The sequence below is a fragment of the Globicephala melas genome, chromosome 10 (assembly GCF_963455315.2).
Source record: "Globicephala melas chromosome 10, mGloMel1.2, whole genome shotgun sequence".
NCBI lineage: Eukaryota > Metazoa > Chordata > Mammalia > Artiodactyla > Delphinidae > Globicephala > Globicephala melas.
This window is the reverse complement of record NC_083323.1, coordinates 28,321,959-28,394,047: the sequence shown is the minus strand read 5'-3', so window position 1 is coordinate 28,394,047 and position 72,089 is coordinate 28,321,959. Positions and strand designations below refer to the sequence as shown.

General features: G+C 36.7%; 1 pseudogene; it reads left to right on the top strand.

Moving 5' to 3' along the window:
• The first annotated feature begins 31,367 nt into the window (after positions 1-31,367).
• On the top strand, positions 31,368-62,306 carry LOC115852599 (zinc finger CCCH domain-containing protein 15 pseudogene; annotated as a pseudogene).
• The last annotated feature ends 9,783 nt before the right edge of the window (positions 62,307-72,089 follow it).

Here is a 72,089-nt window from a genome sequence, read left to right as displayed (position 1 = left end):
ATCAGGTGAAGCATGTTCATTTGGAGTAGTTATTGTAATCTAAACCCACAGATCTTCTGAGTGTAGAAGTAGCTTGACTCTTTACTCTTCTCATCACCTTCCCATTGCTCTTCTCATCATCCAGCTAACTGATGTCCATTTTTCTCTGTATGAATTAGCTAGAATTAGTTTCTACTGCTTGCAGTCATTGGGGTCTAACTGATCACTTATTATCTCTGTGTCTGAATCAGGATGTAACCTGAACCACATTGTTGTTTGTAGCCAGGAATGATATTGTTCCAAATAAGAATTGAGCTGGAACTATTCATATGTCCTACTGTTTCATTTGCTTGACCTTATATTAAAAAACCACAAAGAACATATGAGTTGACATAACTGTGAGCAAAACTTATTTATGATTATTAGACATATCTAGCCCTAATACTCACCTTAACTCAGTATCCAAATGAAAAGAAGCAACTGCTCTCATGCTTGAGGCTCAAGAGAAACACAAATGTATTACGGGTACTCTAAGGAAGGCTCATAAGAATAAAAGTCTTAGACATGGAGAGATTTCATACAATCTGCTTGTACTATTGAATTTTAAAATTTTGGTTGCCATGATATCTATTTTAAAGAAATGGAAAACTGAATATGTGTGTTATCAGAGACTCTTCCGAGTCATTCTGTTGAACTGAGAATGAGATCTAATTCTTTATTTGAGGCAACACGTTTATTGGGCATGAAAAGATGGTAAACAGAATTAAAAATGTGAATGCATGGACTAGATTAAAATGAGAGGTAAAGTTTGCACTAATCTAATAGAAAAAGCATTTGCGTAAAATGCTTTTGCATGGATGAAATTTTACATGAGTCTTTAAAAATTGTTCCAAACCTTTATCCACTCTCCACATCAGAAGATCTTAAAAGATAAAAGGACACACTAGCAATTTACAAGTACGCCTGGACTGGAGGGCCTTGATGATTCTATTAACACAGGCTTTGAAGTAGCTTGATATAAAGCACATATGCTGTCTATAAATACAGCTTATGGTTGGCAAATATTCTAATAAAATTGATTTTGTTCATACCAAGGGAAATGGCCTTGCAATGGATGAAACGGCCTTTAAAAATACAATAAGGCATTTAAGTATCTTTGTCTGCTCCGAAAAATTTCAAAATATCATCCAAAAGAAGTCTACAACTTTGTGTAACCAAATCCCTTTATCAAGTGTGTCAATGTATGTCAAGCCAGGTTGCTCAGGCAGCAAAATCAATGCCATCACAACATCAATTTTCCAAGATTTTAAAACATCTACTTTTGACAAAAAGTCAAATAACAGAAAAGTGTCAATTACCATAGATTGGATAAAAGAACCACAATGACTTTTTCCAGGAAAAAAATATAGCATTGTCTGGCAACTTTTTGCACTATGATAATAAACACCTAACAAATAAAAAAAGGAATTGTGATATCCTGGTTACCTAGGGCATGAGGAAACAGACACTCTCAAAAACCATTGGTGGAGAGTAAAAAGTGAAACTCTTTTTGAAAGAAACATCTTCAACGTGTCTACCCTCTGACATAGCAGTTGTGCTTCTGGGAATTTAGTTCTACAGGAGGCATTTGTGTAGTGATTCAGTGTATTCTCATGTGAGACTTCCTGAATTCAACCCTGGTTCTGTATCATACAAGTTAGGGGAAACCTCAGGGCAGGGAACTTCAGAGCCACTGCTGGTAAAAGATGTTCAAACTGGATGTCAGCCCCAACTTTCTACTTCAAACAGGTGTTCCTGTGTAAGGAACATCCTGCATCATCTGAAAAGAGTAGGCAAGGATTATCTACTTTATAGGGTTATTAGGAGGTTCAAATGAGATTATCTGTATAAAGTGTAGTGCCTTGCACACAGTGAACACTCAATAAATGATAGTTGTTATTTTCTTATACTCTACAGAAAATCAGTGTTTGAAGAAAATTATTGTGATATTTATTGCAGCACTGCTTATAAAAGTAAAGATTTTGAAGTAATCTATATATCATTCAAAATCTAGTACAGCCTTGACATTCTATAGACTTTCTTTTTCTCCAGTGTTTTATTGAGGTAAAATACACATAACACAGAATTTACTACTTAACTATTTTAAAGTGTACAGTTCAGTGGGATTAAGAATGTGCGTGTTGCTGTGCAACCACCACCGCCATCTGTGCCAAGGACTCTTCATCTTGCAAAACTGAAACTCAATAAACTTAAAAAATGATGAGGTGGATCTATGGGTAATACCGTAGAAAGATGTACGTGACATATTATTAGAAGGAAAGTTGGAGAGTTGTAGTATAATCTGGATCTATTTTCCAATATGAGAGAGAGAGGGAGAAAGTGTATTTAAGGGATTATCCTGTCAGCACTAATTTTCTGGAAATTTTCTTTCCTCCCATTCAGTGGTTAGTAGAGAAGCGTCCCCGTTAGTACAATGTGACACAGTATAATGATCATCATTGCTATCTCATTATTACGCTGATTAAATGAATTAATACTTGTATAGCGGTTAGATCACTGCTGGGCACTTAGCAAATGACACAGAAATGTTTTGTGTTTTTTTTAAACGCTTTTTATTTTTTCAAATTTATTTATTTATTTTTGGCTTCGTTGCTGTGCTCAGGCTTTCTCTAGTTGTGGTGAGCGGGGGCTACTCTTCATTGTGGTGCGCAAGCTTCTCACTGCGGTGGCTTCTCTTGTTGCAGAGCATGGACTGTAGGCACACGGGCTTCAACAGTGTGGCATGCGGGCTCAGTAGTTGTGGCTCGCGGGTTCTAGAGTGCAGGCTCAGTAGTTGTGGCGCACAGGCTTAGTTGCTCTGCAGCATGTGGGATCTTTCCGGACCAGGGCTCGAACGCGTGTCCCCTGCATTGGCAGGCAGATTCTTAACCACTGCGCCACCAGGGAAGTTCCTCTATTCTTGATACAATGAAAGTTTGGGAAAGATCTTCTTGATATGTGTCCTCTAAGATAGATAAGAGAATAATAGCCACTGAGAAACTATTCTTTTAGTCACCTTGATTTTATAAAACTGCTGCTACTACTACTAAAAGTGACAAAAGCAACATGAAAGTAATAGCTAATATTTCTTGAAATCCCCTGTGTCGGTCACTGAGCCAGTGCTTAACTAGCACTATCTTATGTAATCTTAACAAGGCTATGGAATAGATACAAATATTCCTGTTTCACATGTGAAGAAATGGAAGCTTAGAGGGTTTAAATAATTTTCCCGGTAAGTGTTAGAACCAGGTTATAGGGTCACAGATGTCCTATTTCTAGAGGAACTTTCTTAATTATCACTAAGCATCATAACCCCATAATGTAATGCATATAAATGCACACACATGTATGTTTACTGCACACATGTGTGTGCATATGTACTATAATGTAACAAAGAATTAGCTCCAGCTATGTGCCAAGTTTTAGAATGCTAAACCATTGACATTTTCTAGACCGTCATCTATACACCCTACTTCTCATTGTATTACACTCATTTATTTATGTGTCATCTCTCCTGGACAGGTACAATTTTTTTCATCTGTGTACACCTCTGGTTTAACAAGTAGTGCATACATAATAAATTTCACTAAATTTTATAATATTGAAATCGAATTTAGAAATGTTTTAAAATAGCAAATCCTATAGTCTCCATTCTGGTTACATTTTTTGAGACCTTTGCCATTGGGATTTGACTCTCAAACCAAACCTCTTGTGTATACAACTTCCTTAGGGTTACTTTCCTTGTGTATTTTCTGCATTACTCACATATAAAGTGACCAGTCTGCCCCCTCCAGTTACAATGACTGAGTCCTGTCTAGATAATTCTTAAGACATTTTGACATACTCAACTCACTAATTTGTTTTTCCCTAACAAAGATGTTAGGATTAACTCTTTACCATATCTATAAAAATATCTATTTTTAATTTAAGAGTTATACACCATTGAAAAATACCGCTAGTCAAAACAGAACTTCTTCAAAGTAACATTATACAGTCATTCCTCCATTCACATCCCAAAGAAGCCCTTCATACCTTCATACTGTCAGCTTCATTTCCAAAGCTTCACTACAGTGTAAGGACAAGCCTTTAGAGACAACTTATGTATTTCTTCACTCTTTCTCTAGAATGAGTTTCACAATCTGCTTCTGAAACTTAATCGAAAGAAATGTTTCATAGTATCTTGTAATTTCTCTGCTGTTTTATTTCCTCTAATATATAGCACAAAGATGCAAAGAAGAAAAAAACCATGTACATAGGTGTGTGGTAAGCTGGATTTCTGTAAATCTTTGAATAACTATTTCCAATCTAGGAAGAAACCACAATTACCTTCAGAACTCTTTATACACTTGGGCCATCCCTCTGGGGAGGCTACTCTATTTATATTCTGTTATTCCCCTCAGATAGCATATAAAATAAACTTTGCTCAGAACTTGCCATTGTTTAAGATAAATATTCAAGCTTATATTTTATTCTGAAGCAAAAAGAAAATGATTTTATCTAACAGCCGCAAGGGCAATAGTTGCCGTAATAATAATATAATAATAATAATAACAATAACAATAATAATCTTCTGTTTATTGAGACCTTGCACATTATATGTATCATCTCAGTTAATTCTTACAACAACTTGACTATGTAAATATTTTTATTACCATTTTGTTGCTAAGGAAAACTAACACTCAGATTAATTGCCAAAAGCCACACAGCTAACTACTTACCCATACATACTTACCAGGCCTCTTTGATTCTAACACCTACATTAGGTACTTATTATGGTTCAGGGTTTTTTAAAATAATATGGTAGAAATGAGGAATAAATGAATAATCTCCAGGATAAAGTGAATCATAAAGCTCATAGGGGATATGCTATTACATAACATATCAATTGGTATGGAATTTTAAAGGGTAAAAGGACTCTGATCTGAAGAGGCAAGCACTGATTCATGTAAAGCTAGTGTTTGCTGCTATTTGGTCTACTTCCAAAATGAAATACTAACAAGCTTACCAAAGTTTAAAGACCTCATTTGCCTCCCAACCTCACCTGTTCTATTTTTTCCTTCACTTACTTGTCTCTCCCCTCTTCAACACAAATGTCTTAATCTTTTCCTAACACACCTGTCTCAGGAATTTGATACACTGTTCCCATCTCCCTCAGTACTTACACAGTTGACTCTTTTTTTTAAAATCCTTCAAGTTTCAATATAATTGTCACTTCCTCTGAAATGCTATTTCTGGTCTCTCTACCTAAGCAAGTCCCATCTTTCTTTGCACACTGTTTGTTTCCCTCATAAGTTGTAATTTGCTATATTTTTACAGGGTGCTTACTTGTTTATTGTCTGCATGGAAGCTTACTGGTAAACCTAGTGTCTGTTTTTACACCATTTTACATCCAGAGTCTAACTAAAGCCTGCTTGCTAGTTGTTGAATGAATACATTATAGGTTAAACATAAGCTTATAATGTGGAGTGAATAACATTAAATAGTATTTATATATAATGTTAAGGCAACCTCTGACATGTCAATTTATCATATCTCCACTTGCGACATCTCATTTTTCCAACATTTCTTATCATAAACAAGCTCCCCTTACAATAGTGACCAAAACTCATAGTTGTATAATCTCACCATGACAGTGAAGTCCAATTGACCTTGACATCACACTAAACCAGTAGTCACTGGGTCAAAGTAACCAGAGGTGATGAGAAAATGAGGAAGGATGATTCATACACTGGAGAAACTTTTGATTGCATAAATACAGGATAAGACCTATTGAATTCATATGGATATAAGCCCATTAAAACATTTTACATATTGAAGAAAAGGACCAGTTGAAACAGATCAGGACACTGTGGGGCCTTCCCAGGGAAAGACCACCTCCCCCCCTTCCTTGTCCCCCACCTTTGTTTATAGAAAACTTTAGCTTCCTAGGCCTTCTCCGAGTTTCAAAGAGCACATTTAATCAGAGAGGTGAGAAAATACAGAAACAAAGAAAAGCAGTCAAACAAGACAAAATAATAATAGTTTAGCCATAAAACAAAGTCAAGGACCTTTGATTCCTCCTCAAGGGCTATAGATAATATCCTGAGCCATATCTTTGAGTTGTTTTGCAGATACTAAAACCCCCACCAGGTGGAAGAAGTTAACTGCATGCTCACCACCAGCATGTAGACCCCAGACTGGTTGGAACCAGAAGGTTGATAATTGAGATTCCTGAAACATCATCCTGTTACCTCCTCATCAACTAATCAGAGAATTATGCATGAGTTGATCATACTCCCTGTGATCCTTTCCTTCCCACTTTCTTTAAAAATCCTTCCCTGAAAGCCATCAGGGAGCTTTGAGTCTTTTGAGCATGAGCTGCCTATTCTCCTTGCTTGACCCTGAAATAAATGCTGTACTTTCCTTCACCACAACCTGGTGTCAGTAGATTAGCTTCTTTGCTGTGCATCAAGCAAGTAGGCCCAAGTTTGGTTCAATAACACAGTGGGGCATCCTAGGAAACTATTTTCAGGACAAAGGTATTTTGTTTTCTTAAGAAAAGAAATGGATTGGCATAAGATAAAATTTCAGCATAAGCTGCAAGCACCAAAAGAAGTGATGCCTTCACTGATCGAAGTTGGACTTGCACCCACTGTCCAGGAACCATTTATATTGTAAGTCCCAGGCCTTCTTATTTGACTTAATGTTTTCAAACACTTAGAGGACATTGGGAATATTGAATCTCAGTTCTGAGGGGGAAAAGTTCTTATCATTAATTAATTGATTCAGACTGTACACTCTCCATGTGCATGGTGCTCTGTAAAGACCTGATTGCTCCAACCCTGTCTTGTGATTAGCAAAAATCTATAGTCCTGAGCCAAGGACCACAGGTGTTGTAAAGACTAAGAAAAAGATCTGAAAACAGCTTGCTGCTTTGTGTCTGAGTGTTTGTGCTGATAAGGACATCATGCAATAAATCTTCAAGAGGATTAAGTTGTGTCCAACCTAAAATCCAGCATGCCTGACAGATCTTCTGCTCTTGCTTTTGCTATACTTTCCTAATGGATCTGGTGTCTGCTAGGTGCATCTCGCTGTTCTCTTCTCTCCATATACTTATATCTTCAAATTTTTTTTTAATCTATAGTCCACTCCTCTGAACGTCACTCTCATCTGTACAACTGGCCATTCAACGTTACTCCCTGGAAACATCAAAATTAACATCTGTAAAATGAACTCTGAGTTTCAACATCCCCCAAACTTTACCCTCCTCAGGTGTTTTCTACTTAGTAAATGACACAAACCTAAGTGACATTCTTGATCTGTGCTTTCTCTCTCCATATTCAGTGTGCTACCAAATCATATAAGCTCTATCTTCATGTTGTATTAAAAAATACTCCCCGTTCTTCACTATACATGGTGCAAGCCACCATCATGTCTCCTCTGCACACTGGAATAGCCTCCTAATGGTTTCCCAATTCTACTTCACATCATTTATCATGCATTTGCCACATGATAGCCATAATTATCCTTTAAAACATGAATCGTGTAAAGACACTCTGTTATTCACCATAGCCCCCATAACTTTCTGTTTCATTCAAAACTCAGTACAAAGATCTGACCCTGACCTACAAAACTCTACACGATGTAACTCTCTGGGTGCCAACCACATCAGCTTCCTGATATTCTTCAAACACACCAAACATGCCCTCCCTCCCTCACCACTCCCAGAATTGTGTTGTTCCCTCTACCTGGAGAGTTTTTTTCCGTATAGTCCCATGGACAGTTCCACCACGTAATTTCCCTAGTCTCCTCTTCAGAGACACAATTTCTTTCCAAGTCATAAAAAATGAAAAGAAAAATCACCCGTCCCTTTTGCTCTATCTCTGCTTTATTGTTTTCTATCTAACCTTATAATAGTACACAATGCTGATACTATGCAATGCTATATATTATTGACTATCCATCACTCTGTAGTATATGTTTCATAAGGAAAGGAATTTTTTGTTCACCTCAGTATCCCCAGCACCTGGAATAATATCGGGAACATACTAGAAATTCAGAAAATATTTGTTGAATAAATACATTACTCCAGAAATGCACCCTAAATCTGGTTATCTCAGGATTACCAGATGGCTTTTATACCAACTAAATGGAGATTCCTGGGGAAATCCTCAGGCCACCACATAATTTTGAGAAAACCATGCTTCTGGAATTTTATTCCAGCTCTGGCTTGTTATTTGCTCCCTACTTGCTACTCTAATATGCTACGTGACTAAGTGTGGACACTAAGTAACCAATTACCTGCCTTTATGATTTTTACCCTCTATAACCTTATAATAAAGAAGAAGGCAAGGCACACATTCATTAGATACAACATGGTACTATAGAATTAGATAACAATTAATAAGACCTTCCAATATATATTTTAAAATTTCTTAAGTGCTTTCTCACTTACTTCCTATTATTCAATTGTCTTTAATATATTTCTAGGTCAACTTAATATTTCCTGTTTTCCTTTTATGAGGATAGTACCAGCTTCTGATGGTACCGACTTCTGGGTGAAAATGCAACTCTATCCATTTTATTAACTTCAACTTAAAAATGCAGACTTTAATTGCTACACAAAGAATGTGCCATATTTTCACCAGAGCTGCTGCATTGCTTGACTACTAAGCAAACTGCACTTGAAGCTACAACTAAATAATCTATGCTGAAATTCTGGTTCGCATCGTGGCAATGGTAACATTTCATGATGTTTTGTTTTGCCCACCAGATGAGTAGGGTAGTCTTGGGGAGAATTTTTAAGCTAATTAGGCCTGCATATTTCTATGATATCTGAAAACTTACACAACTAATTTTGCCTTCAGATTGTCCTAATTTCTCTCTAACATTCCCAACAGTCCTTTATTTAAGGAATGAATACAGGCTTTTTTCTGATGCAAATTGTCTTCAGACTGTGCCTATACAATTAAATAGAAGAGATGTTTGAGATATTTATATAGATTGTTCAAGTTTAGGGCACATTTGTATGATTTGTTTTTATGTAACATATATGTTACATATCTCACATATATGTTATTGATATGTGTGTATGTGTGTAACAAAATTTATTAATTCGTCAATTCAATAACTACTTATGAGCACCTATATTACAGGCATTGTTATAGTCCTAAGGGTAGTGTGACAAAGAAAACAGACAAAAATACTTTTGGAACTTATTTTCCATGAAGCGGGGATGTAGATAAGACACAGACAAATAAGTAAAATATAAAGTAATTAGATGGTGATAACTGTCAAGGAGGAAATGTGGAGCAGGAAAAAGTAATATAAAACATAGGCATAGTGTAATTTTAGGGAGAATGACCAGAGCATGTTTCACAGAGGTGTATTTTGGTAAAACAAGAGTGAGGTGAGGGCTCTGTTCAGATATCTGGGGGAAAGTACTCTAGGCAGAGGAAATAGTTATTGCCAAGGACCAAAAGTGGGTGCCTGGGGCTTCAAGGGGCAGCATGGAGTTAGTGAGACTGGAGCAGATTGAGACAAAAGAAGAGGAGGTCGGAGAGCTTGGGGGAGGGTGCTGCAAATGAAGGTCATCTAGGTTGCTGTTAGGACTTTGATTTTTTTTTTTTTTTTTTTTTTTGCGGTAACTGGGCCTCTCACTGTTGTGGCCTCTCCCGTTGCGGAGCACAGGCTCCGGGCGCACAGGCTCAGCGGCCATGGCTCACGGGCCTAGCCGCTCCGCGGCATGTGGGATCTTCCCGGACCGGGGCACGAACCCGTTTCCCCTGCATCGGCAGGCAGACTCTTAACCACTGCGCCACCAGGGAAGCCCAGGACTTTGATTTTTGTTTTAAGTGGAATGGGAAATCATTGGAAAGTTTCTAGCAAAGAAGTGATGCACTCTGGCTTACATTTTAAGAGAATTGCTTTGGCAGCTGTGTCGAATAGACCACAGAATAGGGCAAGGGTAGAAGCAAGGACAGCAGGTAGGTTCTTGTCTAATCCAGATGCAAGGTGAGGATAGTTTTGATGGCAACCCTGGAGTCTACAACGGGTCAAATTATGCAAGTAGAGTCAAATGTGGTGATAGACCACATGTGTATTTGAGGGTAAGAAAGGGGTCAAGGATTATATGAAAGTTGTTGATCTGAGCAACAAAATAGATAACATTTTGTTAAGTTAAATGAGAGAAAGTTGAAGGACAAGTAAGAGTGAATGGTATTAATATCATTGGTTCAGGGTAGATCGTGTTAAATTTGAGATGTGTTTTTGACATCCAAGTGGAGATGTCAAGTAGGCTGTTGAGTATATGAGTTTGGAGCTCAGGGGTAAAGTTTGTATTGAAAAAATAAATGTTCAAGATCTAAATGGCATTAAAAGTCATCAGAGTGGATGAGATCACCAAGGCAGTGAATGTAGATTGGGAAGGAAAGAAGTCTGTGTCCTAATCCCAAGGACACTACAGCTTTAAGAGAGCAGGGAGGGCTTCCCTGGTGGCGCAGTGGTTGAGTCCGCCTGCCGATGCAGGGGACACGGGTTCGTGCCCCGGTCCGGGAGGATCCCACGTGCCGCGGAGCGGCTGGGCTCATAAGCCATGGCCGCTGAGCCTGCGCGTCCGGAGCCTGTGCTCTGCAACAGGAGAGGCCACAACAGTGAGAGGCCCGCATACCACAAAAAAAAAAAAAAAAAAAGAGGGCAGGGAGATGATGAAGAATAATGTCTATAAAGGTAGAAACTGGAGCAAATGTGTTTTCTGGCAGAGTTATCAGTGTGTCATAGTTCTGGATAGGTGAACTGAGACCATTGAATCTAGCAACACAATTTGTCTTCTACATAAAAAATGTTATTTATCCAAATGACTCCACATGTTAGTATAAAAATGAATCTTCAAAAATACCCTGATAAGAGCAATGTAATTATTCATGTAATTCTTTATTTCATCTACTGCTGCCTCAAATTCACCTAGACTGGACCCTGAGCAGAGAGGCTGGTAGATTAACATTGGCATCTGAGAATTTCATACAAATCACCACCTTTAAAATAAACTACTGATATATGTAGAACATTTAATGTTTACAGTGGCTTACAAGTGCATTATTGAATGTGTAACATTCAACATATGGGAATGGTAAATATTATTATTAATGTCATTTTACAGATGTGGAACATGAGCCTCTAAAGGAGGCAGTTTCACTTTGCATGTGTTGAAAATGGAATTTAAATACTGTCATTTGGCTCCGCAAGCCAATTTTTTCCTCTTATACCATTTTTTTGCAGAAGGATGAGTCCATTGACTCAAAAAAGTAGAATACGTATGTGTATGTGTGAATACGGACATTTATTAGTTTGTATATATATTTATGTACATAGTGTGTATATGTGTATATATTCATGTGTAGTTGTTGTCATTGTTTATCTGCTTTTCTATTGCTCTGCTCACATTCCTTTAATCATTTTCCCCACAGCCATCAGCAAGCAAGCATTTGGGAAGGAGACAGGGATTGCAACCTCTGCTGTAGCAAATAGAGCAAGTGCTTTGGAACTAAGGGTTAAAACTTCAGCTGTCAAAATTTCTACCTGCATGATCTTGGTCTAGTCACTTATCATTTCCAGCCTCAATTTCTTTATCTGTATAATGTAGATTGTCATATCTACCTAAGATTTTAAACAATCAAAACTCTGTAAGGGTGGAGAGGGATAAATTGGGAGACTGGGATTGACATATACAAACTAATATATCTAAAATAGATAACTAATAATGACCTCTGTATAGCACAGGGAACTCTACTCAATACTCTGTAATGGCCTATATGGGAAAAGAATCTAAAAAAGAGTGGTTATATATATGTGTGTAACTGATTCACTTTGCTGTACACCTGAAATTAGCACAGCATTGTAAATCAACTATACTCCAATAGGAATTTTAAAAAATACCACAAAAATAAACCACACACAATGTGTAAATTTGTCCACTTAACTCTTCTAAGGCTAGTCTGGTTACCATTAGTACATGCTTCCATACACTCCTTAGCATTTATCACACGCTCTTGTAACTATGAGCTTCCTGAATTAGCATTTCGAAGACAGTAACTTTGCTGTTTTTTTTCTATTTTCTCCCAAGAATATGGTGAAATGATGCCTATACAATGAAAGAATAAAGCCCATGACATATGTTAAGTGTACAATAAATAATATTATTAATGCCATTATTATATTATCCAGATCCACAAAAAGCAAACCCATAATTTTGGTCCCAATGGCAAGAAAGTTGATTAACAAAACTGCATTACCAGAACAAGCTTTGCATCCAATCTGTACTTTTACTTACCATATGCCCATGTTAACTAATGATCTCCCAAAGTTAATTTAGCAATGCTACTAGAAAAAAAAATCACTTTTAAGCTAATCCTACAGGTTGGCAAAACTCAAATTAAAGGTATTCGACTTCAGCTGATGTTTATCAGCTGGATAAGATATTCACTTATCCTTAATGTAAATCTCATGACTTCCAAGCTTCCAGGGCCACCTTTTCTTTTAATGTCTAATGAATCTGCACATTAGCTGATCTTAAAGTAGAGCTGAGTACATGGTAACTGCTAAACCAATGCTTGTTAAGAGAATTACAGAATCAATGAATAAATACACGTGACAGCAATAATTATTAGCAAAAACAAAAGATTAAAAAATACAAACATTTTTCTAGGTTATCAAATTCCAGAAAAATGACATCCCTGCTTTTTTTTTTCCTACGAAGATCATAATCTTTTTTTTATGCTGTGCATGCATGCTGTGAAATGTTTTTCTCTTATTAATTTCCTTTTTACACCAAGTTTTTAGACAGCTGAAAATTATGAGTTTACAGAACAAGATGTACTTTCAGTTCTTAGTTTATGGCCGAGTACTATGGCATGCACTATTATGAAAACAATTCTAAACTGTGTTTTATTATATTATATTGTGCAATTTATATTCCGAAGATACTATCAACACCAGAGAACGGACAAATTTAATAAAAGACACAGTGTTCCTATTGTCATAATCGTTATTAAAATGAAACTGTTCCCAGAAGGCATTTACAGTATTTTTTCAAAGATATTTTGCATACTTTGATGCATCAATTGGGGCTTCTAGATATGAATAGCAGCATCATAGATCTTAGAAACATACTGTAGTAAGCTGGAAAGGGAGTGCCTTATAATTATCCAGGCTGCCTCCTTCATTTTACAGGAAAGGACATGGAGGCCGAGAGAGAACAATTGATGCAACCTAATTCATTTCTAAGTTGTGACTAGACCTGAGGTGTCATGACTCCTATCCAAGGATTCCTTCCACTTCTATTGTCATTAATGGTAATAATCTTGTAGGGGATAAGTAACTTAATTATTATCTACTATTATTTTGATTATTTATCTCTTTATGTATTTTTTGTATGTCTCTTGATAGAATATAAGTTTCATGAGAGCAGGAAATGTTCTCATTTGGGATACTGCAGGATTCCCTATGCTTAGAGCATTCTAACACATAGAATTCATTCAATAAATATTTGTTAATAAATAAATAAAAATTTAATAGATATAATAGGTGCTACAAACATTTATTAAAAATGAGGACTGACCTCTAAGAAGTACGGTCTAGAACTACACACACACACACACACACACACACACACACAAACACATATATACAACATAAAGCAGAATATACTAAATGGCATAAAGAAGTTGTAAGATAATTAAAACAGCCATGTGACTCTTGCAGCAAGGAGTATACAAAAATTTCTAAGTAGCGATGAAGCTTAGGTAAAGTTACAAACTAAGATAATCATACAGGATATACCAGAGTTCTGTGACACCCTCAGCTCTGCTGGTTAGCTCTGGGTGCTGGAAGGTAAGGATTCACAGAGTTGATGTAGGGAAACTGAGCCTTAGGATGCCTGTAGGGTGAGTAGAAGCCAATATAAATGGTAAGAATATTTGGGAGACTAACAGGTTGCAGCCTGAGAATGGTTAAAAGATATTGAGAAATAAACCAACATTTTTTAAAGATGTGGAGTAAAAATGGTAGACAAATGTTAAATAAGAGACTATTGATAGTAAGAGATTGGTTGTGATACATGGTCATGACTTGTGAAGAGATGGTGCAAAGAAAGAAAGGGAAGGAGGGAGGGAGGGAGGAAGGAAAACAGTTTCTAATTTTAGCTACATGATTTCCTAGTTATCTGACCTTGAACAAATTCCTTTCTGTCTGTCTCTAAAACTCATTGTCTCACTGTAAAGCAAGGAAAATAATACTTTTCTTATAAGATGGTTTGACAACTAAAGGAGATGATGCAAGTAAAGCTCTTAACACTATATGGAACCCAGATAGTGCTCAAAAATGTGTAGCTATAAATATTAATTATTATATATTTTTGCAATAATGATAGCAGTAAAGACACTCTATGAGATAAATTAAATAAAAGAAAAATTGAGACATAGTCCTTGATTACAAGAAACCTATGGTTTAGTGCCACCAGAATCCTGGTGGTTTTAAATGTTGGAAAAAATTGGGTAGAAGATTAACTAATTAAAGAACTTAAATATTAACACAGCTTGCAAGTAATTGACAGCAAAATACAAGATTACAAGTGAATAGAAATAAAATATTTTGACATAAAAAGAGATAAACAAATATATAGCAATATTCAAAATGTAAATTAAGACTTTTTTTAATTGATTGATAATGGTAAAATGGAAATGGTAAAAACACAAAATGTATTGTACATTAGATGTCATAACTCACTTGATTATGGAAGAACACATTCTTCATTAAAAATAAGTCATGTGCATTATCTGTCCACTGATGTGCAATGTCATTTAAGACATTCCATCATTCTCTGCTTGAGCACTCTTCTATAATCTGATGAGGTGTCCAGGGAAGAGACAATGATAGCCAAGGCATTAAAATGTAATCAAGATATGCAAATTTATATCTAAATGTGATTTGCTGGGAAAAAGAAATTAATCTAGGCATGGTCAAATAAACAATGTGTAATATGGATAATTAATCACCAAATTAGCAGCTACGGTCCCCTGAGGAAATTATGCACATTGAAAAGGCCCCCATCCGCTGACACAATTAGACCACTTAATGGCAAACTTTCAACAAAATAACCCTGGGGAACATCACAAAAAGCCTAATCAACCTTAGTGTCCCAAACTCCACTGCAATGTTTAGGATTATTTAATATTGTTTCTTCCTGGTTTGAACTTATTCAGAAGGATTCCATCAAATTTTGCTAGAAAATATTCTAAGATTCCACACTATGGATAGTCTATTATGTAGTTCCCTCAAAGTCTAGTTTTCCTCTGTCAATCAACTATCTTATTAAAATCTGAAATCATGCAAATGATAAGGATTCCTGAATGAGCAAAGGCCAGTTACATGTCTCCTATCAGTAACAGCAAAATCAAAGAAATATTGATGCACTATGAAAATTTATGTCCTCTGTGGCCTGATGTCACCTGCTTATTATACCAGCAACAAAGGATCTCTACACTTCCTTGATAATAAATGTTGTCACCTCAGGTAAGAGTATTTTGTCTTTAAGAATGTTAGGGTGCTGTCCCATACCTGCCCCTAAAGCATGTACCAAGTAATCATACCTCTGTTCCCTTTACTCCACTTACACAAAAATAGGTGACAAAGTGACTCCTGCAGAACCCTTTGAGATCAGGCCTAAGAGGACACATGAGACTCTGCTGCTAAATCCCCCCCAAAATGTGACTCCACCTCTAGAAAGATCACAAAGCTGCCTGGATAGAAATAAAAGACGCTCCTTGCCCCCAGAAAGGATTGATTGGTTGATTGATTTTATTCATTTTATTTTTGGCTGCGTTGGGTCTTCGTTGCTGCGCACAGGCTTTCTCTAGTTGCGGCGAGCGGGTGCTACTCTTCATTGTAGTGCGGGCTTCTCATTGCGGTGGCTTCTCTTGCTGTAGAGCATGGGTTCTAGGCTGCGGGCTTCAGCAGTTGTGGCTCACAGTCTCAGTAGTTGTGGCGCATGGCCTTAGTTGCTCCATGGCATATGGGATCTTCCCAGACCAGGGATCGAACCCGTGTCCCCTGCGTTGGCAGATGGATTCTTAACCACCGCACCACTAGGGAAACCCCCAGAAAAGGGTTTATTAGGTATTTTGTTATTGTAGTTTTGCTGCTGAAAAGACTAGTCACAGAGAAGAAATTATAATACCACTATAATTGCTGATGGACTAGTTGTACCTATCATTTATAGATACTATTTATATTGCTTGGCTATATGGTTAGTACTGCCACTTAGCTCATTTATTCCTCCAAACACCCTAACGTGCCCAAGGTCAAAAAACTAAGGATTAGCAAACCAGGGCTACAGATTCTAGTCTCTTAACTCTCCAAACGGCGTGCTAAATACCATGCTTGCTGCTATGTCAGGTGATATACATCCAAAATCCCGAAGTCAGGAAATAGCCAAAATGGAATAAAATGAAGCAGTACTGTCCACTCTACTCAGACTCAGCTTCTCCGTGTTCAGAAAACCATACCTGATGTGACAGCAGATGCTACTTACGCTGTCAATGTCCAATCCCTCAGGCTGTCTGGAAGGACTGATCCCCACCCCCGACTGCCCAAGAAGGCAATGAATCCCCTGACCCTGGGAAGTGGGAATTATAATCTTGACATATATTTTTGCTTCTTTAATTCTCATTCTCTATCATATCCCCAAACTTAAGAGTCCTGTAAAAGTCAGGTGGCGGCTAGGATCTTCTTCCCTGCAAGACTTATCCAAGAAGTCATAGACAAACATCATAAATTAGAGCAATGACACACCCCTTCTACCTTCATTAACAAATGTAAAAGCCGCATCTAGAACCACAGTCATCTAGTATTTTTAGCAGTGGAAGTATTATTATAAAGCATCTAATCTAGTGATTTTTAAACAATGCTCTGTAGATCATGAGGGATTCCGAAGTGTACCTTAGGGGCTAACTATGGGGTGAGTGGGAGAGAGCAGGAGTCTGGGTCCCCCACCAACCTTCAACAATGTGTGCTTCTCTTACAGACTAGGTAATCGTGCATGATATCCTTTGAAGAAAGGGCTTCACAGCTCAAAATATTTTATTAATGCCCTCCCTCCCTAGTCCAACATTCTCACTTTATCTGAGAATCACTCTGTGCAAGCCAACTCCCTAAGGCCACACCTGAGTGACCAGTGTTCCAGCACTCTGTCAATGCCTGTTGCCACGTTGGTATTAAATCTTGTCTATGATTCAGCAGTGCCTGTGACTCTTTCTATACAAATGCTAAATATACTAATTTTTATCTTTGAGTTTCAGAGTTAGTCTGGATCAAACATTGATTTGACTAGTGAATCTGATGACCAAGTTCTTTCTTTCACAGTCCAGAAATTCTATGGAGACACTGTCTCTTCTGATTCTGTGCTTTTATACCAACATGATGATTGACATAGCACACTTCCAATTCATAGCCCCCCATCACTTTCCAATAATGACCTAGGAGTCTTCTGCCTGTTCAAACTACTCTAGTCTTATTACTCAATCACTCTGACCGCTGGCTCCATTGCCTGCCTATGGTCTCACTCTAGTCTTTTGGATCTCATCTATATATCTGGTTTCTCCAGCTTTTGAATCTCAATTCTTACTCAAGAACTTTGGCTGGGAATACCAGAGTCCTAGTTTTACGCCTTACGAGCTGTATAAACTTGGACTAGCATTGTTTGACATACACTAGGTTAGATAGTTTCTAATCATTGTCCCACTGTTAAAATATTAGTTTTCAAAAATTCTTTGGCTCCTGATTTTATGTTTGGTGAAATTAAGATAATATCTGCTCCACCTTTCTTTAGAGTTGCTGTAAATATATATGAATATATTTATATATTTTATATGTATATATATAAATATATATGAATATATATGATATATATGAATGTTCTTTGTAAACTGTATTTTATACCAAAAAAAAATGTATTGTGATTCCCAGACCTCATCTTAATTCTATCATCCCTATATGATAATATAAAGCTGCAAGTAACACCTGGCTATCAGAGTTGCATTACTCAGATGTTTCTTTTAAATCTTCCTAAACTTCATACCCTTGAATTTTCTGTACACTAAGATATGAAATCCCTGGGCTTTGTGACATTTCTTTGATCTGGGAGAAGAAAATAACACAAGAAATCCTATCTAAGGAAAGAGAAACATCAAAGCAGATAAGTACAGTATGAGAAGAAATGTTCATACTGCAAACATGTTGACTGAAAATCTGTATTGTCACAGAGTAGTGATAGTGACCATATTCTTTCAGAACAAAGTCTAAAGGTAAGGCGCTGAGTCAAAAAAAAAGAAAAAAGCTGATCAGGAACACTACAAAACTGAATTGGAGATTTGATTGTGTCCCATCTCGAATTAATTTTAAATCTTGTTTTGCATCAGAATCCATACACACAAATACATATGCCAACACACAGATGTATACATACTCTGTACACCCTTCTACATGCTGAAGAAATCTTTATAATAAAGTGTATAACCCTGGGTTTGCTTAACTGAAGAATATTATTTAAATAAGAACCAGGTGACTTGCTTAATACCCCCCACTGAACACATCTATTGGAATAAGTTGTGATAGAGAGAACTTTGTTTTGTATATTAATTGGGTCAAGCCATGTGTCCTTGATTCCAAGAGAACTTAGTAGAAAAATATTAATCCAGAGAATATTTGTTGTTTTAGTCACATGATGACAAACGTAAATTTAGTATTCTCATTAGTTGACTAAATCTATCAAATTTTTAAGTATCATATAAAGAGAGCCGAACTAGAAGGTAACTGCTGCAATCAAACTACTGGAGAATAAAAAAGTAAATAAAGATCTAGGAAATCACTTGAGTAATTGGTAGTAAAATCATCTCGTTAATTTGTGTTCCTTTGGCAGCATGCTTCTGATTGTTCTCCTTCCTTTCTCCTTTCTTCTGGGTTTTCATCCATTTTTTTCTCAACTGTGGCTTTTCAGTAAAATAAGAATTATTATTACTATAGTTATAATAATAATTTTTTATATAGTTGTGTTTTGTTTGAGAGGAGGATAAACAAGAAACCTTTAAGCATACCTGGTATTTAGCTTAGTCTTGGATAGAGAGCAAGACTCATGGAAGGAAGAGTCTTTAAGGGTAGAAGTAGACCTGTTTCTTACAATTTTATTTCTGTGTGATGGATGCTTTAGATGGGAAGATGACATAGCAGCACCATACTTTGTGGGTAAACAGAGGAATAAGTCCATGTGGTACAATTTTTTTGTGTTTTGAATCCCAAAAATGTACTTTTATGAGAAGAGGAGTAGTTGGTGAAGAGGCTTGTCTACACCTCAAAAATGACTACAGGATGATAGAATCTACTGTAGACTTTCGTTTCTTACTGAATAACCTGGATAACTTCATATTTGATTAATGCAGACTCTATAGTGAAAATGTCTGAGATTCCCTAAGGAAGTAGCCAATGTGGCTATATCATCAGTGTGGGAAGCAAAAAATCAATAGACGAGTCATCCAGAACTGAGGCATAAAAATCTTTTTTTTTTTTTCACTTAGGCAAAGAACATAGAATTGATACTCAAATAAAACTGCTTCATATGGTCCAAAAGTACAAACGTCTGTTTGACTTTGAAGCTTTGGTACAAAACTTGACTTGTATATGTGCTTTTCACTTTTCAAACTTAAGCTATCATACTGGACGTGTTTAGGGCTCACCAAGGACTATAATTGTCATAAGTATTTCCTCCTTATTTTGTTAAGACTATAACAGATAGTTTGTGTGTGTGTATAATTTTAAGCAAATGTCTGTTTTCTTCCCTTTCTTATTCCCTTATAACGTAAAATAATATGTTGATTGTTTGATTTTATATCATAGTATTTAAGTATTGTTAACTGTACATCATATTTAAATGCAGGATATCAAAAAGAGTAAACATTACTCAAGAGCTTCACTTCCTCTTCTGGGAAAGTAGTTAGTGAGTTTTCTATTATACACAGGATAGTTGTATCATTTTAGGTAGAGTGATGACCTTGGTATTATCTTTATTTGAAGGTTAAGTATGGCTTAAGGAGATTTGTATGGGTGCCCAATTGCAAGGTGTAAACTTGAGGTTAACTTTATGTGACAACTTGACTAGGCCACAAGGTGCCCAGATATTTGGTCAAACATTGTTCTGGGTGTTTCTGCGAGGATGTTTTGGATGATATTAACATTTAAATTGGTAGATAGACTGAGTAAAGCAGATTGCTCTCCCTAATGTGAGTGGGCCTCATTTAATCAATTGAAAGCTTGAATAGAACAAAAAGGCTGCCCTCCCCCAAGTGAGAGAGAATTCTTCCTGCCTAACTGCCTTCAAACTGTGACATCATTTTTTTTCCTGCCTTTGGACTGGAACTAAACTATTGGCTCTCCTGGTCCCAGCTTGCTAATTTATCATACAAATCTTTGGATCTGCTCACCTCCATAATCATGTGAGCCATTCCTTATGATAAATCTCTTGATGATAGATGATAGATAGATAGACAGATAGATAGATAGATAGATAGATAGATAGACATGTATCAATCCATCAATCTATCTATGTCCTACTGATTCTGTTTCTCTAGAGAAGGCTGACTAATACAGATTTTGGTACCAGGAGTGGGGTGCCTCTTCTATCCCTCCCTCCCTCCCTCTGTTGCAATGAACATAGTAATCATGGCCCCCACGGAGCATAACTCAAAATGGAAGACATCTGACCTGCATGAGATTTCCCCTAAACGAGAAACAAACCTTTATATCACACATCACTGAGACAGCTAACACAAAGTATCCTAACACAATATTTTGGGATCTACACTTTATTCTGACTTTAATCCAGAGATTAAAACTAAGATAGGATAAAATGTACAACCGCCAAATATTAAGCCACTTTATCTGATGAGTACAAATAAACCTACAATAAAATCAATAAACCAATATTCCTATAAAATACCCTCACTTATTCACGCAGAACCACCAGGCTCTTTATGATTCCCACATGTTTTCTAGGACATTCCCCCAACATATAAGTGTGTTTGCAACCCAAACTATCAGCTACAGTGCATACGTGATATCCATCACATTCTGCTTCTGCTCTGGATCTTCCTTTTGAAGAGTGATACACAAGTCATTTGAAGAGCCTTTTCATTGCTGCTACCCCTTACAAGAACATTGGCACAAAGAAGGCTACCTGTCAATGTTATCGAAGCCACAACATTGTAGAATGTTTGGTATATGTGGTAAGAATTGCCTTCTCCAAAATTTTTTGCTAGCTTTTGTCATCTGGATCCCAAAACAAAATATGCTATACATGAATTTCCAAAATCTCTCATCAAAATAGCTTCTCTAACACTAAGTAATCAAAAACAATAACAAAAGCAGAGAGTTTGAAGGAACAAAAGCTATGCTGGTCCCCTCCATTCATTTTCCTCTCTATTCCTCTATAGAAACTGCTTCTATTTTCTTGATTTACAAAATAAAAGCCCACATTTAGTTTAATGAATGCGCGCATGTACTGATGTATGGTACAGGTAAATATAAGAAAGAAAATAGATACTAAACATTCTCTTTTTCAATGTTAGAAAGTAAAGCTATTTTTAACATTCCTATGACTGGCACAAGACATAAATCTTTTCCCCAATTACTCTACATTTTATCTAATACTTCTTTATACCTGAGTATCATCATGATGAGCCATATATTCTCATCTTTTCATCAGTTTTCTATGACATAGAAGAAGAAGTACACTGTCACCTAGTCATATAAATTAAGCTACCTAAGCTTTGAAAGAAATATAAGTTACAAAAAACATCAAAAGAACCAGGGGTATTTAATGCCCCCAAACATCAGAAGGCAGCACAACTTTAATTATATCCCTCAATAATCATTTGTAATGGTTCACCTCAGAGTAATTCCAAAGGAAAGATAAAATCTGCAACAGAGGGAAATGATTTTATATACAACTTGCAATAAATTTTTCCATGATACAATGATTGCATTTTTGTCTAATCATTATTGAAAAGATAATGTCACCAGCACTCAGGAACATTGAATTACTTGAAAGTGAATCCCTTCAGAAGAATATTTTAAGTAAGATAAAATTGCTATGTTTTTCTCTAAATTTCTAAATGATGCCATTATACACTAATGATATATAGAGAGACATTTTGCAAAACATGTATCTATAAAAAAGACCACTATGTTAATCCTCATTAGCTGTCATGAATATGAAACTTAGTATGTTGATGTTTTATTTTATGTACTACTCACCAGTTAATACATCTCAGTGTGCCAAAGGGATAGCAATGTGGAAATCAACATTTCTCAAATAGCGTTCTTGAAAGACTTACGAGATGACTTAATGAACAATGTGCATTTTTTCTTGGTTTGCTCTCACTTACTATCAAAAAGCATCAGTACCTGCAGAAAGAGATTAGAAATAATAAAATATCTAGGAGCTAATATAACAGGAAAGTTCACAGTGACAGTACAATAATTTATTTTTAATGGTGTTTGCTTAATTAGTTATGATTTCTTTGGATGACCTCCCCATGGTAACATGTTGTCATCCTTTCTGTTCATATCTTTTGCTTTTCAGGAAAGATGTGGGGCATGCGGGCTGATGCTGACTTTGATTTTGATTGTGTATTTAATGTTGGAATCTGATATTTGACAAAAATCTGCTTATTCTGATTGGCTACCATCACCTCCAAGATTCTACAAGTCAGTAGCTGTTTCACAGAGGTAAGTCCTGAGTATTCAGATTTTTAAAAAATTCCTATACATGCTGTTTTGACATTCCTTTCACTCTTAGAAATTGTAAGGTCTGAGAGTGGGCTTTCAGGTTTTTTCTTATCACATCTTAAAAAAATATATTGCCTAGAATTTCTTTTCACTTAATTTTGATTGTTTTTTCATTCTTGCACTCAGCAAGGCTTAGGACAACCTAGAGAACCTAGAGTAGATTTCTATTTATACTCTAAACTGATGGTCTTGATTTTTATTCTGAACTATACTGAAAGGAATAATTATCTCCACCGGGAAAACTAGTTACTGTTTTGGGGTAAGCCATTCTCTGGTTTCACTTAAAATAGTTGCAGTGTGATTTGCTCAGGATGTGTTAAAACTTTCATGGCAGCAGAGTTCAGCATCTTTAAAATTAAGTGGCAGCAGTTTAAACATGTTATAGAAAAGTCAATGACCATTTTTCAGAAGTAGAGTGTAAAAGCAGAAATTAGCAAAATGGGCAAATGTGAGAATTCACAGTTTTCTTAAATCAGTCCTAAGAAAAGAAAGGAGAATCAATACATATTAATTTCCTTTTCTCAGTATGCCTTAGAAGAAAATGATACAAAAAGATTTGTTTTTGTTTCCCTTATCAAATGAAAATAGGATGGCCTTAGGTAGTCAGTTTAGAAGCTTAATGAAAGAACTAAGATAGTGAAAATGCTAACTACTTTTTACTCAATTAAGGATTGAGTATCTATACAAAAGACTGCCCAAAGTAGATATGCATTAAGCTTTCAAATACTAGTAACTTCTAGCACAACACTGAAAGATTTATGAACCTAAAGAGTAAAAATTAGGATATAGAAATTAATTCTGAGAGAATATCAGAAGTTTGATTTTATATACATGCATATATGTGGATATATATGCAAATACATATACATGGTTGAGAGTCAAGTAAATACTTTAATCGGTGCTTACCCAGTTGTAATTGCTTAAATCTTGTTCCAGTTTATCTTTTTTTCTTAGACATTTCCTTTACAGTTTACTTTAGTTAGTATTTACACTGAGTATTTTATTTAGAAGTTTTATGTTTATAGAAAAGCACACAATAGTGAGGTTAACTTACTATTCCAAATGGTGGTAATGATTGGTATTTCAAGCAGAGTTCTAAGAGATCATGGCTTGTTTGAAAGACTTAACATATTTTCAGACAAATATATCACAGAAGCCACCCACTAAATCAGAGACTAACAAAATGTACGTTGGAATAGCTTACCATGCAGATGGGGTGAAATAAATAGAACCCCAGCAGCAAATCAACAGGATGGTCAATGGTGGGGAAGATACAGTAAAGGGATAGATCCTCAAGAGAAACAACCCATAAATTAGTGGTCAGAAGCCTAGAAGAGCAGCAAGATAAGCTAACAGCCTGGGGCAATGTCAAACTAAACTTTAATATTGGAAAGATAAAGTGAGGTAAGCACAAAGCAGTGTATGTGTAAAGTTACAACCTGCTTAGGTATTATAGGAAGTTCTGTACCCGTTTGGCAATAGTATATTTCTCTCTTAATGTGATTAATACACAGCAATTGTAATTATTAAGGTTATGCTACTGATAGTTTTGTTATATACTGATACAGATGATGCTGTCTAAGGAAATGGGATTTGGGAGCTTATGAAGTCATTCAAATTCCACCCTGAGTTCTTGTGCTCTCTGAGGGAGCCCATTATACATTTTGAGAGGAATTGTGCTGGCTAAAGACCCACAGTATCTTGAGAGACTGGCCTTAAATAAATTATGTCTGCCCATTATGTTCTCACATGAGGTTCTTTTCAAGAACAACACCCCATTGCCTCAAGTCTTGTTCCCCTAGAGTCAGAGAGAGACAGCTAGGGTCAATCTCATGTTCTGGTTCCAGCCCTCCCTCAACTCATCAAATGGCTCCCCAATACTGTAAAACACACTCACTTACATTTCAGGAGACATGAAATGGGAGTCTTCATCAAAACATTGTGTTCTGATATGGGTTCTCTCTGTGCAGAAAACCATCTGTAACCTGTTTCTCAAAGGCAAGCTAGCCTTTGAAATGAGAATAGGACAAAACATCAGCTATGAAAGATACATCCCCACAACTCTTGAGGGAACTCTAGCTTCCCTTCAAGTTTTCCCAGATGATTTTGGGAATTCCATCTGGGCTTATTCTTGCAGTTATCACAACGAATTAAAATTATCCCTTTCTGTGATGCCACCGATTATATCATAAGCTTTTTGATGAAGAGGTATCATCCTTGATTTATGTTTTTATTCAAACCCTGCATCTAATTCATGAGAAGGGTCCATCCTCTCTAATTGTAAAATATATCTCTGTTCAAACTCTTTCTCACCAACTTCACTGCTACAACCCTACTCCACGGTCCTCCCATCTTTTGTTTGGATTCATCTAGTAGCCACCTAAGTGGTCTTCCTGATTCTGTTCTTATCCCTCTATAGTCTACCCTACAGAATGCAGCCAGAGCTTTGTTTCTAAAACTTGTATTTAAGATATTGTCCTTAATAAGCCCCTAGGTAACTTCCTATGAAAAGGATGATAAAAGCCAAACCCCTTAACCACTTACTTCTCTAACATGTTTCTTTTCATGTTTCCCTAGTTCATACACTTTAGAGAAATGGCTTTCCTTTTCTTTCTTAAACATTCTACATTGTTCCCAACCAGCGTCTTTACCCTTGGCTGCTCCTCTGCTTGGAATCTCTGCTCCAACATTTTTGCATGGGCACTTTCTTCTAGTCACTCAGCTCTCAACTCAAACATTACCCTCCCAGGGAGATCTTCCTTGACTCTTTAGATACAGTTACCCACCCTTCCCCAGTCACTCTTCCTCATATTTTCCTACTTTAATTTTTTCATAACACATGTTGGTATAAATTATCGTATTTGTTAATATGTTTATTGTCTATCTCGTCTCACTTGAAGATAAACTCCTTATGAATAGAGACTTTATCCTGTTAATTACTGTATTCTCTCTTCTTGGACCTGTGCCTGATAAATAATAGATGCTTAATAAATATTTTGACTGAATGGTAGAGAGTTTGCTTGTTAATCACTCTCCCTTCAGTGGCTAACATGATACCAGACACATTCTAGGCACATAAGAAATATTCATTGGTTGAATTATTGTGTTCTCTGAGAATTAATCTTCTTGACAATTATGTGATATTATGGGTTGAATTGTATTCCCCAAAAAGATATGTTGAATTCCCAACCCCTGGTACCTGTGAATGTGATCTTATTTGGAAGCAATGCCTTTGCTGATGTAATTAAGATTAGATCATTCTTTATTAAGGTGGCCTTAATTCGATTAGAGACAGACACGAAGGTAGAATACCATGTGATGATGGAGATAGAGACTGGAGTGGTATGTCTTCACGCAAAGGATTGTTAGTAACATCAGAAGCTAAGGGCATGGAACAGACTTTCCCTTAGAGCTCTCTAGAAAAAAAAACAACTTTGCCAATACCTTGAATTTAGACTTCTGGCCTCCAGAAGAGTGAGAGAATAAATTTCTGTTGTTTTAAATCACACAAGTTGTGCTACATTGTTAGGGAAGCCCTAGGAAACTAATGCATATGGCAAAGAGAAGAAGAAAAGGTTAGGAAAATGAGTAAGGATTAAAATGTGAGATGCAAATTTCCTTTACTACCATTCCCTTTATGTGATGTAAGTGTTCTGGTTTTCCTTACTTACTAGTCATGTGACTTTAGATATACATTTTAATCTCTCTGAGCCTATTTTCTCACTTGTAAAATGTGGTTATAATGCCCATCCCATAGGGTTATTGTGATATTAATATAGTTAACTTATGTAATGAACTTACAACAGTATCCAGTATGTAGTGAATATTCAAGAAGTATTAGGCATTATTCTTACTCAGGGGCTGAAAACTGTGACTGTGAGTAAAGATTGGTGTTATAGCCATTAGCTACATAAATTCTCCATTTCACCCAACATTTTCTTCCTCCAGCAAACATTTATGAGCTCCAAATATTGTACTATTCTCACTTGGTTCCAATGCTAAGTCGAGCTCTTCAGTACAGTTCCCTCAGAATCTTCTCTTTTCAAGGATTAAAGAATCTGGTGTCAGATTTCCGCTTAATATAAGGTTCAGCATAATGTAATAAGAATTATTTTCTGTCTAAACTTAGATAGAAATACTCGTAAGGTAATGACTTACCTGAGTCTGCATGATAATTCACCAGGAAGGTGTTGATGAGAATCTTAAGTAGATCTGGTAAAGCAGGTACATTGCTATCTGTAGTAGATATTGTAATATGCTACACAGGGTCCCATTCAGAACTAAAGGGCATGATCTCCCAGCAGCTGCAAGTGCTCCTGGCTGTCAGTCTCTTCTGGGAATTGCTTTTGTCTGAAGAAAGCCAACTCACCTTAAGCCATGTCATCTTCCATGGGGAAGCTTTGCATCCAAGATTGGCTGTTGTGAGAGTACAAAGATTCAGTCCCTCCTCCCCAGTTCAGGGCAACTCTGAAGGATCATCCCATGTTAGAGTTACCCACGGGGTCAGCTGAGACCTTTTCTGAGTTTGATTAAAGTAACCTTTTCCCTTTGCCCAATCCTATTTACTTCTCTTTCACCCCAGGTTTTGAACCCAAGAGTGTTTCCTAATAGCCTTCTTATATTCAAATCTCTGTGTCAAAGTCTTCTTCAGGGGGGCCAACCTCTAACACCATCTGAAACAAACCAAACAACCTCACACAGGTTGATTAGCTCACGTGAGCTTTTATAGCCTAAATACTTTCCAGAAGGAAATTTGAATCTTTGGTCTAAATATCAACAGATGAGCTCATTTGCCACAAGGGGGAAAAAAAAGTAAAAGGGAAAAACAATTGTCCTTAATTTATTCACATAAAAATAAAATGTGAATGCATCCTCCTTTGATTGTATCATAAAACAGTTCAGTCTAACAGTAAAATTTGCAAGTCAAAAATTCTTGCTTTTTATGTTGATAGACACACAAAAATGGATGAATGAAAGGGAAGCAGAAGATGTCATAACCCTTGCTAACACCACCTTTATATTTCTATGGCACATTGACGTTTATAAAGCCTTTCATATGCTTGCTTTAATTTGAATTTTATTCTAGAGCTGACAGGAGCAAAGAACAGGTATCATTATTCCCTTTTCAGAAATAAGAAAACTGAACTTAGATTTTTTTCCTCAAAGTCCAGTGGAAGAGCTAAGGATCCATGCTGATCTTCTAACCAAAAACCTGTTGCTCCTTGACTCTCCCTACATAAAACAACAGAACTGTAGAGGAACATATTCTTCATAAAATAATTAGGGAATAATGAAAAGGTCTTGCTTACATGAACAGATACCCATTAGATGGTACTGTCTCTGAATTCATTAGCACTGAAGAAAGGTGAGGGGAATGGTGGAAGGGGATTAGTAAAAAGTTTACCTAAGAAGACTTTGTTGTTGCTGCTGTTGTATCCAGATGCTGAAGCTAGCTTTTATTTTCAGGTATTTGTGCTATGTGTTTTACATGCATTAAATAAATTCATCCCAGAAACAACGCTATGAGGTAGGTGCTAAGTAGCATACTGGAAATCAGTGCAATAATTAAGATCAAGCACTGAGGAGGGCTTGCTTTCAAATCTTTTCTCCATGCTTGTGCAATCTTGGTCAATACCTGACATCTCTAATCATCAGTTTTCTCTTCTACAAAGGGATAAGTAAGTGTATAATCATGCCTACTTCATAATGTTATCATGAAGATTAAGAGAGATTAAGCATGAAAGTACATAGCACATAGTACAACCTCAATAAACAATAGTTGTATCCATTTTACAGATGAAAGAATATCAGCACAACAAGATTGGTAGCTCGACCCAGAACATAAATGCTTGCTAGTGGCAGTGGATTTTCCAGACTGTCAGATCCCCTCAGTCTGATATTTCTTTTCTGATGGAACTTACCATTAGGCCATTTTCCTGACATCTTTAAAAGAGACATTGTTAGGACACACAGGAAGGGGTCCCTGTGGCCACATTATAATTGGGACTCAGCTCAATGGGAACTAACAGAGGGACGCTTATGCTGTGAATTTCTTCTCCAGTTCAACAAAAAGCCAGCATTTTCTGGGGCCTCTCTCCCCAGTGGGTCTCCAGGACTCTAGTTGGCAGCCACTGTCTTAAGCTATTGATGTCACAGGTGTATGGAGAGGAAGGGGACGGCTGGGAGAGAGGAAAGGGAGGGGTCCTTTGTGGATTGACAGATGGATTCAAACTTAGAAAATACAGAAATCCAATTTTTGAAGGACGATTTGTTAAGGACATATGTCATGTCCAATATATTCATTTTCAAAGCACTGTAGCTTTCCAGTATGGAAATGTGGTGCTTGAATCAAACATGTTTTTAATTCTCCAAAAACACCATTATTAAACTGATCTTAATTAACACATTTTCTATTAACTAGAATGCTCTGAAACTCCAAATCCATCATGCAAGACATGAATTGAATTGGACTGCACACTAAAAACATGCATACTTCAATGTTGTACATTTGCCTAGATCACCTTTAAAACAATTAAATAGTGAATGTGTAACTAAATCACCACACTGTGTTCTCTGTTTAATTTCAAGGTTGAAGTATCTTTCTTTCACAAATGTGGGTAAAACCCTAGAATGCTAGGGGACAGAATGGGAATTAATGGTTCTTTCTGTTTTGATTTTCACATATTTGGTGGCTTTGCATAATTTGAATAATTGTAAGCTTCCAGCATGCTGATAAGCCTCACCTCCATTATTCATTTGCATGAAGTGCTTCTCTTGGAAAAAAAAAATATTCATCATCCCATTCTGCATCAACAAAACTTAGGTTCCTACTAGCTGTCTCTACTCTCTTTTACTAAGGAATCTCATCAGTAAATTCCTATGAATCTTTTCCTTTCTGTTCTTCTTATCCTGACCTGGTCTATGTTCTGTTGTTCTTTATTTCACTCTTCCAGTCTGATTACTATACTTTTAACATTTATTTCAGAAAAAAACTTTAATAAATATAACAATTATTGGAAGGAGATTGTTAATTCTATGGTTGCTGATTTACTGCAACATCAAAATTGTATACATGCAAATCCACCTGTGATGAAATACAGACTTACTTCTTAAAATGGAAAATGTTTCTTCCTTTGTCTTGTCCTATAAGAAAAGCATGATGGTTAATTTTATGTACCAATCTGACTGGGCCATAGTGCCCAGATATGTAGCCAAATGTTATTCTGGCTGTTTCTGTGAGGATCTCTTGAATGAGATTAACATTTAAACTAGAGGATTTTGAATAAAACAGACTGCCCTCCAGAATGTGGGTGGACTTCACTCAATCAGTTGAAAACCTGAATAGAACAAAATACTGACCTCCCCCAAGTAAGAGGGATTTCTGCAGCAGATGGCCTTTGGTCTTGAACTGTAGGTTAGGCTACTCTGTGGGTCTCCAGACTAACAGCCCACCCTGCAAATTTTAGACTTGTGAGCCTCCATAATAACCTGAGCCAATTCCTGAAAATAAATCTCTCTCTCTCCTCACACACACACATCCTGTTGGTTCTGTTTCTCTGGAGAACCCTAATACAAAAGACAATCATCAGAGAATGACTATGTCTGTTTTACAACTGAAAAAGAAGGACTAGGTTAGCTTAAATGTCTAGAATGCTTCTCTGAAGAGGTTCAGTTTCCCCAGAACCTGGATGGGGAGGCTAGATCAGGCTCCTCCCTTGGGAACCTCCTCCAGTGGCTTCCATTCCACTTAGAATATACATCATACTCCTGGTTGTGGTCTAGAAAAGTCAGTAGAATCTTCCCTTTGCCTACCTCTCTAACCTCTCCTATTATTGCTCTATGGGGGCTTATTCTCTGTTCCCACCGGAGCTTCAAATTCATCCCCATCTCAGGGCCTTTGCACACCTCTCCCTTGTACACTCTTCTACCATTAAATGAACTTTTTCTCATTATTCAAGTCTTCCTCTCTCAAGAAGATCTTCCCTATCCATCCCACATAGAGAGTAAAAACCTTCTTGTCTCTCTAATACTAATACTTTACTCTGTTTTGTTTTCTTCATAGAGGAAATCAGTATTGGTATTATATCTATTTGTTCATTTTTAATGCCTGTCATTTGGGCACTTAAAAGCCATCTAATTACTTAGTGATCTGAAATCATTTATTAATTTATTTATCAATCAAACATTTTACTGACACCATGTCAATAAGGGGCATTATGATTGAAGACTATTCATAAAGATGGTCACATTCAATAGATGAAGAGAGAGGGGAGCTTGTTATGACCACTAAAAGCAGAGAGATCCAAATTCCGTGGGTAAAGTTCAGCCAGAAATGAAAGCTGGAGGAGCAGCTCAGTGGCAAAATGCAGAGAGGGACAAGAAAAGATACTGAAGAGAGAGAGTGATCCAGGCTGTGCCACTGGGAAAGCAGTGCTGAACAAGCCAATCCGGTAAACGTGATGATTTGAGATCATGCAGACATGCAAGACAGCAAGACTCAGGAAGGCAATGGAAAGAGGCATCTGCCTGGAGCAGAAGATAAAATTGATAAATTCATTACTTCCAAAGTTCTGTGTAGTACTGCTGGCAAGGTGATTTTAAATACTATACAGATAGAGTTTTAAAGAAGTTATTAGTTGGGTATTTGCTAATATGTACTAAAACACCTTAATTAATATATCAAATGTTGGTTTTACAATATTATGAGCTAGAACCATGCTAAATTTTAAAAGCCATCAATTTAACAAAAGAATAAGTTGAGTGTGTAACTTTACATCTAATATGCAACCATGCCCCCAAATATTCATGAAATATGCAAAAAAAAAAGAGTTTAGAATATGAGGTCAAAAAAAATAGAACATATTTTGCCTCCACACTATTTTCCTGAAATTGTCCCTATCTCAACAGATAAATTTGAGACCTGGATCCAAGGCGTGTTGCCTTCTTCCCGTAACCTGCCATCCAAATTCTAACACTTTCCTAACCGTATTGACTTAGGTTTGGTACAAAGAAAGAGCCTTGGACTTAGAAGTATAAACTATGGCTCTGCCACTTATCAGATGCATAACTTATAGGAAGACACTGAACTCCTTTGATTACCAGCCCCCCTTCTGTAAGAACTGAATATGTGCCTGTTGAGTCTGCTCTCAGTCCATACCTTCCCAGCCACCTTCTCTGGCCCATCACCATCATGTCATTCCTTCTGCTTTCCACTGCCTCCTCCCCAGTTGCTCTCAACTCCAACATCTATCAGAATCACCTAGGATCTTGGAAAGATGAAGTATCCTGGAACCATACCCAGAAATTCTGATTCCTATAGGACTGTGGTAGGGTCTGATAATCTGCATTCTAGCAAGCACCCACCTTTGTGTTTCTGAAGCAGAGATGACATATTAGGAAATACTCCTCGGCTCACAAAATTAGCATGAGAGCCACAACAAGAGGTACCATAGGTGTCAAGTTATTATCATTGTTGATAAATCATCTCTGAATCAGGGGCCCCTCCCTTCCCATCCTCTCTGTTTCCTAACTCTCTATTCCTACTATTCATTGTCCCACTTTCTCTTTTCTTTCCATGGTGGTTTAGTCCAGCCACACATCTTGGCCTCTCCAGCTCATCCATCACATCTTCAATCCTGATACTGTCTTTGCCCTTTCATCCAGATCATAAGACCCACAAGAGAAAGAAAGGTCATTAGTATTGAGAAAGACACATAATGAGCTACACAGTCCACATTTGACCTTGGATGAAGAAATAGCAGACATCCTTGAACCCAAGAGCTTTGGTCTATAGACTTCTGTGTTTCCAGAGTCTGGAGCAAATCTGGCTAACCCTGGGTAATTGTTCAGCTGCCCCTCGCAGCTGCCTCAAAGCTTGTGTATAGATAATCAGTGATGCACTGCTCAAAAAAGCTAATAAGGTTAATATCTACTTCTGGGGGGAAATATAAGGAGAGGAAAGCAGAGAAGAGCCATAATTAAGAGCTTGGAGGTGGTCCTTTTTTCTTTCCCCATGACATAATCTAAAACTGATTAAGGAATCCTTGGCAAGTGCAGGCTGAGATGCTGGGTTTTGAACAGTGTTGTAACAGAACATAAAGAAGGACAGAGATAGCCTTCTCTTCCACCTCCCCTTTGTTGAAGCTTGTTCTCCTCCCCCAAGTCCTCCCAGAAGATCTGAGCACAAGCTCTTTTTATGCATATGCATCCTGCTAAGGCCTGCAGAGTCACAAAACAGCCCGAGAAGACAGTACCCAGCACACAATATGCACATTGTTTTGATTGAGACATTGCTGTTTGAAATGCATTTATTTCTGCCTCTCGTAAATACTCCTCCACAGTAGAAGAAAAGAAATAACAAATGCATTGTAAATAGAGGCCCAGACGTCTGTCTTACACTTAAATTACAGTCACGTTATCCAAATCCTATCCAATCTTTCAATTATAGTCATTAATTGAGGATGTAACCCAGAAACAATTACATCCATGAAATTCTAATGAGTCTCCTGTAGTTAATATAAAAAGAAAACAATGGGAAATGCATGCTGATGCTGGAGTCTAATTCAATTCTGTCGATTAAAATAAAGAACAGCATTTTTGTAACATGTAAATCTGAATCTTTTTCCTCTACCCAGTTTTATTTCTCAGGGTGTGACAGACTCTCTGCATAGATTTGCTTACCTAATAAGTTTATCGAGCTGCGCTCTCTCAATTATGTCCAGAGCACATCTTGAAAAGTCACCAGTGGGGAATATATTTTGCCCAGGGATCCGTCTTTCAGAGAATCTCATATTTCCACATGAAAAGTCCATTCTTTACCTGACTTAAGTGAGAATATCCTTCATATCTTCACTATGACAAAAATAATTATATTAATTATGATTCTGGAAGAGCATGGTGGCAGCCCAATTCTGAATCTTTCTGCTTCTCTTGGAAATAGAGCAACAAGACAATGAAAAGAAAAAGAACAAAAAAATCACAAGCTCCAGTTTCACTTAAAAATAGGAGATAGAGAAAGCCCATAAATTTCAAATTATGTGTGCATGCTGCCAAAAGCAACTGAGACCAGCGGAGCCAGGCAGGAAGCCCCCAGGGCAGCCATGATGCAGTAGTTGGGACAATTGGAGAGTGCTGACACTGCAGAGGCCCATCCCAGAAACCAACAGCAAAATACGTATCTACTCTCCAAGAGGTGAGGGTCCCAAACTGTACGCAAGTGCTCTGAACACAGCATTGAAAGACATTTGGACATGAGCGCTGGGGACAGAAGCAAGACTTGAAATTGGCCAGAGATGAGTGCAGAGGAGAGTGTATTTAGAAAACATCAGTAATAATCTACTTTCTAAAAGTGAGTGGATTACTGTCCCTCAGTAACAGCAGCTGAGAGAATAAGCTGAGGAGATACAGGGCTGGAGGAAGAAGCCCTCCAGAGCCAACTTAGATTCCAAGTGGCAAAGGAAGGATGCCGACATAGAAGTAGCACACTGTAAGGAAAGATTTTTGAGCCCAGGGCTGATTTTCAATATAAACTCACTGCTGAACACTTTTTTTTTATTTTAAAAACTGAAATGGTTGGTGAGATAGCTTTTTTTTTTTTTTTTTTGATCTTAGTTCCTCGACCAGGGATTGAACCCGGTCCCACAGCAGTGAAAGTGCTGTGTCCTAACCACTGGACCTCCAGGGAATTCCCCCTGAAATATCTGTTCTTACTGATCAGTTTCCATATTATACCAGTGTCCATACCATTCTAGTGGGAGTTGTGAATCAGGGAAACTATTCCTGCTCTCACCCCATTCCATTCCATGCTCACATCCAGGAACATTTTGCTCTAATCTATATATGACAACCAAAAAACCAAAAAATAGGAAAATAGTGTAAGAAAAAACATGAAAAATTATACAGAAAATTTCCAATACAAAGCAACATTCACTAAAATACTTCTGTACTATATAGCAAATAATTATAATCCAATATTCCAATAAGAATTTTTTGCACCTATTATTTGCACCTATAAGGAAAGATTACAAAGCAGAAGTACAAGAGTCCTGGAATAACAGTCAGACTATAAGAGGTAATGGCTAGAAAACCAGAAAAGGAAAAAAGAAATTGACAGAACTCAGGAAAAGAAAAGGACAAAGTTATTTCAAAAATGAAAGAAAATGGTGACATGGAAAGTTTAGTAAAGGGTCTGACAAATAGAGGTAAGGAAAACAAACAAATGAAATGGAAACAAATAAATCTTAAATGATGGATATAGAAGACAGGTAAAGGAATGTGCATAGCTGAAGCTTCCAAGGAAGAAAAACAATGAGAGAGAATTAATACTTTAAAACATATTTTAAAAAATTGTTTGAACTAAAATATGTGAATCTATATATTGAACCTGTGTACCAAGAAAAACTGGCCCCAGGACATAGCCTAATAAATGTATTGGGCTTTAAAGGCAAAGAAAATTTCATTGGATAGACAAAAACGTCAACCCTCTTATAAAGGAAAAAAAAATAAGATTAGTATCTGCTATGGGCTAAATGTTTTTGTCTCCCTGAAAACTCATATGTTAAATCCTAACGTCCAGTATAGTATCATATTAGGAGGTGGGACCTTTGCGGTGATTAGGTCATGAGGGCAGAGCCCTCACAGATGGAATTAATGACCTTATAAAAGCAGCTCTAGAGAGATTTCTAGTCTCTTCTTCATGTGAGGATACAACAAGGAAGTCTGCAATCCAGTAGAGGGCCCTCACCCAACCATGCTGGAAACCTGATCTTAGATTTCCAGTCTTCAGAACTGTGAGAAATAAATTTCTGTCATTTACAGACTACTCCAGTCTCTGATTTTTTTTTATAGCAGCCCAAACAGGCTAAGACAGTATCAGACTTTTCAAACTGTATCTTTTAATGCCAGAAGACAGTGGAGGAACACCTACAAGGTGTTTAAGGAAAGAAAGTATAAGCCATAAAAGAAAATCAGGGTTGGTGATCTTAATATCAGATAAGGTAGAAATAAGACCAAAAAGTGAAGAAAGAGAGAAAGAAAGAAAGAGAAAGAAAAGAGGGAGGGAAGAAGGAAGGAAGGGAGGGAGGAAGAAAGAAAGAGACACTTTATAATAGTTAAGATTGTGATTCAAAATGGAAATGTGAAGTAATGATTACCTGTATATCAAACACCATAGCACAACTTTAAAAAAGGAGGAGACTGTGGAGAAAATATGGTCTTTTCAATTGTAGCATTTTAATTAATGGAAAAAAAGAGACATTTCTTCTACAGTCAGGAAAAAGGCAAGGATATCCACAGTCAACATTACATTTAACATTATACTAGCTCAAAGCCAACACAATTTGCAAGAGTAAAAGTTTAGAGTAAAAAAATCTCAAAAATTGGAACAGAAGTGATAAAACTGTTTTTGCTGATTATCTGATTTTATAACTAATTACCCTAAAGAATCAAGCACACAAAAAAGAAAGCGACAGAATTCAATAAGGTTGTAGGATATAGAAATCATATACAGAAATCAGGAACATTTATTAAATAATAAACACCCAGTTAGGGTATAAAATGAAAGAAAAGGCCCAATCTATAAAGGCAACAGAAAAAAATGTTAAGGAAAAATCCTCTGGCTCATTGTATTTTCAAAAAATGACCTCAGCAATATCTTTCATCCCACATATTCTTAAAATACGACTTAGACACTCCTCTTATCAAAAGAGGTAGGGTCCATGTCCCTCTGCCTGAAACTAGATGGGCTTGTGACTGTGGTAGAAGTGATACTATATGACTTCTAAAGATAGATTATCAAAGGTGATACAGTTTCCGTCTGGTTCCCTTGAGACACTTGCCCTTGGATCCCTGAGCACCATGTAAGATGTCCAAGGCCACCATGCCATGAGTCAGCCCAGACGACATAGGGAAGCCATATATAGGTTTCCAGGTGACAGCCCCAGCTGAGATTCCTGACAACAGTCAGACTCAACTGCTAGATTTGTGAATGAAGATGCCTCCAGATGATTCCTGTCTCTAGCAATTGAGATAGCTCAGCCTTTGTTTCTTTTCAGTTGATGTCATGCAAAATGGAGCAAGCTGTCACCATTCTTTTTTTTCCGAATTCCTGATCCATAGAATCTATGAGCATAACAAAATGGTTGTCTTATACCACTAAGTTTCAGTGATTTTGAAGCATTAATAACTGTTTGAAGTACTTAATAGGAAATATTCAAATCCTTTGCAAGGAAAATTTTAAATCAGTTCTGAAAGACACAAAAATATACTTCATCAAGGGAAAGATAAGCCATGTTCTTCCTGTTCTAGGATTTTTTTGGGGGGGAAAGGTATGTTGTTTGCTGATTGTTGTAGTTTGTTTTGTTTGGGGACTAAGAAAAGTGATTCAAAAATGCATAGGACAAATTAAAAAGTAAAAATATTTTGGAAAGTTATGAAAAAATGGTAGAGATATTATTGGTACTAACCCTACCAAGTATTAAATCATATTACAAATTTATATAATAAAACAGTAGATTTACTAATAGAAAGATCAACAAAACACAATATAAAGTCTACCAATAGATCCAAATATGTATGAAAATTTAGCATATGATAAAGGTAGCATCTGCAAATAGAAATATGTAAGTGCATGGTATTGAGGCAATTGGGCAGCCAGCTAGAAAAAAGACAATATTGGATCTATACCTCTAATCAAACCATACCTCAAACACCAGAATACTCTCTAAATGTTTAAAAATGCAATATCAGAAGTAAAACCATAGAAGTACTAGACTAAAACATAAATAAATTCCTTTATAACTTTAGGGGAAGAAAAGTCTATTTAATTGTAAATTTAAAGAACTACAATCCTGAATCCTGTGGAAGGAAAACCACATTCACAGAAAGACAGACAAAATGAAAAGGCAGAGGACTATGTACCAGATGAAGGAACAAGGTAAAACCCCAGGAAAACAACTAAATGAAGTAGCGATAGGCAAACTTCCAGAAAAATAATTCAGAATAATCATAGTGAAGATGATCCAGGACCTCAGAAAAAGAATGGAAGCAAAGATCAAGAAGATGTTAGAAATGTTTAACAAAGACCTAGAAGAATTAAAAAACAATCACCTAGAAGAATGAAAGAACAAACAAACAGAGATGAACAATACAATAACTGAAATGAAAAATACACTAGGAGGAATCAATAGCAGAATAACTGAGGGAGAAGAACGGATAAGTGACCTGGAAGACAGAATGGTGGAATTCACTGCCACAGAACAGAATAAAGAAAAATGAATGAAAAGAAATGAAGACAGCTTAAGAAACCTCTGAGACAACATTAAATACACCAACATTCGCATTATAGGGGTCCCAGAAGGAGAAGAGAGAGAGAAAGGACCCAAGAAAACATTTGAAGAGATTATAGTCAAAAACTTCCCTAACATGGGAAAGGAAATAGCCACCTAAGTCCAGGAATCAAAGAGAGTCCCAGGCAGGATAAACCAAAGGAGAAACATGCCAAGACACATAGTAATCAAATTGAAAGAAATTAAAGGCAAAGAAAAATTATTAAAAGCAACAAGGGAATAATGACAAGTAACATACAAGGGAACTCCCATAAGGTTAACAGCTGATTTCTCAGCAGAAACTCTACAATCCAGAAGGGAGTGGCACAATATATTTAAATTGATGAAAGGGAAGAACCTACAACCAAGATTACTGTACCTGGCAAGGATCTCATTCAGATTTGATGGAGAAATCAAAAGCTTTACAGACAAGCAAAAGCTAAGAGAACTCAGCACCACCAAACCAGCTCTACAACAAATGCTAAAGGAACTTCTCTAAGTGGGAAACACAAGAGAAGAAAGGGACCTACGAAAACAAACCCAAAACAATTAAGAAAATGGTAATAGGAGCATACATATCGATAATTACCTTAAATGTGAATGGAATAAATGCTCCAACCAAAAGACACAGGCTCACTGAATGGATGCAAAAACAAGATCCATATATATGCTGCCTACAGGAGACCCACTTCAGACCTAGAACACATACAGACTGAAAGTGAGGGGATAGAAAAAGATATTCCATGCAAATGGAAATCAAAAGAAAGCTAGAGTAGCAATACTCATATCAGATAAAATAGACTTTAAAATAAAGAATGTTCCAAGAGACAAGGAAGGACATTACATAATCATCAAGGGTTCAATCCAAGAAGAATATATAACAATTATAAATATATATGCACCCAACATAGGAGCACCTCAATACATAAGGCAACTGCTAAAAGCTATAAAAGAGGAAATCGACAGTAACACAATAATAGTGGGGGACTTTTAACACCTCACTTACACCAATGGATAGATCATCCAGACAGAAAATTAATAAGGAAACACAAGCTTTAAATGACACAATAGAACAGATAGATTTAATTGATATTTATAGGACATTCCATCCGAAAACAGCAGACTACATTTTCTTCTCAAGTGCATGTGGAACATTCTCCAGGATAGATCACATCTTGGGTCACAAATCAAGCCTTGGTAAATTTAAGAAAATTGAAATCATATCAAGCCTTTTTTCTAACCACAATGCTATGAGATTAGAACTCAATTACAGGGAAAAAATGTAAAAAACACAAACACATGGAGGCTAAGCAATACATTACTAAATAACAAAGAGATCACTGAAGAAATCAAAGAGGAAATCAAAAAATACCTAGAGACAAATGACAATGAAACACGAAAATCCAAAACCTATGGGATGCAGCAAAAGCAGTTCTAAGAGGGAAGTTTATAGCAATACAAACAAGAAAAACCTCAAATAAACAATCTAACCTTACACCTAAAGGAACAAGAGAAAGAAGAACAAACAAAACCCAAAGTTAGTAGAAGGAAAGAAATCATAAAGATCAGAGCAGAAATAAATGAAGTAGAAACAAAGAAAACAACAGCGAAAATCAATAAAACTAAAAGCTGGTTCTTTGAGAAGATAAACAAGATTGATAAATCTTTAGCCAGACTCATCAAGAAGAAAAGGGAGAGGACTCAAATCAGGAAAATTAGAAATGAAAAGGGAGGAATACAAAACATCATAAGAGACTACTGCAATCAACTCTATGCCAATAAAATGGACAACCTGGAAGAAATGGACAAATTCTTAGAAAGGTATAACCTTCCAAGACTGAACCAGGAAGAAATAGAAAATATGAACAAACCAATCACAGGTAACGAAATTGAAACTGTGATTAAAAATCTTCCAACAAACATAAGTACAGGACCAGATGACTTCACAGGTGAATTCTATCAAACGTTTAGAGAAGAGCTAACACCCATCCTTCTCAAACTCTTCCAAAGAATTGCAGAGGAAGGAAAACTCCCAAACTCATTTTATGAGGCTACCATCACCCTGATGCCAAAATCAGACAAAGATATTACAACAAAAGAAAATTACAGACCAATATCACTGATAAATATAGATGTAAAAATCCTCAACAAAATACTAGCAAACAGAATCCAGCAACACATTAAAAGGATCATACACCATGATCAAGTGGGATTTACCCCAGGGATGCAAGGATTCTTCAACATATGGAAATCAATACACCATATGATATGGTGTATTGATACACCATTGATACACCAATATGATACACCATATTAACAAATTGAAGAATAAAAACCATATGATAATCTCAATAGATGCAGAAAAAGGTTTTGACAAAATTCAACACTGATTTATGATAAAAACTCTCCAGAAAGTGGGCATAGAGGGAACCTACCTCAACATAATAAAGGCCATATACAACAAAACCACAGCAAACATCATTCTCAATGGTGAAAAACTGAAAGCATTTCCTCTAAGATCAGGAACAAGACAGGGATGTCCACTCTCACCACTATTATTCAACGTAGCTTTGGAAGCCCTAGTCACATCAATCAGAGAAGAAAAAGAAATGAAAGGAATACAAATTGGAAAAGAAGTAAAACCGTCACTATTTGCAGATGACATGATACTATACATAGATAATCCTAAGGATGCTACCAGAGAACTACTAGAGCTAATCAGTGAATCTGCTAACGTTGCAGGATACAAAATTAATGCACAGAAATATCTTGCATTCCTATACACGAACAACAAAAGATCAGAAAGAGAAATTAAGGAAACAATCTCATTCACCACTGCAACAAAAAGAATAAAATACCTAGGAATAAACCTACCTAAGGAGGTAAAAGACCTGTACTCAGAAAACCATAAGACACTTATGAAAGAACTCAATGATGACACAAACAGATGGAGAGATAGTCCATGTTCTTGGATTGGAAGAATCAGTATTGTGAAAATGAATATACTACCCAAAGCAATCTACAGATTCAATGCAATCCCTATCAAATCACCAATGGCATTTTTTACAGAACTAGAACAAAAAATCTTAAAATTTATGGAGACACAAAAGACCCTGAATATCCAAAGCAATCCACCACTGAGCTGGTGGAATCAGACCCCCTGACTTCAGACTATACTACAAAGCTTCAGTAATCAAGACAATATGGTACTGGCACAAAAACAGAAACATAGATCAATGGAACAGGATAGAAAGCCCAGAGATAAACCCACGCACTTATGGTCAACTAATCTATGACAAAGGAGGCAAGGATATACAATGGAGAAAAGACAGTCTCTTCAATAAATGGTGCTGAAAACTGGACAGCTACATGTAAAAGATTGAAATTAGAACACTCCCTAACACCATACACAAAAATAAACTCAAAATGGATTAAAGACCTGAATGTAAGACCAACACTATAAAACCCTTAGAGAAAAACCTAGGAAGAACACTCTTTGACATAAATCATAGCAAGATCTTTTTTGACCCACCTCCTAGAGTGAAGGAAATAAAAGCAAAAGTAAACAAAGGAGACCTAATGAAACTTAAAAGCACAGCAAAGGAAACTATAAACAAGACAAAAAGTCAACCCTCAGAATGGGAGAAAATATTTGCAAATGAATCAATGGACAAAGGATTAATCTCCAAAATATATAAACAGCTCATGCAGCTCAATATTAAAAAACAAACAACCCAATCCAGAAATGGGCAAAGACCTGAATAGGGATTTCTCCAAAGAAGACATACAGATGGCACATGTAAAGCTACTCAACATCACTAATCATTAGAGAAATGCAAATCAAAACTACAATGAGGTATCACGTCACACCAATCAGAACGGCCATCATCAAAAAATCTACAGACAATAAATGCTGGAGAGGGTGTGGAGAAAAGGGAACCCTCTTGCACTGTTGGTGGGAATGTAAATTGATACAGCCACTATGGAGAACAGTATGGAGGTTCCTTACAAAACTAAAAATAGAATTAGTATATGACCCAACAATGCCACTACTGGGCAATATACCCAGAGAAAACCATTATTCAAAAATACACATGCACCCCAACGTTCATTGCAGCACTATTTACAATAGCCAGGTCATGGAAGCAATCTAAATGCCCATCAACAGACGAATGGATAAAGAAGATGTGGTACGTATATACAATGGAATATTACTCAGCCATAAAAAGGAACGAAATTGGGTCATTTGTAGAGTCTCTAGGATGGACCTAGAGACTATCATACAGAGTGAAGTAGTCAGAAAGAGAAAAACAAATATCGTATATTAATGCATATATGTGGAATCTAGAAAAATGGTTTGCAAGGCAGAAATAGTTTGCAAGGCAGAAATAGAGACACAGATGTAGAGAACAAGCATATAGACACCAAGGGGGTAAGGCGGTGGCCGGTGGGGAATGAATTGGGAGATTAGGATTGACATATATACACTAATATGTATAAAATAAGTAACTAATAACCTGCTGTATAAAAAAATAAAATAAAATTCAAAAAAAATGAATAAAGACATATATTTTGCTGGATATTTCCAAACTCCCTTACAATGGCATTTTGCATACCCACCAGCAGTAAATGAAAGTGCCTGTTTCCCCAGAGTCTTGCCAAAAGTTAATGGTGTAAGTCCTTGATGTTTGGCATGCTGGTGAATGAAAAATGTTATCTCACTATGGTTTTCATTTGTAAATCTGTCATTGTGAGAGTTTAAGCATCTCATATGTTTTGGGGCTATTTGCATTATTTTTATTGAGTTGTCCATTATTAGGCATCTTTTCCCTCATTTTAAAGAAATTTTATAAGGAATTTTAATATTTGTTTTATAAATTGAAAAATATTTTCCTGATTTGTAATTAATTATTGCATTTTAGTTATTTGGTTTTTTAATGCAAAAAGTTTTTAGACTTTTAGGTATACATTTTCAATTTCTCAAAGAGAACATGGCAATTAGAGAATATGAGAGAAATAAAATTCTCTTTAATATATTAGATAATCCAAACAAAACCCTGAGTCCACAAAATTTATACCCCCTAGAGTGTTATCTTCATCACAGCAGGAACTTTGCCAAGCTTCCCCATGGATATGTCTTTACTATGTGGAAGTATGTTAGGAAAAATCAGTAATTTTTAATCCATCCATAACATATTGCCAGTGTTTTATTTATGTGCAAAGAACACTAGGAAGTTATCTTTTGCAAATTCTTTCTACCTTAATAAAAAAAAAAAAAAACCTTTAATTTTATTCTTTTACTCTATTAGTGAAAGTATAAACTGGAACCATTTTCCTAGAGGAAAGTGTGACGTATCAGTTAAACTTTCATTGTGCATATATTTGATTATAAACATTGACTCTAGAGTACCACTCACCTATATGCACAAAGAGGCATGCCCAGGATATTGGTTACATAGCTGTTGATAACAGCAATAAAACTGAGAATGCTCTAAGTTTCATCAAGAGGGTATCATATAAAATATCATGCAACAATTAAAGGAATTCTATATATCATATGGAACTCTCTGAGACATATTTTCAAGTGAAAAATTATGTGGGAGAACAATATGTACAGTAAAAACCATTTATGCTTAAATACCACATATATATATTTTTTCATTTCCCTCCTTCAGCTTTTCCAAATAGTTAATGGTAACTTTATCTTTCCAGTAGCTCCAGATCTTTAAAAAATGGCTCTCTGTCCTTTCCTTTCTCACATCTAATTTGTCAATAAGTCTTCTTGGCTTTAGCGTCAAACTAGCTTCTGAATTTGTCCACTTTGTACAATCTTCGTATTATAACATCCTGGTCCAAAAGCACATCATCTCCTACTATGATTTTTGGAAGTCTCCTGACTCTGTTTCCACCCTTACCTTCCCTACTGTATATTCTCAAGACAGTAATTAAAATAATCCTGTTAAAGTGCTGATCAGATAATTTCATCCTCCTGCTAAAAACCTTCAAATTCACAAGTGAAATTTCAAATTATTCCTTTGACAGACAAGGCCCTACACAGTCCAGCCCACTCCCACCTACCTCTCTGACTTCATCTCCTACTACTCTCTTCCTTATGGAACTTGATTGCAAAAAGTCCAGCCTCCCTGATGTTTCTGGAATGTACTAGCTAGGCTTCCTCTTCAGGGTCTTTCCCACTGCTTCTCAGTCTGCCTGGCTGTCTTTTCCAAAGACACCAGCATGATTCACTCCCTCACCTCTGTTAGATCTTTATTCTAAATCCACGATGTAAATGAAGATTCCCCTGTCTACTCTGGGAGAATTATGCTGCCAAAATTCTCTCTTTCTCAGCTATTTTCTCCTTAACATGAATTACCTACATGAATTTAGCCTACTTTAGCACTAGACAAAATATGTATTTACTTATTTTGCCTACTGTTGTTTTCTACACACACACACACACACACACACACACACACACACACACCTCACAACACATACATGTTCCTAAGCACTGTCGAAGGCTGTGATTTCTGTTTATTTGCTAACTATATTTACTACACTTAGAGTAGTGCCTTCCATAGAGCCAAGGCTCAATACATTTGTTGAATAAATAATTGATTGAATGAATAAATGAAGTAGGTGAATAGATGGATAGCAAAAACAAGTTAATCTTTTTCTGTAAAGCCCTATTACATTGAAGGGTTATTTTTCCATCACCACTCCTAGCCCTAAAGCCCTTTTATTTCACATTTGCAACTTGACTGATGAATTCATATTTACAGCTCTTAAATTACAATTACTGAATTTTTTTCTTTTAAACTAGTCACAGTGAGAAACAAAGAAACAAAAAACCCTTATTTGGTTCAAGAAAGAAAAAAATAGTATCATACAATGAAAATAACATTTATTTTAAGTGTTTACTAAGCCCTAGGTGCTGGAGCTTTGTAAGTATCAACTTACCAAATTCTCATAAAAACCTTGAGCAAAGACACATAGCTATTACATGTAGGACATAGATTCAAATACAGAAAATCTATACCCAGAACCAATGTGCTTAGCACCATCACAATACTGTCTCTATAGTCTTATGTTGTAGAAAGTATTACTACTTCCATTTTAAAGATGGGGAAACTGCACTAGATTTTAAGAACCTTCCACTTTATAAAGCTGTTAAGTATAACCAGAGCTAAAGCCAGGCTTTTACCCATAATGTATACTAACTCTCACTGTGTAATTCTTTAAAAAAAAAAAAAAAAGACGAAAGTTGTAATATGCTTTAGCTAGATACATCCATCCATCCGTTTATCCATCTAGTCATCTGGATAGTCATCATATTTATTGAGTAGCAATTATGGCAGCAGATTCTATGCTTCTCAATGGGTATACAAAAGTGAACAGGACAGACATAATCCCCATCTTCAGGGAGTTTATAATCTAGGAAGGTAATAGTTGGGAGTATTTAAGAAGCTGGGAACATGACCACCATTCCACACATCCAAGATGAGCTATTTATTATGATAGCATATTTTGGTGCCCAAAAGACTTATTTAAATTATAACTACCTACAAATTTTAAAATTTTTACATAAGCAGCTACATTAGTAACACATCTTGTGCAATATTAATGACCTTTTTGATATTTACAGATCAAGGATTAACATCACAGAGAACCAAACAGTAATTAGAAAAAACAATATATGATTTTATTTCTAGTTTAAAAATTCCTAACTGGAAACAACAACAGACTTCTGAGAAATTGCATTTTCAAGCCCTGAGTACATCTATTTTCAGAGCTTTTTCACTCATGAAAAATTAGCTGCCTTTCTTTGGTAAGCTCTGAAAATGGGCATTATAAATATAGTAGAATGACACATGATTCCTATGAAAAGAAAAGCAAATAAATAATTCCCCTTCAGCTAAGGGGATCCGTAAGTAAACAGTTCACATAAAACCATGTGCAATTATAGTTATTCTAGTACTTTGGAACTCTTCTAAATGTTTATGTTCTTGCAGGGGTCAAGAGTTGAGCAGGAATTACATATGCTGTCTTCCTACATAATCATATAGAGGCAATCTTATTTCTAATACTGTCCCACGGTTTGGTGAAATGTGGAGGCTAAGCATCTGTCATCAATAATGCTGTCGAGAAGATTTGGAAAGCATTTGATCGGGTTTTGGCAGTGTGTTATCTGTTAAAATATTGTTGGAGGCAAACCTGGGAAGTTTTGATGCATTTAAAGGAGACACAAATGTCTCAGCACATGGGCGGCCTGATACTGGGATAGCGAAGTGTTTTATTTAGTAGAGGCACAGATTTCAGTGCAAGTCAATAAAGAAAAGAAGTATTGCTGTGTTTGTATATTCAAGCATATCCGCTAGGCTCCACAATAGGGCACTTTTCAGTGCTCTGAAAAGATGGCATTGGGAAGGAGCATCTGTTGAATGCATTAAGGAAAACTCCTTTTGCACTGAAGGAGAAACTGAAGCATAGGAGAGATTAGAGGAAAGGCCTGATTGGAAATTAAGCATTAAAAGACGTAGAAGTAAGGTTCTGCTTATCAGTCAAAGGAAAATGGGTTTGATAATATTATGCTGTTTCAGCTCCCACGGTGTTAACATTAGGTTGGAAGAAAAGAGAGAAAAGTTGGGGTCGGGTCCAGGTGGGGAAAAAAGGAAGGGGTATGAAGGATGACGAGTCTAATTAAAGATATGACACAGGTCATTTATAAGAAGGGCTTGATGAAACTATCAGGGAACATTTCACATTCCAGCCTCTGGAAATCAGCCAAACTAAGCTGACCATGGATATCAAACAACTGCCTTGGGATCTAGTGGGCTTGTCTTTCAAAGGGTTTCTGGGTTTGTTTCTCAAGTCCTTTCGAAGCTGAGGAAATTCACCAGATGCATCTGTGTTAGTCAGCAAGTCTAATAAACACCCAAGCACAAAGATTTCAAACCAAACTGATTTTTGCATACAGAAATACTGACAATAAGGGGCTAGTTTAATCTGTATCTACCACAGTATACCAATGGAGTGTGATTCTAAGCAGTTTTTATTTAAACATGAAAGAAAATTTGGGGTGGGAAAGGTAAGGTGTGAGAGAGAAAAATTATGCCAACTGAGGATTTCCCTCCATTCATAATACTTTTGAGAGAAATGGTTTAGACTTTTTAAAAAAATGACTTGGGCTGAACAAAGAACCCTAGTATTAAAATTTTTTTAAAAAGCGAAACCCTTTTTAAAAAATTAATTATCTGTGGAATGAAGGAAAGTCTGTGCCTCATTTTTTTCTTTCTACAAACAAGATAACAATTCTGATATCATAAGACTATAGTGAGGTTGTCCTATCAGAATTCAAACAGAAGCAAATGCTTAATGCAAGGTTACAAGTTAAAACTTAATTTGAATTTTTAAAAATAGCATAAGATATATATATATATGTGCATATATGTACATATATAGGTAATAATTACTCCTTAAATGAGGCATCTTTCTTCCTGGAAATTTACAAGAGATAAACACTCATCAATCTGTATTGATTTAATGAAGCCTGATTGGAAGATGAGAAATGACTTAAGTGACTTCAGGAATATGGGCCCTTTTATATTTATATTTTTATTTTATATTGCTTTATGCTCAGTTTATCATTTATGCTTGTAGGTCTTTTATATATTTATTAATATATTTCAGTGAAATGTGTGTCTGTTTCTTGATCCGCTTGTAAATCAGAAATTCTTTTGCCACTGATAAAAAGAATGAAGATTATTTCATCTACATCTTTCAAGTGCATTTGATTGCCAAATTATTAGTAATGATCTAAAGAGAGAACTGCATGAGAGAAGATAGGAATTGTCTTCATCATCAATCTTTCACATACTCAAAGGGGGAAAAGAAAAAAAAGAATGTTTTCTTTCAACATTTAGTATATACCTAGGGACATGATGCTTTATCAAGAAAGGGCAAGAGGAATTCAGTGCCATAAGTGGAAAACAGAAAGTACTGAGGAAAAACCAATGTCTTATGAAAATGATGTGTGAAACACACACACACATACACACACACACACTCTCACACACTCTCTTTCCTTTCTTCCTGATTGACTCTCCTATCAACACAATTCTGAGACAGATTCTTAAATAATAAGCAGGACTGTGCTAAGAAATAGATTGATTTTTGTCTTGTTTTAGATTAAGGCTTAAAACATACATACATATTCCAAAATAAATCCACTAATGCCCCCTAAATCATGTGGTCCAGTTCCAGGCCAAACAAAATTTCTTTTCAGATCTTTTTGAACCACTATTTTCTTTCATAAGCAAGGAAAACCCAGAGTTGGCTCTAACTACGTATATATTTGCATATGTTATAGCTCAAGACAGAATGGTAGCAACTCTTCTGCAGGGAAGAATAGTTAGCAAACTCAAAAACAACATTTTTATTCTCTTAAGTAATTAATTAATGCCTCTGTCTTGATTATAGCTTTAGTAAATGAAGATACCTTTTATTTTTACCTATATATTTGAACTTTTCCCATGTCCTATATCCTAGAATCAAAGTAGATATGTTTGTTTAAACAATAAGCAAACAAAAAATACCCTAGGAATACACATATAATATCATTACATCAAGAAATATAAGCCATCTAAAAAAATTTAATAGTTGAATTTTATAATAATACATTATTGTGCATTAATTTTTAAACTGTCGGAACTGCAGAGAAACATAATTCCTATTTTTTTTCCAGTGGTAAATTAACAAGGGGAAGTGAATAAACTGAAGCAATTAGGCAGACAGAGCAGGCTTTATTAACATGATAGTTAATGTTCATTGAGCACTTACTATGTGCCAGGCACTGTGTTAAGCACTTTACATGTTTTCATTGTAAATCATGTAATCCTCACAACAGCAATCATATAAGGTAGGTAGTTTGACCTCATTCTAAAATAAAGTCACAGAAAACCAAGAGACCAAGTAACTTGACCATGGTCACCCAGCTGCCAGAGCCAGGATTCAAATTCACACTTAGAGTGACTTCAGGACTACTGGGTCACAAACACACCTTCACAAACAAAGATTTCCAAATCTAAACTCATGAGGTTTATTTATAAATATTTGTGTGTTACTGTGTTTTAGAAACTTTTGTGTGGAAAGAGAACCAATGAAATGTTTCATGTGATAAGAAGTACGTGTTGACTGTTGTATTCATCAGGGCTCTCCAGAGAAACAGAACCAGTGGGATGTGCACATAGAGAGAGATTTATTTTAGGAACCAGCTCATGAGACTGTGGAGACTGCCAAGTCCAAAATCTTCAGAGTAGGTCAGCAGACTGGGGATCCAGGGAAGAGTTACAGTTCGTGTCCAAAGGTTATCTTCTGGCAGAATTTTCTCTTCCTCAGGCAGCATGAATCTTTTTCCTATTAAGACCTCTGCTGATTGGATGTGGCCCACCCTCGTTATGAAGGATAATCTTCTTTATTCAAAGCCTGCCGATTTAAATGTTAATCTCATCTTTAAATATCTTCACAGAGACATCTATCTGGGTACAGTGGCCCAGCCAAGTTGTCATATAAAATTAACCATCACAATTGTACACTTGTATGTGTTTGTATATTTATATGTTATGGTTGAAAACAAATTAGTAAAATCCTTAATAGGGAAGAAGAATTAGCCAACTCTGAAACAATACTTACTGAGCACCTACTCTTTACTGGATATCGAACTACAACGAAGGTCCCAAGTTTAGAAATTTCCATAATCTGTGTGGGACAGTTCAGGGAGACAGAGACAGCTATGTAATGTATTCAAACAACTATGCTACACTGTGCTGAGTTTTAATGAAGAGGATGTGACAGAGTTCTGCAAGAAGATGGGAGAAAGAGTAATGGATTCCTTGATGCCCACCCCAGGATCTGAGAAGAATCTCAAAGAGGAGACACTGGAGCCCCATTGTGGAGGAAGAGGACTCCACCAGGAGGAGAAAGCTGAAGAAGAAAGATATGAAAACACAAACATAGAGATAGGGTTTAAGGATTTGTAGGAAATCTAGTGAAATTGGAGCATGGCATTCATGATGGAGAGAGATTGGAACAACTTTATAAGTCATGGTATAAAATTAAGGCTTTATCTTTAAGATAATGGAAAACTGTTGAAGTTTCCAGCTGAGGGAATGATCCCAGATGTGCTTCAGAAAGATCCTATTAACAGTGGAAGAAGAAACAAAGTGGAGAACAGGGCTATGGAGGCAGGAAAACCGTTTAAGAGAGATAGTTGAACTTTTGAACCAAGAGAACAAGATTGGGGAGCAAACTGGGAGGAAAGACTAAAAACTGACCTTTTGAATTAAAATTGATATACATTTAGTTATGTGTAATTTATAAGGGAGAAGGAATTCTTTCAGTCAACAAATATATGTTGAGTACCTACTATGTATTGGACTATAAAGATGAATAAGAGGATATAAACAAAGTGTGTGATAAATATAATAATAGAAGAAAATGTAAAACATGAACATGAAATGAACTTGAGAGAGAAGAGTTAAGAGGGACCAAACAGAGAAGATTACACCCAGCCTGGGTTGTGATAGATGGCTAATAGCATGAGAAGAAAGGCTGGTAAGGAATTCCAAACAAAGGGGTAGAATTCAAAAACGCACTTAGGTGTGAATGAAACTTGTGCTCAGGAGTCACAGAGGATCAGAAGTATAAAGAATGCAGGAAGAGAATAAGAAAAGGAGGAAAAGCCAGGTTGGTAAGAGCTTTGTTTGTATTGTATTGAAAGACATTAATCAGAGAAATAGTGTGGTCTCATATTTCTGGCAGAAGCACAGAGGGTGGATTTGTGGGGAAAACTAGTTGAAAGTTGTATTAGTTTCTTAGAGCTGCCATAACAAATTACCCCAAATTTTGTGGCTTAAGGAATTTAATTTAGGTATCAACAGGGCTACGCTCCCTCTGAAAGCTCTAGGGGAGAATCTTCCTTGCCTCTTCCAGCTTTTGATGGCTCTTGGCATTCCTTGGCTTGTGGCAGCATCACTCTGATCTCTGCCTCCATCTTCACATGGTCCACTTCCCTGTATGTGTCTATGTGTATCTTTTTCTGTCTCTTATAAGACATTCACACCTGAATCCAGAATTACTTCATCTTGATTCTTACTTCAAGTACATTTGTAAAGACCCTATTTCCAAATAAAGGCAAATTCTGAGGTTCCAGGGGGACATGCATTTTTGTGAAACACTATTCAAACTACCACAAGAGGCAATTGCAATAACACAGGCAGAGGAGTGTGAGGCTCTCAGATAAAGGAGAACAGAGGAAATAAAGAGGTAGGTGGGAAGGAGGTCACAGTGACAGGAAGTCATGTTTGGAGGAAGCAGAAGAAGTGAAGTTAGAAGTTGAGGACAACTCCAATATTTCTGGCTGGGGAAACCAGGTGGAGTTTGGTACCAGTGGTTGAGATAGGAACTATATGAGTAAGAACAGATTTGAAAGATGAGTTCTGAGGTGTGGAGAACTTATAAAAGTTCAGTTTCACACAAGATAAAGTGCTTTGAGTGAGGCTATCCTCAAGGGGAAAGCAAAAGTTTTACAGTGACTTAGATGGTTGGATGCATGGTGGTAATGCAATTAACTGTAGTTGGATGAACAATGAAATAAAGATTTTCTTTTAAGAAAATAGTGTTAGTTTTGAAAATCTTAAGTTTGAAAAGTAGATGATGTATATATGCAAGGCAAGAAGTAGAGCACAAAGCAGGAAATAGGCATTTGGTGCTCTGGAAAAGAACTGACAATGTTTAGCAGTTTAACAGCAGAAGGCAAATGTCTCACAGGAGACCAAGACACGTGGAAAACAACGATGAGAGAACAGTGTCAGTGAAGTTAAGAAAGGAGTTTCAGTAAGGGAAGGTCAGTAGTATTAAAACTTCAACAAGATTGGGAATTAGGGATGATCTCTTCACATGTTGTTAGAGATCACGGTTTATCTCTGACCAAGTGGCTGAATTGCTGCACAGGTGCCCACGCCATGCTGCCATCACATGAAGAGTAAATAAAGACTTAGGGAGTGGAGATGCACGATACTGTTACGTAAGAAATCAAGTTGTTAATTTGGATTGCAAGATCCCAAGTAAAAAACTATTTAAGTATACATGCAGAGAAAAGACTAGAAATATACATATCAACTATAAAAAGGTACGAACGTATTTATTGCTCTATTTACTAGTGCCAGTTATTATAAGGGGTTTACATGCGCTTACATTAACCTGTTTAATTTTCACAAAAATCCCCTGAAGGGCTGCTTTTATACACTTTGCACAAGGGGAAACGAACAGAGGTGAGGTCACTTGGCCAAAGACACACGCCTGATGTGTGACTGAACCAGGACTCAAACCTTGAGTCTGTTTCTGGAGGCTGCTCACTTAAGCCAACAGTATCCTGCCTTCCATCATCTTAGCATTTTTCTCTACCTGGTGGGATTACAAGGGGTGTTTATTTCTCTTCTTATAACTCTTAAGCATGTTTTCCAAATTTTCTACATCCATTTTATAATTTAAAAGATCCAAGTCAAATCTTTTTAAAGAAAGTAGAGCTAATGAATGTCCTTCTTGTGGGATATGGAGGGAAGAGAAGATTGTAGTAATTTGATGAGTAACATTTAAGAAAAGCATTGATTTTTCTCAGTTTTTCTTTAGGATGACTTACACCCCTCTGAAGGCTAAGGGGATATAGATTCAGTGGAGAAAGAGAGGTCAAAAATATAAGAAAGAAAAGATAAGGGAGCACACAGAGTGTAAAAGGGAGCGGTGGAAGATGAGTTGTAAGAGCTGAGTGATAGTGTTCCTGCAGGGCAATTGTGGAAGAATGCTCTAAGCTGAGTGGAAGAGTTCAGAGAGGCACTGGGGTATGAAACAGCCAGCCGTGTCCATGGATTATGAGGAGCTAAGATCAGCAGCATGAGAGAGGATATTTAGAAAATGAGTAATAGCCTTGCAAGGGATAAAGATAGCATCACAGGAAAAGAACTGGGGATACTTAGTCCAAGGTATACATTTTGAGGTAGAGGGGACAGGAGTCGAGGAAATCCATGATTTTGCATGTCTCTTTTTTTACTGGATAAAATAAGTTGCTAGATCTCCTGATAGAATCAAGAAGGCAGTGGTTTGGTTGAAGGTGAACATGTGAAAACTTTGGAAAACCTTCAGATGGAAGGGGGAAGTGAGGCGCCTGGGGATGGATGAATGTGAATGGCTGAGTAGAAAGAGGGTCCATTCTTCCCACTCTAGCAGTGGTTTGTTCACTTTGGAGCAAACTTCCTGAAAGTAGGAATTCTGTCGTTTTCATTCTGTGGCCCAATGCTTAAAACACAATCCAGGACAAGGTAGCTGCTATTAATGTAAATGATCAGAGTGGAGTTTCTCTAACCACTGTCATCTTATGGATTAAATGGGGCACAGAACTGGCAGGGACTCGTGAGTTCACCGGTGTTTGCTCCTACCTGCTGAATAGAACTTTCCAGCCACTAAGTTTTCAAGTTGTGAGAGTCGTGAAGTGCCCCAAGAAACTTGCCACAATTCTTATAAAAGATTCAAGTTAAACATGTGTGAGGTAGAATGAGCCCTGTCACTGTTCTCAGGGCAGAAGTCTGAGCTAACATTTCTTGGTCCTTTGACAACCAAATATTATGGAAGTCTACTAAGCAGGCTGACTGGCCTAATTTGATTTTCTACTTCTTTTCCACTGCGTGTAATATAATCAGTTTCAAGGAAACTTGTCTACCTCTACCTGATTCCACTGCCACCAGCATGTTTAGAAATTATTGAGAGGGCCAAAATAATGTTTTGATGGCAAGGCTGGTTTGACATGAAGTCAAAACAGATGACTCAATATATTTTTACTGTTTTCTCCACACGATGTCAATCAATTCACTTGACTGGTGTAGGAACTCTGTGTGTGTGTGTGTGTGTGTGTGTGTGTGTGTGTGTGTGTGTGTGAGAGAGAGAGAGAGAGAGCAGGGGTGGTGTATCAAGCAAACAGTTTCGTTGTCCTTCTCTTTAACTAAATTGGTGAAATTAATGATCAAGTCACTGTGGGGTGTTTTGAAAAGCCAGGCTAAGTGGGGAAGTGGAATTCTGTGACTCCTGGATGATGTAGCTTAGTTCCTTTAAAAGACATTTGTGGGGCTTCCCTGGTGGTGCAGTGGTTGAGAGTCTGCCTGCTGATGCAGGGGACACGGGTTCGTGCCCCGGTCCGGGAAGATCCCACATGCCGCGGAGCGGCTGGGCCCGTGAGCCATGGCCGCTGAGCCTGCACGTCCGGAGCCTGTGCTCCGCAACGGGAGAGGCCACAACAGTGAGAGGCCTGTGTACTGCAAAAAAAAAAAAAAAAAAAGGCATTTGTGAGGTTAATAACTACTTGAACTTTGTAGGACAGTTTTCTGAGCAATATTGAATGCTACATATAGATTAAGTTTCTTCTATTAGCAGATGGCCATAAAAGCCTTCTGCTAATAAATATTTATTAAATTTGACTTATTTGAATTTGCAGCCAGGGCCCTGGTCCTAAATTGTAAGCCTTCAAGGAAAACACTGGAAAAGACATTCCAATTAAACATGCCACTCGAAGAAATCATCACATCATGCCTCGAGGAATGTATGCTTCTGGTGCTTATGAGGTCCCAGAGATAACGGGAGCTTCCTGAGCATGCCATAGCTCTAGATCAGTGGCACTGATTCAGTCTCCAAACAACAATGAACTTTTAAAAAGTTACAATCTCCCTTAGAAAAGAAGATAAATGTTTTCCATAACAAGGTACAGAGACCTTGGGCGTTGATTTATGCCTTTTCCTTCTCAAAAAGCTGGAGGTGGGTGGGGCTGAGTATAGAGGGTTTTACTTTGGAAATGGATTCAATTCAGATATGTCACATTTGTTTCCTTCCCAGTATGATTCCTGTGACCAGTCATAAAAGGTACAATCAACCTTTCCTAAATAACTAATGCTAGGAACATTTATTATACCTAGCTCCTTAAATTATGAAAATGACAAGTACATAAAATTTTTCATTCAAGCACTCTGACTTACTTAGCAAGCATACTGAGCTAAGTAGGAGTTTAATGAGTTCTACTGTTGGGTTATACGCACCAAAATTTAATTAAGTTTCTGATCTAATGCCCCCCCTTGTTTCACTGATTAGGGGAGTCATGAGTGGACCATGTCATTCTCAGAAGGACAGTGCAATTGTGAAATCTGAGCAGTCTATATGGTTTTTTTTGTCCAAATGTTCCTTTCAAGTCTCATTAGATTATTATGAGTGTTACAGCTGTGCTAATCTTTTTTTCTGAGAAATGAACTTTTAAAATTGCACATTTAAAAAGTGACTTCTAGAGTTACCATGGCAGCTTCATTATAATGCACAGAGATGAGCATTATCACAGCTCGGCCTGATCTATCCAGGGCTGTCAGGAAATGAGAATTCCACATAAAGTGCATGCTCCAGTAGGGCTCATAAAACTTGCCAGATCAAGTGCCTAGACTTTCAGTTTAACAATTTGAAATGAAAAGCTTTCTGTCATATACTGCACACATCTCTGTTTCCTTCAATATATTCTTGATGACTCAGGATCTCTGTTATCAATAGCTTATTGTACTTAGAGCTACAAACAGTGCTGTTTGATTTTTTAGTCTCCTTTTTCATCTCAGTTTGCCAGCTGCTTATGATGACCAGGGACACTAAGAGTCGTTTCACACCCTGAGAGGGGTTTTGCCCCCCACCCCCCAGCAAGGATAGATTTTTAAAGATATGTCATGTCACCTAGAGAGTCTAGGTCCTTTGCTGGGGACTTGATGGGCAAAAATGGCAGATTTGTACTAATATGCAATGTAGTTGGTTCCTGAACCTTCTTTCTAGAGGCATGATTTGTGTTTTCTCCTGACTTCCTGTGCATAGTCCAAGATAATTACTCCTTACCCACCCCTAGATTTACCATGTTCTGATGGACTATTTCTTACCTCTGCACTGATACCTTAAACAGTTCCTTACATAGAAGTTTCTAGAGCTCCAAATATGGAGCTAAGACTCACCATTCATCATGAAACTTAAGGATGCAAGCCTGCTTAACCTTCCTGGGCCTGTTTTCTCATCTATAAAATAATGTCATTTAGATAAAATGCAATTATATATTTGGAATACATGGTATAGTCTCCAACTCATAGGAAGAATTCAGTCAATGAAAAAAACTATATGTGTGGAAAATGATAGTGGTTGTAGATAAAAAAGACTGATAAATGGTTGTATTATAAAGACTGTTTTAGGGCCTTGAAATTCTATTATGGCTTAAGTATTGAGCTTCCATCAGTTATTTGTCTGTGTGGCCTCTTTTTGTGTCCATTACTACTATATGAAGTCTGTAGTAACAACTTTGTGTAGTCCATCCCATAAGTAAACTTGTAACAAAATTAGAGATTAGAGGTGTCTAACATAATGCATTGAGCTCAAATTGTGGGTGTGGCTTAGTAAAAAAAATGTGACTTTGGTTTCTGAGAGGAGCCATCTCATTATCTCAGACCCTGTGTTTTCTTATCTCTAAAATAAGGATAAAAGTATCTTCTTCCAAGATGTGGTATATATATATAATGGGATATTACTCAGCCATAAAAAGGAATGAAATTGGGTCATTTGTAGAGATGTGGATGGATCTAGAGACTGTCATACAGAGTGAAGTAAGTCAGAAAGAGAAAACAAATATCGTATATTAACATATATATGTGAAACCTAGAAAAATGCTACAGATGAACCAGTTTGCAGGACAGAAATAGAGACACAGATGTAGAGAACAAACGTATGGACACCAAGGGAGGAAAGTGGCGGGGGCAGGGGTGGTGGTGGGATGAATTGGGAGATTGGGATTGACATATATACACTAATATGTATAAAATGGATAACTAATAAGAACCTGCTGTATAAAAACATAAATAAAATTAAATTTAAAAATTAAAAAATATATATCTTCTTCCAAGATTAGAAAAAGATAAAATTTGTACATAGTAAGCACATAATAAAGTTATCGTCAGGTATTTAATTTCTAGATGTAATTACATATAAAGTAAGGGCTACTGAAAAATAAAATCTGAGTTCACTCTTGGCTGAATGTATGGCTCACCAGAAAGGATGATATATAAAATTATAGAGTGGGGTTGTACACTATCACTAAAGCAGTGGATCAACAATCATATTACAAGTTAGGAGAACACTTCCGTCCCTTGCTCTTCCTTAAGTGTAGAAAACAATTCATTTACAATTGCATCAAAAAGAATAAAATACCTAAGAATAAATCTAACTACAGAGGTAAAAGACCTGTACTAGGAAAACTATAAGACACCAGTGAAAGAAATTGAAGGCCACACAAACAAACGAAAAGATATACCATGCTCATGGATTGTAATAATAAATATTGTTAAAAAAAAATGACGATACTACCCAAGGTGGTCTACAGATTCAGTGCAATACCTGTCAAAATACTAATGGCATTTTTCACAGAACTAGAATAAATAATTCTAAACTTTGTATGGAAACACAAAACACCCTGAATAACCAAATAATCTTGAGAAGGAAGAACAAAGCTGAAGTATCATGTTCCCTGATTTCAAGCTATACTACAAAGTTGCTGTGATCAAAACAGTATGGTAATGGCACGAAAACAGACACATATATCAATGGAACAGAATAGAGAATCCAGAAGTAAGCCCACACTTACATGATTAATAAATCCACAACAAAGGAGGCAAGAATATACAATGAAGAAAGACAGCCTCTTCAGCAAATGGTGCTAGGAAAACTGAACAGTTCCATGCAAAAGAATCACACTGGACTACTTTCTCACACCATGCATAAAAATAAGCTCAAAATGAATTAAAGACTTATGTAAGACCCGAAACCATAAAACTCCTAGAAGAAAACATAGGCAGTACACTCTTTGTCTTAGCAATACTTTTTTTTTTTTCAGATATGTCTCCTCAGGCAATGGAAACAAAAGCAAAATAAACAAAGGGATTACATCAAACTAAAAAGCTTTTGCACAATGAAGGAGACTATCAATAAAATGAAAAGGCCTCCTAGTGAATGGGAGAAGATATTTGCAAATGATATATCTCATAAGAGGTTAATATCCAAAATATACGAAGAACTCATACATCTCAACATCAAAACACACACACACACACACACACACACCATGATTAAAAGTGGGCAGAGATCTTGAATAGACCTTTTTCCAAAGAAGACATACAGATAGCCAACAGACACATGAAAAGATGTTCAACATTATTAATCATCAGGGAAAAGCTAATTAAAACCACAATGAAATATCACTTCACACCTGTCAGAATGGCTATTAAGCAAAAGACAACACATCACAAGTGTTGGAAAGGATGTGGAGAAAAGGGAATCCTCATGCACTGTTAATCAAAATGTAAATTGCTGCAGCCACTTTGGAAAACAGTATGGAGTTTCCTCAAAAATATTAAAAATAGAGCTACCATACAATTCAGCAATTCCAAAGAAAACAAAAACACTAATTTGAAAAGATATATGCACACTGCAGTATTTACAATAGCACAAGATATAGAAGCAACCTAAGTGTCCATCAATAGATAATGGATAAAGAACATGTGGTATATATATAACAGAATATTACTCAGCCATAAAAAAAGAATGAGGGCTTCCCTTGTGGCGCAGTGGTTGAGAGTCTGCCTGTCGATGCAGGGGACACGGGTTCGTGCCCCAGTCCAGGAGGATCCCACATGCCGCGGAGCGGCTAGGCCCGTGAGCCATGGCCGCTGAGCCTGTGTGTCCAGAGCCTGTGCTCCGCAATGGGAGAGGCCACAAGAGTGAGAGGCCCGCGTACTGCAAAAAAAAAAAAATTAAATCTTGCCATTTGTGACAACATAGGTGGACCTAGAGGGTATTATGCTGAGTGAAATAAGTCAGACAAAGACAAATACTGTATGATTTCACTCATATGTGTAATCTAAAAAACAATAAATGAACAAACAAAACACAAATGGAGTCAGATACAGAGAACAAACAGGTGGTTGTCAAAGGGGAGGAGCGTCAGGAGATGTGTGAAATAAATGAGGGAACTTAAGACGTACAAACTTCCAGTTACAAAATAAATGAGTCAGGGGTATGGTATGTACAGCATGGGAAATATAGTTAGTAGTAACGTAATACCTTTGTATGGTGACAGATGGAAAGTAGACTTATGATGGTGATCATTTTATAATATAGAGAAATATCGAATCATTATGGTGTGCTCCAGGAACTAACATAGTGTTGTAGGTCAATTATACTTCAAAAACAAATAAACTCGTAGAAAAAAAGATCAGATTTGTGGTTACCAGAGGCAGTGGATAAAGGGAAGAGGGACTGGTTGAAATGTGTCAAAAGGCACAAACTTCCAATTATAAGATAAATAAGCACTAGGAATATAGTGCACAACATGATCAATATAATTAATAACTGCTGTATGTTATTTATGAAAGTTATTAAGAGAGTAAATTCTAAGAGTTCTCATCATAAGGAAAAATACATTTTTTTAATTTCTATTTTGTACCTCTATGAGGTGATGGAGGTTCACTAATATTGTGGTAATCATTTCATGATGCATGTAAATCAAATCATTATGCTCTACCCTATAAACTTATACAGTGCTCTATGTCAATTATATCTCAATGAAACTGGAAGAAAAAAGAAAAATAGTAAATACATGGAAGAGATTTACATGCATCATTCACTGACCAAAACAATTAAGCTTTCCTCTACTTTCTCCTGCCTTTCTCACTTCCTTCAAGTTTTGCCCAAATGGTACCTCCACAACTTATAGTCCTGTTTAAAATGGCAACTTTCTCCCCACTCCCAACACTGCTCTTTATGGCATTTATCACTTCCAAACTACTATACAATTTACTTCTTGTTGGTGTTTATTGCTGATGTTTCCACACAAGAATGTAAGCATCACCAAGGTGGACAATTTTTTTTTCTTTACTGATTGTATCTTAAATACCTAAAGCAGTACCTGGCATTGAATGATATTTTTGACTATATGAGCAAAGTTTTAGTATTGCTTCTCAGACCCTCTATTTATAATGAGAAAAAAGAACAACAAAATATTTAGCATTACTATTTGGGGACTGAAGTTATTACATACTAATTTTAATTAATAATAAATTAGCAATATAAATATATAAGGTAAAACAAAGTGAGCCTGTTTTTAATTCATTATTTTGAGCCCTTAATTTTCTTTTTTGCAACTAAAACTGGTAGTTTTAGTTGAATCATACTCTTGTCTTTATTTGGTCATTCTGCAGTAATGTTTTTTGCACAAGGATCTTAACAGAGCCATGAAGAACTTGAGTATCTTTTTGACTTTCTGTTTTTGATTAGATTTCTTCAAGGACATGTTCTTCCAAACCTGTCCAGCTCAGAGAATTTACACGGAGTGCTGTAATCTTGAGGACAGTAAATACCCGTGGTAGCTGGCGTTAGTCACAGGATGGTGCATTTTAAGGGATGAAACATTTTGTGTCTCTAGATAGCTTCACAAAGGTGACTTAGATCAGTGTTCCTTAAACTTTATTGTAGGCGTCTTCCTCCTTCTCCTACTGCAGGGCCAGAGTCCCTGAGGGAGTCCAGCTGTGTTTAAGTCTGGCGGGTGCCACCTGTCTCTGCCATGCCCCCAAGAAACAGGCTCAGGCTGGGGGCAGCAAAAAGGTGGAGCAGAAAAAGGAGAAGATTATCGAAGACAAAACTTCTGATCTAAAGAATAAGAAAGGAGCAAAGCAACAGAAGTTTATCAAGGCTGTCACTCATCAAGTTAAATTTGGTCAACAAAATCCACTTTAGGTAGCATAAAGTGAAGCTGAAAGAAGTTGAAGAAAGATGACAAGAAGAAGGAATTGCAAGAGCTAAATGAGTTGTTCAAACCTGTAGTTGCCGCTCAAAAAATAAGTAAAGGTGCAGATCCCAAATCCATGGTATGTGCATTCTTCAAGTAAGGACAGTGTACTAAAGGAGATAAGTGTAAGTTCTCTCATGACTTGACTCTGGAGACAAAATGTGAAAGGTGAAGTGTTTACATTGATGCAAGAGATGAAGAGCTTGAGAAAGATACTATGGATAATTGGGATGAGAAAAAACTGGAAGAAGTAGTAAACAAGCAGCACGGTGAGGTGGAAAAGAAAAAACCAAAAACTCAAATAGTGTGCAAGCATTTCCTTGAAGTTATTGAAAACAACAAATATGGCTGGTTTGGGGTATGCCCTAGAGGGGGTAATATTTGCATGTATCATCATGCACTTTCTCCTGAGTTTGTCTTTAAAAAAGATAAAAAGAAGAAAAAGAAGATGAAATTTCATTAGAAGATCTAATTGAAAGCATTCTGCCGTAGGTCCAAATGTTACCAAAGTTACGTTAGAATCTTTTCTTGCATGGAAGAAGAGAAAAAGACAAGAAAAGATTGATAAACTTGAGCAAGATATAGAAACAAGGAAAGCAGACTTCAAAGCAGGGAAAGCATTAGTGATTAGTGGTTGTGAGGTGTTTGAATTTCGTCCTGAACTGGTTGACGATGAGGAGGAGGAAGCTGATGATACCTTTTATACCCAGGGAACAGGTGGTGATGAGGTTGATGATTCAGTGAGCATAAATGACATAGATTTAAGCCTGTACCTCCCAAGAGATGTAGATGAGACAGGTATTACTGTAGCCAGTCTTGAAAGATTCAGCACATATACTTCAGAAAAGGATGAAAACAAATTAAGTGAAGCTTCCGGAGGTATGGCTGAAAATGGTGAAAGAAGTGATTTGGAAGAGGACAACGAAAGGGAGGGACAGGAAAATGGAGCCATTGATTCTGTTCCTGTTGACAGAAGTCTTCTTACTGGGGAAGATTTGGATGAACTAGAAGAAGAATTAAACACACTTGATTTAGAAGAATGACACCAAACAAGTCAATGAAAAAATTAAGCCAGCTCAGCATGAGTTGAAATTGACTACATTAATTTTTTTCCACCTAGAATTCAACAGGATGTTTGTTTCCCATGCTGATTCTGGAGGGCTTACTCTCCTCCAAAAAAGGAATATTCTCCCTACATCTTGTCTTCTGACTTTGGCTACATCTCATAGTAAGTTCAGAGTAGTTCATGATAAATTAAAAATATAATGGTCATTGCAGAAAATGATTGATTGTTTTAACTGTCCACTCAAGTAGGAAGTGTAACTGCTTTTCCAGCTTTTGATTTTCATTGGGTATGTGTTATTAGAAGGACAACATAAATTTAAATTACCCTTCATTTAATGCAGTTTTTAATGAGTGATTTTCTTTCCTTTGTATTTATATGTTCAAAAGGCTGCCTAAGATATGAGCCTGTACTTCATAAAGGAAACTGTGTATGCAGATTCAGTATTGTATATCTTTGGACAATTAGATGGACATTTAAAATGAAACTTCATTAGTCTGCCAGGATCAGCTGCAATGCCCTGTGTTAAACTGTTTTAAACTATTCCTTTTCTTTTTTGCCAATAAAGTTGTAAATAAAGACCTTGATACATTGAAATCCAAGAAAATAAAAATAAAACTTTATTGTATATGCAAATTACCTGGGAATCTTAAAAAAATGCATATCAAGAGTAGGTAGATCTCCAGTAGGGCTCTAGATTCTGCATTTCTAATCAACACCCAGGTGATATTGACACTGTTGATGCAATAAACACCCTTTGCATAACAAGGGTCTAGATTAAACTTTTTTATTGTCATTAACCTGTTTCCTACCTGAATTAAACTTCAATTTGATTTCTTAAAGGGCAATGAGGAGAAAACTTACACACACTTTTTCTTTCATAGTTTAAAACCATCTGGTAACATTTTTACTCAATAATATTAATTATGAATTTCAAGTTTGTGTACAATAGCATTTACAAACAAATAAGAGAGTTTTTAGGAACGATCTAAAGACAGGTGTAGATTTTATTCTCTAATGAGGTTCAAGTTTAGGACTGTAATGAGCCTCGCTGAAAAAGTGAAGCTAAATGGCAGATTTGTTTTGATAGAGACCGAGAATTTTAAGTGCGTGCTGGCTTTACATGTCTTTGAAACTCTGTGCTATAAAAACACAGAAGCCAGGAAATGAACCCAGCCAAGTGATTCCACTCTCTAAAGATGTCAGAATCAGTTCTCTGCGATGTCCAAATATTCCTCCTTCAGAAGTGAAGGAGGAAAGGCCTCAATCATCTGTAGCTGAGTAAACCAAGAGCACTTTTTCTTATGTAAATCAGTCACAGTTCCTTAAAGAAAAGCATCCTTCCTGTTGAAGACAGCTGAAACATACATCTCTTATTCCAGTTCAGGCTTTGTTTTCTCTGAAATTGGAGAGGAGGACTATTGAAATTTTGTCTTTATTCTTTTAAGAAAAATGAGCTAGCTTAGAGAACAGAAGAATTGGGGTATGCGTGTGGAAGAGAGACACTCAATGCTAGTGTCCCAAGTACCTCAAGTTTCTCGTTTTGACTCAGAATTATAAAACAACAATTTCTTTGACCCAATTGCCCCGGTTGGGGCTGGTCCAAGTCCCCTCATTGGTCACTGGGAGATCAGGTTCTGCATGTCTGCTCACCAAGCATTCTCCTAGCTATTAGTAACTGTCTTCACTTGGAATTCTCTTTTATGACTCAGTGCAACTCTTATGTTTGGGCTGGGCAACCTTCAAGTTCTTACTTAATCCAACCTGATGCAATCTGAGTGGAAACAGACTGTGCTCCCCTTTTTCTTAAGAAAAAAAATTGGTAATATCACTGTGGCTGGAACAGTTAGGGAAACTTTGAGAAGAAAATAAGAAAATCACGGCTTAACTGGGGATTTTAATGTGACAAAGTGTGGGAGTTCTTACGGTCATACGAGTGCACTGACACGGAAGTATTTGCCTTTGAAATTGGATAAACTGAGCTTAAAATTTGCATGGGGGCAAATTAGCATGTGGTATCTCAAACTAGCATGTGGTATCTCAAGATCTCCTTTCAGAGAACATCTGCTTTCTAAAGGAAAGCTGGCAGACCATGCTGCAGGTAAAAGTCGAGATCATTTGTGACAAAATCAACTTCAGTAGTTAATGTAACACTCTAAAGCAGGGGTTCTTAACTAGGTGTTGTACCCAGAAGCTTCAGTGATTACATAGAGCACTTGTACAGTTTACTGGGAGAGGGTATATTAGTTTTCATCAGATTGTCAAATGATTCTGTGATTCTCCCAAAAAGGTGAAGAACCATATCACTTGTGTCTCTCAAAATTTAAAACATTTGTGACTTTGAGCTAAACATTCCATCTTCAGGAATCTATCTGACATAAATAATCATCCTAATGAACAATTTCTGAATTGTTTGTAATAGTCAAAGAATAGAAAAAACCTTACATATCCATCAATAGAAAATAGTTTAAAATATTATAGCACATTTATATTATGGAATACTATACTGCCATTAAAAATAGTAAGGCTTATATTGAAAACTGTCTCAGATGTCTTGTTAACTTAAGAGTCTTCTGTTCATCAGATGATCAATTAAGCATCCATGATGTGCTAGACACTTTGGTACCAGGGATAAAAATAAGGAAATACTGACCCTTCTCTAGTTTCATTTTACTTAAGGTCTAGATGAGATCAATATGTATTTATGATATGTGGATAAAGATATAAGTCCTAGTGTTTGCTTGCATATGTGTATTTTCATATACATATCAAAAGTTTGAAACAATATAAATCAAGAAACAAGATTTTAACACCAGGGATTTGAAAAGGAGGAAGAGACGTTCAATTTTTCTTTTATTTTGTTTGAATTTATTTTAAAATGTCTATTACTTTGGTAACACTTAAATATTTTTAACCATTTACTTAAAACTCTGGGGGAAAGCATTGCTTTTAAGCTGAGTGTATAACTGGTTACCATAGTCTTCATAGTAACAAAAAAATTTGTAGGCTTAATTTTTAAAATAAGTGTTTGATACTAACAGCCAGTTTGACAATCTTTTTGTATTTAAGACAATTTTTAAAACTGTCTACTGGGTCTCTATTCTACTCCTGTGTGATAGTGATTACACATGAAACCCTCTTCTTATCCCTTTTCTTTGGATCTATTGCAGACATATCAAATAGTTTCCCAATCCACAGTGTTATCTGGCATACAAAATACTGACACCAACCCTGGAAGAATTAACAGTTATTTGGGTTAAATTAAAAAGTGTTTTGTTCAGTATCTATCCACCAACCACATGCTCTTGGAGATCTTTTCGGCTATGTGTTTGATTCTCCAAGTACATTTTTTAAGTCTCTAAAACTCAGGGCTCAACATTTGAGTATGATTTATACCATGTTTTACCAAGTCTTTGTGGGAACGTCTACAAAAGATATTGTGCCTATTTCAATGACTGTACAATGACTGATCTTGTCATTCATCAATTCTTCCATGAAAAGAGTACATATGTATTGGTTGAGCTGCACTGGAGGACCATGACAGGAGTCCAGCTGGTGTAGAGGAGTCCATAAATGGTATTTGACCACTACCTAAAGCATCGTAAAGAAGCATATGAAAAAATGACTCTTATGTTAACCTCAGAGATAAAGAGCCCTAATGTTCATCACTATCAGTTCTCTCCTCCTGAGGACACCAGGAGTGTTACACATTCCAGCCACCTTGCAGTTTGGTGGGGCCACACACTAGTTCTGGCCAAAGGACTGGGAATAAACTAATGTACATTAATCCAAAGCTAACATGCTTAATTGATAGAGAAAACCCTTCCAACATACCTTTTCCCTTCCATGGTGATTTCAAAAGCCACCACAGCTGGAGTATGCAGCTGCAAGGTGAAGCTGCATCATGGTAACATCTTTGTCAGCCTGGATCCCTGAGTGGCTTCATGGATACTAGCTGCCCTTGGAGAGTGGCCAGGACCATGACATGAGCAATAGGCCTATGTTACGTTAACAACCGAGGCTTAAGGGTGTTGCTTCCTGCTGCATAATCCAACCTGTTTTGACAAACACAGCCATACTTATGTCCAATGAAATTTCAGTTTCTTTTAATTTAGTTTTGTTTAAAAGATTAATTTTTAAGAGTCTGATATGTACCAGGCACTGGTTTGGGTACCAGAAGTACAAAGATGAAAACTCTCTAAACTGAAGGAGCACTTGCATTAGAACCACCTGGAGTGCTGCTAAAAATAAAAAATTCCTGAATTCAGACTTATTGGAAGAGAATGTCTAGGCATGAGGACCTAGAACAAGCTAGTCAAATAAGTCTTGCACATCTTTATGTTTGGGACTGATCTAATGGTAGATAAGGACACACAGGTTATTTTGATTTATTCCTGTAGATATAAAAGTAGGCTGTTGTGCGTGACTTGTGAGAACTATGACACCCCCGGTGGAGTTCTGCTTAGCAGACTGGACCATAATGGCACCGCTCAGCTGTGTGTTTTGGGCAGGACTATTTCAATGAGTATACAAAGACAAATTTGCTTGAAACAAAATTCAGATCTCCATTTCCAAAATGAATGGAAGAATTGAAGAGATTTTCACTGTCATGGAACTTTTGCTAATTTAAACTAAAAAAAAAAAAGAAAAGAAAAGAAAGAAAAACCACTGATTTTTAAGTGACTGAATTTACATTCTTAATTTATAAGTGTATACATTTTAAACACCAATAATAGGGTTGTGATGCAGTGGCTGGAATGGTAATAAATATTTTTAAAGGAGCTTCATAACTCAGGATTTGGGTATAGAAACAGAAACCACTAATTTTTTATTTATTTATTTTTGGCTGGGTTGGGTCTTCGTTGCTGCACGCGGGCTTTCTCTAGTTGGGGCGAGCGGGGGCTACACTTTGTTGTGGTGCGTGGGCTTCTCATCGCAGTGGCTTCTCTTGTTGCAGAGCATGGGCCCTAGGCGTGCGGGCTTCAGTAGTTGTGGGTCACAGGCTCTAGAGCACAAGCTCAGCAGTTGTGGCGCACGGGCTTAGTTGCTCCGCAGCAACCGGGATCCTCCCGGACCAGGGCTCAAACCCGTGTCCCCTGCATTGTCAGGTGGATGCTTAACCACTATGCCACCAGGGAAGTCCCGGGAAACAACTAATTTTTAAACACTCATTGGTTAAAAGAAATTGAAATAGAGGGAAGTCTTACTCTTCTAGCAGGAACATTTCTGCTCTGTCCATGCTAGGAAGATGTTCTTGTCCACATTCTCAGTATGATTATATGAGCTTTCAACACATCCGTGCCTTTGTTCTAGTACTGATCCAAATCAAATGCACTTTGCAGATCAATAAATAATTATCATATACAGAATTTATATGTACCATTCCCATCACTTAGCTGTCTGCATTCTGTTAACTGCGTTTGGGCAGAATTTAGAATTTGAATGAACGTAATTGCAAATAGCTTGTCATGATCCATAAAGGGTTTTATGAAACGGGAATGCAGGAAAGCTCTCTTTTTACCATCCTGACGACAGCAGAAACTGGGATTATCTGGAAAGTAAACAAAAATTTAGCTCAACAGTCTCAATTTCCAGACCCACTATATATTGATTTCCTGTCAAGAAGATGTACAGCTCTTGGAACATGTTGCCTGTATTCTTATTTATTTATATATTTATTTACTCATTCATTCATTTTGCAGTGGGGTAGCTATGGCTGCCAAATAAAATAAGCTTCTGGAGTAGTAGAATATATCAGTGCCTTTAAAATGTGCACCTAATATAGGAAAACACTCCTTTAGGAGGAAGGAAAAAATCATTATGGGGGTAGATGATTCCTGTCTACTATGAACTTTGCATGGAGGTGAATATGCATATCTATAACTCACTAAAAAAAATTAAATTTTTGGAATTAGGATTACACAGTAGATGAGACACTTTGTAGGTACAGGGCAGTGGAAATATACCAAGAAATACAGACTGCTACCTAAATCCCATTTGATCTCATTTTCTTATACCATTTTTTTTCTCCAGGTTAAAGTGAAATAGGGAGGTGGTCACAGCTTCAACTTCCTACAGACAGCTAAAAAAGCACAATAATAGCAAGACAATAATTTTAGTCAAAAGCTCTAAATATTGGAGATTTGTGGTGGATATCAACATAGTAAAGGCTCTGAGAAGTCCTGTGGGAGTGACGCACATTTTCTAAATGTATTCAACTATTTTTTATACCTCCTATTAACTTCCCACAGAATACATGGAAAATAAGGCCTGATTAGCTCCCCAGTCTCATCTGTTGCCATTCCACACCTTAAAATATGGGTCACAGACTCACATCTCTCAATCTCCAGTTTTTACACATGCTGTTCCTTTTACCTTATTTCTTTTTTAATTTTCTTTAATTTTTTGTTTGTTCCCCCTTCTCATTATTGCTGTTCCAGCTTTAATGAGCTAAACGTTACCTGTAGTCTAGGTCATAGCTTAGCGGTCATTTTGCCTGGGAAGTTTTTCCTAACACCCCAATTACAGACACCATGCTGTTTCTCCACCTAATCCAGTACTTCTTCATAGCTACAAACACCTTTAGTTATAATTATATTTTTAATGATCTTGCTTCCCTGTTGGATGATAAGCTCCACAGACCTGCATGCTCTGTTGTCTTATTCAGTATTTTAGCTTCAGCATCTTGTATGGTTATTGGCACATCTTAAATACTAAATAGATACTTATTAAAGTGAAATGAATATCTTGAACCACTGGTTTAGAGAAATGCTCTTGAGGCTTTTAGACTAAGATACCCACAGATTCTCAGTAATTTATTGTGCTTTTGACCTGAGAGAATTACATTAGGCTATATAAATTGCTTCATTTTTTTTGAATTTTACTTTATTTTTAATTTTTGTTTTATCCTTTTATTTTCTTTTATTTTATTTACTTTTATTTTATTTTATTTTATATCTGTGCCTATCTTGAGGTCACAGTATAGTTTACCAGCTAAAGCCAGAGGTTTCTAGACTTTGGGAATTGCAACACCTTGCTCTACTTGGTGTGATTTCATAATATGCTCATTTCTCCGTAAAAAAAAAATGCCACTTAATATTTATTTCACATTTACATTTAGATAAATTTATATGGACATGTTTATGCACTATAGCTGCCCTCAAACTACTGCGATGTCCAATGGAATGCTTCCAAGCATCAAGTAGACTTGAGGCTGGCTCCTGATTCTTACTCTGGCTCTAATATCCAGGGAAAGTAGGTTTTGACTCTGAAGACATAGCCAGCAAGAAGCGTAACTAGATAACTGATGTTTCTTAAATGTTTTAATGGCACTGCTCTGGAGTGAGACTATAACTAATGTCCTGACCAGTCTTGGTTCTTGGAATAATTTTATAACTCTGGCATCTTTTTTTTTTTTTTTTTTTTTTTTTTTTTGCGGTACGTGGGCCTCTCACTGTTGTGGCCTCTCCCGTTGCGGAGCACAGGCTCTGGACGCGCAGGCTCAGCAGCCACGGCTCACGGGCCCAGCCGCTCCGCGGTATGTGGGATCTTCCCGGACCGGGGCACGAACCCGTGTCCCCTGCATTGGCAGGCGGACTCTCAACCACTGCGCCACCAGGGAAGTCCCCACTCTGGCATCTTTGAACAGTCTGTCACAGTGCTTCAGTTTCTCTGGACAATGTTTGATACTGAACCTCTGTGATGGTTAATTTTATGTGTCACCTTGACCAGGCTAAGAGATACCCAGATAGCTGGTGAGACGTTTGTGGGTATGACTGCAAGGGAGTTTCCAGAAAACATTAGCATTTGAATTGGTAGATAGAGGGCCTGGATAGAACAAAAAAGTGGAGGAAGGGCAAATTTGGTCTCTATCAAATTTGGGATATCCATCTTCTCCTGTCCTCAGACATTGGCTCTCCTGGTTCTTGAGTCTTCAGATTCAGACTAGGACTTAGCCCATTGGATCCCTGGTTCTCAACCCTTTGGCCTTGGACTAGAACCATACCTCTGTTTACCTTGGGCCTCCAGCTTGCAGATGCAGATCATGGGACTTTTTAGCCTCCCTGAGTGAGCCTACCCTCATATTAAGTCTTTTTCTATCTATCTGTCTATCTGTCTATCTATCTACCTGTCTATCTCCTATTGGTTCTGTTTCTCTGTAGAACTCTAATACACCCTCCTCATAGATAAACTTTTTTATTCGGTCACTAAGTATTTTGACGGATTGTGGTGCTAGGTATTGCACCTATAGAGTAAACGTTGATGATTTCTGAGAAATATGGATATAGATATTGTGAAAAAAGAAACGCTATAGCTATAAGTGAAAATGACATAGATGAGAAGAGAGATTACATTTGGCAGCAGGAGTTGTTACACTGAATTATAAAACAATACTGATCATTTAGTAAAGAACAAAGCAGAGCATGTACTCGAGAGTCAGTAGAAACCTTCCATCTTTGGAACTGTCTCTTTAATGCTTTCCAGTGGTTATATCTACATGTTTGCCTCTGCATAATGAGCGGCATTTTCTGGAATATTTTTATATGATTTAGAAAAAGATATGGCATTTTCTGTGAGATATCTGGAGACCCAGTCTCATAATTGGATGTGAAAATCAATAGACATAAGGGAAAAATAAACAACAACAAAACAGGATTTAGAACAATTATATCATAAAATTTAGAAAAAAATGAATAAAGTAATTGAAAATAAAATGCATTAAATTATTCAGACTGGTTATCTATGATAGGTCATTTCTTCTTACCGCTATTATAAATTTTCAAAATTATTTATAGTGGCAAGGACTTAAAATTTAACGAAGTTTATTTTACTCATTTTCAATTGTACAATTAAACTGCATTAATTCATAATTGTACAAAATGTACAGTGCTTTTTTTAAAAAAAACATTGAGATGAGTTGTTTAGACTAAATATGAGTGCTGTATGCATAATGTGAGAACTTACCTCTGCACTATTGCTGGAACACGTACTTTTACATGAAAGAGTATTAAGAGTCTACAGAGCCCAGCATAAATGTCCTGAGAGCATTCTGTAACTGCTTACCCATCCCCACCCACCCTGGCCCTATCCCCACCCTCCCCTACCACATACATACCCTGTCTGTGCTCTGTTGTATCATAAAAACCTCTCTCCCTCAGTTATGCTCTCTAGCATCTCCATAGCCATACCCATAAAACTACTTTCCTCATCTTTTGAACCTCTCTTCTCGGCATATAATTTTCACCCATTATAATAAAGCACACGGCTGTTGGTAGCAGTACAGGTATACGCATGTATGTCATACTCTCTCACTATGAAACATTTAGACTAAATAATGGAAATGATTGACCTGGTTTATTCCCAATATTCATATTTTATTTATTATTATAATTAGTTTGATGCATATCAGATAGAGGGAGTGCCATGTGCATTTTCTATGGGTAGGTTTCTGTTCTTATTTTTTTCCCTTTCAACTACCCATTAATAAGTTTTAGTAAATAATAAGAGGGGGGCTGGGTGAAAGGCAGACTCTGTACCATCCATACAACTCTTCTGTAAACCTAAAATTGTTCCAAAATAAAATGTTTTTACAAATAAGAGGAGGAGAAGGAAAACCCGAATATGAGGAAGGAAAGAGCAAGGGAGAAGGTGAAAAAATGCAAAGTTTGTGGTTTTAGGGACCAAGAGACAGAAGCCCTTCATACATTAACAGTACAATCATGCCTGCATTTGTGTTTGGCTGACGATTTGTGGCAATCAGTTTTAGTATTGAGGTATGTTAATAAGGGCTTAGGCACCTCCAAATCAATTAAATTCGGTTTATTAATGCATAATTCAACATTGTTGCGTAGAGCAGAATGCTTAGAAGTAT